Source organism: Salvelinus sp. IW2-2015, linkage group LG8 (assembly GCF_002910315.2).
Source record: "Salvelinus sp. IW2-2015 linkage group LG8, ASM291031v2, whole genome shotgun sequence".
Classification (NCBI taxonomy): domain Eukaryota; kingdom Metazoa; phylum Chordata; class Actinopteri; order Salmoniformes; family Salmonidae; genus Salvelinus; species Salvelinus sp. IW2-2015.
Window position 1 is genome coordinate 45311562 of NC_036848.1, and position 69078 is coordinate 45380639.

The 69078-nt window shown below is 41.3% G+C and overlaps 3 protein-coding genes across 5 annotated transcripts; 1 reads left to right on the plus strand and 2 right to left on the minus strand.

Annotated features, from left to right (window-relative positions):
- The first annotated feature begins 2117 nt into the window (after positions 1 to 2117).
- On the plus strand, positions 2118 to 20494 carry map3k21 (mitogen-activated protein kinase kinase kinase 21). Of its 2 annotated transcripts, XM_023993518.2 has the most exons (11): positions 2118 to 3810; positions 9570 to 9750; positions 10418 to 10566; positions 10974 to 11149; positions 12989 to 13229; positions 13733 to 13849; positions 14051 to 14155; positions 14759 to 14909; positions 15012 to 15109; positions 15220 to 15993; positions 16117 to 20494. In XM_023993518.2, the coding sequence occupies exons 1-11, from the start codon at positions 3036 to 3038 to the stop codon at positions 16509 to 16511; spliced, it is 3162 nt and encodes a 1053-aa protein (XP_023849286.1). In that variant the 5' UTR covers positions 2118 to 3035; the 3' UTR covers positions 16512 to 20494. The 2 variants fall into 2 exon arrangements, with proteins under 2 accessions (XP_023849286.1, XP_023849287.1); XM_023993519.2 differs by lacking the exon at positions 14051 to 14155.
- il22ra2 (interleukin 22 receptor, alpha 2) lies at positions 20476 to 27549 on the minus strand. Its single transcript, XM_023993520.2, has 6 exons — positions 24274 to 27549; positions 24016 to 24148; positions 23383 to 23561; positions 23091 to 23260; positions 22238 to 22412; positions 20476 to 21794 (listed from the first exon to the last, which is right to left on the minus strand). The coding sequence occupies exons 1-5, from the start codon at positions 24335 to 24337 to the stop codon at positions 22251 to 22253; spliced, it is 708 nt and encodes a 235-aa protein (XP_023849288.1). The 5' UTR covers positions 24338 to 27549; the 3' UTR covers positions 20476 to 21794; positions 22238 to 22250.
- Positions 27550 to 34844: 7295 nt separating this feature from the next.
- On the minus strand, positions 34845 to 52080 carry LOC111968021 (interferon gamma receptor 1-like). Of its 2 annotated transcripts, none has more exons than XM_023993521.2 (7): positions 51771 to 52080; positions 40268 to 40388; positions 39819 to 39997; positions 39421 to 39581; positions 37849 to 38017; positions 37197 to 37318; positions 34845 to 35442 (listed from the first exon to the last, which is right to left on the minus strand). In XM_023993521.2, the coding sequence occupies exons 1-7, from the start codon at positions 51835 to 51837 to the stop codon at positions 35056 to 35058; spliced, it is 1206 nt and encodes a 401-aa protein (XP_023849289.1). In that variant the 5' UTR covers positions 51838 to 52080; the 3' UTR covers positions 34845 to 35055. The 2 variants fall into 2 exon arrangements, with proteins under 2 accessions (XP_023849289.1, XP_070301053.1); XM_070444952.1 differs by lacking the exon at positions 51771 to 52080 and adding an exon at positions 49260 to 49290.
- Between the last annotated feature and the right edge of the window lie 16998 nt (positions 52081 to 69078).

A 69078-nucleotide genomic window follows, 5' to 3' on the forward strand; every position in this document is an offset into this window, starting at 1 on the left:
CGGCTTGTCACCAAAAACACTCACAAACTTTTACAGATGCACAACCGAGAGCATCCTGTCGGGCTGTATCACTGCCTGGTACGGCAACTGCTCTGCCCACAACCGTAAGGCTCTCCAGAGCGTAGTGAGGTCTGCACAACACATCACCGGGGGCAAACTACCTGCTCTCCAGGACACCTACACCACCCGATGTCACAGGAAGGCCAAAAAGATCATCAAGGACAACAACCACCCGAGCCACTGCCTGTTCACCCCGCTATCATCCAGAAGGCGAGGTCAGTACAGGTGCATCAAAGCTGGGACCGAGAGACTGAAAAGCAGCTTCTATCTCAAGGCCATCATACTGTTAAACAGCCATCACTAACATTGAGTGGCTGCTGCCAACATACTGACTCAATCTCTAGCCACTTTAATAATTAAAAATTGGATGTAATAAATGTATCACAAGTCACTTTAAACTATGCCACTTTATATAATATTTACATACCCTACACTACTCATCTCATATGTATATACTGTACTCTATACCATCTACTGCATCTTGCCTATGCCGTTCGGCCATCGCTCATCCATATATATTTGTATGTACATATTCTTATTCCTTCCTTTACACTTGTGTGTATAAGGTAGTTGTTGTGAAATTGTTAGATTACTTGTTAGATATTACTGCATGTTCGTAACTAGAAACACAAGCATTTCGCTACACTCGCATTAACATCTGCTAACCACGTGTATGTGACAAATAAAATTGGATTTGATTTCCAACTACGTCTATCAACCGACACAATTCTACCTGACCACTGGTCTATCACTTCCTCACTATACTCAACACATCCTAATACCAACCAAACAATTATAGTCAAATGCTTTAACCACCTTCATTAACCCTCTCATGTGTGGAAACCGATTATATATATTATAACTATAATCTAGTTGTAGGCTATCCAATTCCTAGTTGTAGGCTATCCGATTCCTACTTGCAGGCTATCCTATTACTACTTGCAGGATATCCAATTCCTGCTTGCAGGCAACCCGATTCCTGCTATAAAGTACTTTTCCTAGATGTAGACAAACTGATTCCTACTGGCAGGTGATCCAATTCCTGCATCACGTGATTGAAGGTAAAACAATCCCTACATGTCGGCAAACCGATTCCCACTAGTGGAGACACCAGACAGATTCAGTATTATAAAATTGTTCTGCCAAATTGAACCCCAAAATTTTGTTAATGAAGAGGACAAGATATTTTTCACCATTAAGGTTTGGCTGGAAAACAGACAGTCCCTCACAAAGATTTTTGAATAAGGTCTCTTACCTTTTAAAGTTGTGGCCAGAGGGATGTCTGGGTCCAAGTTGCGCCAAACAGGTCAAAAAGTCAAGTTGCTCTCATCCGGGTCATGGCACCAAATGTTGTGGAAAACTCGATCCAAAGATTAGGTAGAGACAAATTTAAAATGATAATAGTGAATCTTTAATACATATGAGCAGCTGGAAGGTAGAACCCACTCTGATCGCAGTCAGGGAAAGAGCTTGAAGAATAAATGGTTTCATGTCCCTTATATAGTGGGAGGTGATAATACTATCATATTGTTTACACAACAGTCAGTTTATACAAGCAACAGTTCAAGAACACAGTATTATTGTTAGGGTGCAGTGATAACAGAATTCTATGAAATGCATAACATCACAGTCCAACACAAAACAATAAGATAACCCTTGAGAAGTTACAACAGCTCCCCTCAATTCTGCCATTACATCCTGACAGTATTTACAGTTAATTATATGCCTAAATTATAGGCAAAATGGATGTAGGCTAGTTTATGTATAATTAATAAACAGTTATATCTGTTTGGTTGAAGTTGTGATTGTCGTGTTGGTGCTCATGAGATAATGGGTTTACACATGGCAGCAATGTAATTCATTATTACTGCCATCATCAATAATATGGCATAATATGCCATCACCGCGCGCACTTTTCTGCACACGAAGGCTCCTCCCCACTGCTCCTCTTCTTGTTTTCCTGTAGAGACATGCATGTCACGTGAGGGGAAATCCACCAATCTGCGTGTTGAAGAGCTCAGCTCGAGCGAGCGAGCAAACTTCCTAACAGGACCAGCCCGCTGCTCAGGCAGCCCAGTGTATGTAGTAAGAGCGATTTCGGTGGCCGTACAGATTGTTCTGAGGAAAGTTGATGGAACGTTTGGTTATCTTTCGGATCCTAGCGAATCATTAAAACTTCATATTGTTGGCTACACGAGGATTCATACTGACAAGAAATTAGCTGCATTTATATTCAAACTTTTTAAAGTGTCAGTGCAGTCAATGGGCTGACGACCTAAGCTAGCTAGCGTAACGAATGGGCTAGCTAACTAAAGGTTTGGAGAGCGATTAAACTAACGTTAGCTAAACTTGCCAGCTAAAAGTTAGATGAAAACGTAGCTCGGTTACCAACAATGATATAACTACTACTGTTGGCGCATGTTTCTGGTGTTAAACCCAAGTTTATTTCGACAATGTGCAGGTAACGTTACTATTTTGGCACTTAAACTTCATAGCCTGATAGATAATTCAGGAGCTAACGTTAGCACAGCTACTGTAGGTATGAGTTTTTTCTAGCTACTAAGCTAGCTAGCAGTAATTGGGGCTTATTTGTCACTGTCGGTAGTGGGACTGGGTCAACTTCCACGTACACCCTGATAAGTAGTTAGCTACATAAATGTGCTTTGTTCATTCAAACTAGCGTAACTTTATAGGTGACTAGCTAGCTAGTCTTAGCACTCTAACTAGGTAAAGTTACTAGCTAACTTATTGAATAGTTACGTTTCAGAAGTTGATCCACAAATAAACTTGACCAGAGTGGCGACGTGGAAGAAAGTAGCAAACGTGTCTTACCAGGACATTGGAATACCATGTTGGGACCGTCTTGCCCATTTGTGAAATCGTTCTGAACGATTCACGAGCATTCCAATGAGTGTAGAGGTCGTTTGATTTTGCAGCAGCTTTGCACCCTATGGTTCTGCTACAGACACCGAGAAATGGATGTTTCCAAGGCTGGTTTCCCAAACGGTGAGGGGCGACCGAAAGACACTGGAGAGCATGACTGGACAGATTCCCCCACCGCAAGAGCTTGGGCTCATTCTGCTCCTCTTTCCCGGTCGCTGTGGACGGCTGTGTTTGACTATGGAAGTACTGGAGAAGACGAACTTAGTCTGCGGCGGGGGGACGTGGTTGAGGTCCTCTCGAAGGATGCTGCGATCTCGGGAGATGAAGGATGGTGGACGGGTAAAATTAACCACCGAGTTGGGATTTTCCCTGCAAATTATGTTACGTATCAACCTGCAATTTACAGACTTCCCGACGGTAGCACGGTAGGGGTGCGGGAGCGTCCGAGTACTCCCGTGCAAATAGATTTTAGTGAACTGGTTTTAGAGGAAATAATCGGTGTCGGGGGATTCGGTAAAGTTTACCGAGGGGCATGGAAGGACCAAGAGGTCGCTGTAAAGGCAGCCCGACAGGATCCTGACGAAGACATTACTGCAACTTCGGACGGTGTTAAACAAGAGGCCAAGCTCTTCTCCATGCTACAACATCCCAATATAATAAAACTTGAAGGTGTCTGTCTTGAGGAGCCGAACCTGTGCTTGGTGATGGAATATGCTCGCGGAGGGACTCTTAACCGGGCTTTGACAGGTCGGAGGATACCCCCACACATTCTTGTCAACTGGGCTGTTCAAATCGCCAGGGGCATGCACTACTTACACGAGGAGGCTGTTGTGCCCATTATTCACCGTGACCTGAAATCCTGCAACAGTAAGCAACATATCAATATTACCATCTGCTCAAAATAACCATCCATCACTTTTCAGAACAGATTAAAATCTGAACATGGCCACAGGAATGGTCAACAATCTCCTCTACCAACTAAAACATTACCCTAAAGCTCATGAATACACTTTTACTATCACTGTAAAACTGACAAACAATATATCTCCTAGCACCAAGAAATGTTGGGTTTTGCACTTTGTCTGATTAGGAAAGCTGCCTAGAATGCTATTGTAATGTAAGCTCAGCTGCTGTACTTAAACTTCAGGTGACACTGCATGCACGTTGTAGATAGGCCTGCAACTGAGAGTTGAGGGTTGGCATTTGAAGGAATGATTTGTGGAACCCAGAGCAAGGTCTTCTCCGCCATGACTTTCCCTGTTCAAACTATCACACAAACTCTCTGAAACCCTCTTATGCTAATCCCACATTAATGATATGCTAGAACATGATGAGGATGATCATATTAATTCACTAATCAACCAAACACCTGGCCACAGTGGCATGTTGAAAGATAACTACTGTCATACTACTTCCTATATCTATAGACCTAGGTATTGTTGACACAGTGAGCTCCAAAAGTATTAGGACAGTGAAACATGTTTTGCCTCTGTACTCCAGCACTTTAGATTTGAAATCATACAATTACAATTATGTTAAAGTGCAGACAATCAGCTTTAATTTGAGGGTATTTTCATCCATATCGGGTGAACCGTTTATAAATTATAGCACTTTTTGAACATTGGTCCTCCCATTTTAGAGGACGAAAAGTATTGGGTCAAATTTACTTAAGTGTATTAAAGTAGTCAAAAGTTGACTATTTGATACCACATTAATAGCAAGCAATGATTGCATCAAGCTTGTGACTTGACAAACTGTTTGGTTGTTTCAGATTATTTGGTGCCCAATAGAAATGAATGGTAAGTAATGTATTGTCATGTTAGAGTCACTTTTATTGTAAATAAGAAAATAGTATGTTTTTAAACACTACATTAATGTGTATGCGACCATGATTATGGATAGTCCTGAATGAATCGTGAATAATGATGAGCTAGAAAGTTACACGTACAAATATCATACCCCCCCCCAAAATGCTCACCTCCCCTGATATTGTAATGGTGAGACATTAGCATGTTTTGAGGGTATAATATATTATTATTCACGATTGATTCAGGACTATCCGTAATCACGGTAGCATCCATATTAATGTAGAAGTGTTCACCCGATATGGTTGTAAATACCCTAAAATTAAAGCTGACAATCTACACGTTAACCTCCATAGTCATTGTATAATTTCAAATCCAAGTACAGAGTACGGAGCCGAAACAACAAAAAATGTGCGCTCCAAAAGTATTGGTACAGTATCTGTCCCATATTGCGTGACAAGTAATTGAACGGGAACTCTGTGACAATACATTTAAGTTAAAGGTGCAAAATGCAGAAATCGCTCCGCCATTTCCGGGTTGCTAAAATTGTAGTAGTTTGCCTAATTTCAGTTTGTGACAACAAGCAAGTGCAGAGAATCATTGTACCTTCTAAACCGCTGTGCAATATCTTTTCACTAAACAAAACTATTGTATTTTCAGCTGTGAAGCTGGTGTACAAAACCAAAATTAAGACGCAAATACGAAACTGAACGGGAAGCATAGAAATAGTGCACATAGAACAGATTTACCCCTTCTTAGACTTGCTTTCATTGCGAATGACAGACCTATAACACATATCTATGCTAATTTGATCAGGTTGCCCAAAAAGTTACATATTACAGATTTTATTTAAATTGGCCAAAGCAGTAATGTTTTACATTCTGACCCAAATACGTCAGTCTGCCTTTGGGAAGTGCAGAATCATTGCTGCTATGAAATTGCACCATCTCCGCATTCCATTAATTTCCACAGTACACAGGCAACTTTCCCTCTCCCAACTCTGTCCTTTTCGGTCACCCCTATGGACTTCAGAGGCCGGTACAAGCAGCTGAGAGCTCTCCATCTGCTTGTCGTTCTGTTAGGCATGTGGCTGATCCTCAGAAACCCAGATCCTCTTCAGGGCATGTGAGAACCAGGCAGGGCCCTAAAGAAGGATCTTTGTATGCAGGGGGGGGACCCTCAAGAGGATGTGAAGTAAGATCAACCTTTGCTCAGCTGGGGTCCCTAACCCCAACCCCCCAGAAATATTGTCTCAAATTAAGCCCCTGATTTACTAAACACTCAACTTCAAACCATGTCATCAGTGTATGTGCTCCTAAATCACGAGTGCTGTTACAATGTTGGAGCTCACAATTGTAATGATAATATGGTCATTTTCCTAAACTTCTCATATTAGGCTTATATGGCCCATGTGGAAATCAAACCCACAATCCCGGTGTTGCAAGAACCAAACCCAAACTGAGCCACTAGAAAACATGATTCTAGAACTGACCCTTGCTACAGTTAGGTTTTAGGCATGTTTTTCAGTTGGTGAGAATATTTAGACTCAAACCTTGGTGGGGATTTTGAGGCCTCTCAGTCGTCCCTCTAAATAATGCATGAATATTTTTGAGTTGACTGTGGCTATGTACTTCAGAGTGAGACATCACCGCTGTGTTGTGTGAAACATGATTCTGGCACAGTGTCTGTTTTGCGGTATACCGATAGTGGCTCGTCTTATCAGGCTCAGATTTCTCAGAAGGTGAACCTTGTTCATCAATTTTACTGTATTTTTGTTTTCACTGGGGAATCATACACGTGTCTACATAGTACTGTCAGATAGTACATAGTACAAACTTTCACGGTGTGGGCAAACCCAACCTCTTCTATTGAACAGCTATTCGGGTAGCACATGTTAAATGGACAATAGACACTGGCTCACACCCCACCCCCAAGCAGCACTGCACTGCTAACACAAGTTAGTGTGTATCTTTCCACATTATTGTGACAGACAGCACTGGTAGCCTGCTGAATTTAATTGGGGGGAAATGTGTTTGTTTAGGGGGCTCACTGAATTTACCCACTGACCCCCACTGGGAACTATACACTTTCTGTTTAAACCAGTTACTTAGGACACCAGCCACAAATAAGGGAGCCCAGAGGGCAATTCATCTGTGGGATATTGTTGTGAATGTTTGTCTTGAGCATGCATTGTAAGATGAGGCAAAATGCAGTGCACAAACTTTCGCGACCCAACTACCTTCACCTTCAGAACTGATCAACCCACAATTTACTTAGTGTAGTACTAGACACTGATTTGATCAATGATTATTTGAAGGGAATATCAAAAAGTCAGTGAAATTGTGTGTCTTTGTGTGTCTTAATCTTTTAATACCTCGGTCGAAGGAGGAATGCCGCTAATGAGGGGCAAGAGCTTAACATAAGTTTGCACAATGGAGTGGTCAAGCACTAGTTGCTAGGTGACAGCAGCCACAAGAATGCCCAGACTCCTGGGTCTGAAAGGCTTATTTTCATTATATTTAATCTCCACAACAGCTGCAACTTTTAAATTCTTCACATTTTTTTACAAGAGGTTATTCCTTCTTGCTGATTGGAGTTGGAGAGCAGAGAGGTACTGTAGATGGACGAAATGTTCATTGGCAGGCAGTGCAGAGCACACTGAAACTTGGCCTCTTGCCAGCCCTCATAACACTTTAATTTTGTAGTTTCGGGCACAGAGATGCAAAGGTTAAAGAATGTCAAGAATCTCGCTCCAGAATGGAGGTAACAATAGTGCCCTGTTGAAGTGCACACAGTGTTATTTTGTGTATCCAAGTCATGGCTATTGTTGTGTCTAGCGCTCAAGTTTACACCCTAACCTATAAAATTGTTACTGTAAATATAAATGCCCTTACAGAGGAGGGCTTAAGTAAGCTAAGCATTACTATAGATTGCAAGGCAACTTTTTTTAAACTTCCCTGCGGTTAACCACAATGAGTAGTTCGCTTACTGTAGTTTTTTTCTGAAAGGAAAACTGGAAAAGCTTTGAGTAGTTTTTTTATTATTGCCACCAAAGAACTGCCTATTATCCGGCATCTTGAATAGTCCAACAGCTGGAGAAAACCTGACTGACTCAACCCAGTGTTCTGTCTACAAATTATCACCATGAGCTGGTACCTTTTAAGGCTAACTTTTTTGTTTATATAGTGTGGTAGAAACACAAGGGAAATGGTCTGAAAAATAACAGGGGGAAAGACATTTTTCTCAGTGCCACCCAGGCCTACGGCCTAATAGACTAGACCTATAGTTTGTCTATGTTAGAAATACTCAACAAATTGGTTTTTAAAGATAGTCCTTTAGGCTGTGGTTTGCTCCCCTCCCTGCTACTGAATCATGTTAATTACTATGGCAGAGCTCATGTTCCGATATCCACATATGAGGAAACTCCTTTAAAGGCCTGAAATGTGCCATGGGCGTCTCACTGAAATACAGCCTATGTCAACCCGACTTGTATTCAGAGGTTTGGACCAGCATTCAGGGTAAGGTTAGCATTAGTATATCATGTAATCAGGGAGTCTGTTATCAATGAACATACCACTTTTCTGTATCCTGTTCTGGAAAAATATAGAGTTATGTCGGGTAACTAGCCTAATCAGAATTTATAGAATCATGGACAATTAGATGAAACCGCTGTATTTTATAGGCTCTCGTTAAGCCAGAAAAACCTATTTTGAAATGGAATGCCAATTGTCACATTTAGGAATAGGCCTAGTTTCTTCCTATAAGCCTACTTGAATATTGTGCCACTCTAAAGAACATATTTGTTTAAATCTAAATGAAGGTAGATGCTATGTCAGTTACAGTATATTTATCTTCTACAAATAACAGACACAAATAATCTTACACTGCCATAGCTCTCCACAATATTGTTGCTGTCCTTGTCCACTGTGATTTTGTTACATTACCCTCCTCCAGATGTAGCCTATGTTGTGTGCTTTGTCACCCTCTCATTTGGCAAGTCAGTGACTGTGAGCTGGCAGTAGAGTCAAGGTCTCTTCTGGCTGTCCTTATCTACTGTATGCTCTATTCTGGAGTAGATGATTATTAACATTCCGGGCATGGGAAAGTTAAAAATGCTCCCTTGTAAAATTAAATATGTGTTGTAGTTTTTAGATAATGGTGTTTTGTTAGCTTGGCCAAGTTGGATATGGTATTGATATGTAGGAGTCAAGGACAGAATGAGCTGATATCTGACTTTCAGGCAACCACCCCCAGTCTTAGAGACTGTTACACATTCTCTTTAATCAACAGGTGTCCAAACCTGGGGTGAATGCCAATGTTAATAGGTTCTTAATAAGTAGAGGGCGGCACACCTGCCAAAGTAAACAATGGCCTCCTTTCTTTAGCTAGGCCTATAGTTTGGGTACAGTATGTAATATCCATATTGTCTATATGTCCACGAGGAAGAATGTCTTCTAAATTAGAGGAGTAGTAATCGGGTTTCACTGCATATTTATATTGTTTGAATCGCACAAAGTTCTTCATATTCACATCGTCTTTAAATAAAGCAAAAACTGCAGTCCTCTGAGAACACTTCATACTGTTTCTAGCCTATTCATTCAGTTAAAGGGTGGTGTGTTCGGTTTTGCCTTACAGACAGGTTCTGTAAGTATCAGTATAAAGAATGTTTAAGACCTGGGGACAGATTTATTATAATCCTGTCATCTTCCCCGTTGATCATAATGAAAAAGCTGCTTTTTAAAATTTGTTTTTACACCTAGAAGATATCCCATTGTATGTCGCCAAACCAACCCTCTCCTCTGTCCTCTACTTTTTACCTAGTTTTGTTGCTTGAAAAAATAGAGAACGATGACATTGGAAGGAAGACTTTGAAGATCACAGACTTTGGCCTAGCCAGAGAGTGGCACAACACCACCAAGATGAGTGCTGCTGGCACGTACTCATGGATGGCCCCCGAAGTCATCAAGTCCTCCCTCTTCTCCAAAGGCAGCGATGTCTGGAGGTAAAAAAAATAACAGCACGCTCCTTCTCTCTGTTCCAAACACAGTCAGACTGGAATCAATAGGGTTTTTAGGAAATTATGATTTGGAAAGGTGGCACCATGATACTCCTTTAATTTTAAGACATTTAGAAACATTTGTCCTGGCCTATTTCTGATAAGTGCTCTCCCGTGTTTCTACACCTGCATTGCTTGCTGTTTGGGGTTTTAGGCTGGGTTTCTGTACAGCACTTTGAGATATCAGCTGATGTAATGTATATATATAAATTGATTTGATTTGTTATTTTGTTTAAACCAAAACTTTTTTATCAGATAACTTTATGTACATTCTGTACTACTACTATGTGCAGTATAGCCTACAGTAGCCCTGAACACCCTCCACTGGTTAATACAATCTGATGCATCAGGAGCTAACATTAATTTCATGAAAGATGATTACTGTAGGCTTGGTGCTTAATCTCAACAGGATCATTTGTGTTTGCACTGTACAGGTAAACAACATTTTACTGCCATTATTTAGTATTCAACATGTCCATTATTCAAGAACAAGTTCCTCTAAACAGCAGGTCTAAGCACATCAAGAAAGGTTTAGGCAATGTGAATTTGAGTGTTAAAATAGTGTTATAATATTAGGACATTGTACTCACTGTATCTGTGTTTTCTCTACTAGTTATGGGGTCCTGTTATGGGAGTTGCTGACAGGAGAGGTGCCTTACCGTGGGATTGATGGGCTGGCTGTGGCCTATGGTGTGGCTGTCAACAAGTTAACCCTCCCTATTCCATCCACCTGCCCAGAACCCTTCGCCAAGCTCATGGAAGGTGCTCTCACCAAGTCTGACCATCCATCTGCTGTTACCGTTCCTCAACCCATTTTTGAAGAACTCATGTTGCCTGAAGTACATTCATAGGATAATACACTCTCATTCCAGGACATTTGTGTGTGTATTTGGTCGCTGGTTCAAATGCCCAAGCCGACACTGGTGATAAATCTGCAGATGGGCCCTTGAGCAAGGCACTTAACCCTAATTTGCTCCAGGGCGCCGTACTACTATGGCTGACCCTGTAAAACAACCCATTTCACTGCACCTATACGGTTTATGTGACAATAAATCATATATATATATTTTTTTTTAAATAATAATTTGCATCACACAACTAGATATTGGTATTGATTTAGTTCCAGAACATTGATCCCAATCTTGGTTCCACATTGTTGTTTATCTCAGAGTGCTGGGAACAGGACCCCCACATCCGGCCGTCGTTTGCCTCCATCCTGGAGCAGCTGACAGCCATAGAGGAGGCGGTGATGGCCACTATGCCCCAAGACTCCTTCCACTCCATGCAGGAGGACTGGAGGGTGGAGATCCAGGAGATGTTTGACGAGCTCAGGACAAAAGAGAAGGTACAGGTGTAGGAGCTTAATTTGATCACTCTTTTGTTGCTGAGAATTTTCCTTCATCGCAGGAAATGCATAAGAGTTTCATTATTTACATAAATTCACTAAAAACCCACACTAACACACAATTATATTAACAGTATTGTACTTTGCATGTAGCAACATTATGGATTATACGTTCAGATCCTGTGCTACAGGATTATTTTGCTGTGACAATGTCGGTCAAATTAAGACCATACATCTGTAATAATAGCAAGTGTCACATCCCTCCCCGTATGCCTTCGTTCATTTGATCAGTGTAGGGGCATGTATTCTCAAACATAATGCAGTGATGTGAATGGTGAGAGGCATTATGTCAGCACTCAGGAAACAGTGAGAGATGTTGTGCAATGTATTTAGAATTTGACCTGTTTTATAATTTACTCATCCTTTGTTGCTTCATTAAGTAGGTAAGGTGTATAGCTCAAGTATAAACTGAGAAGTATAAGGTTAGAAGCGATTGGAAGGCAGCTGTGCAATAAACCTGTAGTTAAGAAAATGCTTTGATTTGAATGGTTAATTTCTGGGAGCGAGCTAATCGTGTCTAACAAAATAAGGTATTAGTGTTAATGGTTTTAAGTATTTCCCCTTAGTCCCTCCTCTTATATCAAAAGCGCTCTCATGTAAATTCAGCTGAATTGTTAAGCAGCAAACTTGGCAAATTGCGAAATATGTCAAATCTCTCCCAGGGATTGTCTAGCATGTCAATTCTTCATGTTATTTCCCCATACATTTCATTTCATTACCTCTAAAAGGTAACAGAAGCACAGACAGTCATACATTGTTCCTCCAGAGTGTGAGTTTCTACATTCCATTGTTAAAAGTTGCATATGATCTAAAACGCTTATCCATCTATTTCTGAGGGACCATAAGTCTAAACCTACTGTAGGTATAATGAGGTTCAGCTTTCTTCTAAAACTTCAGTGACTTTTTTTGCCGGAAGTATATAGGGCTATTGTTTTTCAGTTATTTTTAACACATATTATATAGTTTTTCAACATCACAAGTTGCAACGTTGTTACACAACATAACTCAAATTTTCACTTCAGTGGGTTTGTAAAGCTGCTTTGCAGAAGTCATTCATTAAGGATTATTCCGTTTTATGAGAGGAACCTAAACAAAATCAAGAACATGAAATCCAAATGCTGCCCTGCAGAGTAGATCAACTGATTTTGTTAACCCTACATTTGCAACCTAGTTGACAATCAAGAGTTGGCAGACTCTTAGCCAGGCAGTCCAAGGCCTCTCTACCACTCTGTAGCTGTGCCTCAGCAACTGAGAGGCCCCCTTTAGCTTGTGGTCTTTGGCTTAGTCATCGCTTCCCCACACACCACAAGGTCTGCATAGCTCCATGAAGCCAGTTAGGATTTACAACCTGTGAGTGCTGGCCAGCCTCTCTTAAAAGAGCTCTCCTTCACTCAGGGCTCTGCTCCAGGGCACTGATCACTGCTCTGCTGGATGGTGTTTGGAGTTATTTGCAAAGGTAAATCTGTAAACAAGGAAGGTATTTGTGAATTATTTTTAGCACAAATGACAGAAGGGATAAGGATATAATGCCCTGTCTAGAACCTGTCGCTGTGGATCATTTTTCCAGTGTTTCCCCTATCATTGTATTGCAGAGGCGGGCACACCTGCCTATCGCTGTCCCTCCCTCCCCCTCCTTGGCTTCGATTGGTCTCAATTTATAATTTTGTTACTTTGGGCAAGTCGTGCACCCCACCGAATGCAAAATGTAGGGGGACAAAATATATTATACAGAGTTGTCTGTCATCTGACCCTCCTACATGTGTTCCTTCCTTCCTGTAGGAGCTGCGTTCGCGTGAGGAGGAGCTGACGCGTGCGGCGCTGCAGCAGAAGTCCCACGAGGAGCTGCTGAAGAGGAGGGAGCAGCAGCTGGCGGAGCGGGAGATCAATGTGCTGGAGAGGGAACTCAACATCCTCATCTTCCAGCTCAACAAGGACAAGCCCAACGTCAAGAAGAGGAAGGGCAAGTTCAAACGTAGCCGCCTCAAACTCAAGGACGGCAACCGCATCAGCCTGCCGTCAGGTGGGTGTTTCTGACTGTCTTTCTGTCTTGTCGAGATAGTCTGTCTTTAAGTCAATGTTATCTTCGAGTTGAGAAAAAAAGTTCAACAAATTTTACACCAATGGTAATCTCGGACACCCAGAACAAAAATGTTGCGTTATTTGGTCAAATGCTCAATTAGGTTCTCTCTTTCTCGTAGATGTATGAGGTAAGATATTAACGAGACTAAAAAAGTCTCCACCCCCCTAAACGGAAACTCTCAGCCAAAAAAACATTCCACTTAAAATCAAAGCTTGAAATCCCGCCCCCACTTTAAGGACCACCTTCACCCAAATAATCTCAAAATAACCAGTGATGGAAAACCAAAGCACCGGAACTACGGTTGCTCGTTAGTCATCGCATCCCAGTCTTTTGACAGACATTACGATACCATTTATGTTGCGTAGTCTGTCCACTAGAGATTACACAAATGGTAAAAGCTAAACAAGTGACCAACCACCCTGGCCTGTGTCTCTGTTTTCTAGATTTCCAGCACAAGATCACGGTGCAGGCGTCACCCTCCATGGACAAGAGGAGGAGTCTGAACAGCTCCAGCCCCCCCAGCAGCCCCACACTCATACCCCGCCTCCGGGCCATCCAGTGTAAGTGCACCTCAGACAATCAATCCACATACTGCATTAACACAGGAACACGACAGACCTGGGTCAAATGCATAACAAAACAATGTAACTATCAAATAAAGTCTTTTTATGTGTGCTTCATTGTGGCATAGCTGTTATGACTGGGTAAGCTTCCCTCTCCAAATGCTGATGTGGTTCTGCGTGAATGTTTTCTCCCTCTAGTGTGTGCCCGCATTGACAGTATCCGAAGGGGCAGTATGTATGTGTATCACCAGGATGTGGATATCACCAGCGAGTGCCAGCCCTCTACTGGGTTTAGGAAGAAAGGCAAGCAACTGTGGCATTGTTGGGATGTGGCCACTGTCTGCTGTTTGTGTGCACTGGCTAACGTGTTTCTCAACTGCTAAGGTTCTAACAACCAACTACCAGCTGCTGCCTGTGTGCTTCTGGCTACTAAGACAACTTGATGGACTATCATCATCGCTGATTTCAGAAAATGAACTTGGGGTTTATCCTCTGAAAAGCCCAGGGTGTTTCAGGGTTTTTACTACTACTGATAATAATATGGGTTTGCTTTGAAATGAAGAACACGTTGGGATGCGTCAGAGGCTTTTTGTAACCTGTAATGTTTATCACAGAAGTTTTTGTTGTTGTTTGCAACCCAACCTGTTCTTGAAATATTGACATCAAATACTGGGTCTTTTTGATTTCCTAACCCGTGTTTAGCTGCAGGGATTATATTTCTTATTGCGGTGAAGGTTGTCTTCTCAAATAATCCAGTCCTCTAATTGCTTAGCTACTCAGGTGTTTGAAGACTAATATATCTGCTGGTGGCCTGGACTCTCACTCTGGTGGCCTGGACAGAGATTTGTCACTGGGGCATTGGAGTACTCTGCCAGTTGTTGACTGATGTTTGCTGCTTCATCACAGTGACTCTGGACGAGAGCAACAGGACATGGGGACGAAGCACCATCTACAAGCCGGAGGAGTTTGATGATGTCAAGAAGGGGATTAAGAAGAAGGGGCGAACGTGGGGACCGAGCTCCGTTCAGACCAAGGAGCGGGGAAACTGTGCTGAAAGGTACAGGACATTAGTGTTTCTTTCCATCTGCATTCAGTATTTCTTCTGTCATCTTCATGGTGTCTGTGTGGGTTGTTTGATGAAATTGACTTGTCCTGGCAGAGTGAGGCCACTGTCTGATGGAAACAACCCCTGGTCCACCAGTCTGGTGAAGTCCCAGAAGTCAGTTCCATTGGCTGCGTTGTTTGCAGAGCAGCAAGGTGAGGAAAATCTGTTTTCTAATATAATCAGATACAACAATACCATTTCTTAGTCCTTGTCAAAAGCTTATCAATGACTATTTGTCTCTGTCCTCGTCCTTCATGTTTAGGGACCAATAAAGATGAGATATGCTCACCAGATAGCTCGGACAACAGCAAACCAAAGCAACTGAAGTTCCCCAATCAGGTGTACATCGATCTACCTCTGTGGAAGGATGAGCAGCAGCAGGGGGGTGAGGGGACGGCAGGAGGCTGCCCTGGGGAAGGCCTGGAGGACCCCAGCACCACCTCAGCCAGCTCCACCAGCACCACCCCCCAGCACACCCCCACCAACAGTCTGAAGAGGGCCTCAGCTCGCCGCCGGACAGATACCGTGCTCTACGTCTGTGCCTCGATGCTGGCCTCGGTGGGGCTGGGCTTCGACCTGCGTGACACGCTCAAGGCCCCACCGGGAGACGACCCTGAGCCCCAGCCCAGCGTGGAGAAGAAGAAGAAAGAGGGTCTGTTCCAGCGCGCCACACGCTTCCGCCGCAGCACCAGCCCCCCTGGTGGACGTTCCTCCCGCAAGGAGGAAGCAGCCTTATCCTTGTCGGCGGGCTCCCAAGGCCCTGTCAACCTCATCTCCATGTCCTCCATCTCAGAGTGCAACTCCACCAAGTGCCTCCTGCAGTCGGACGTGGAGGGGCCTGAGCCCATCCCTGTGAAGGAGGTAGACCCCAGAGCACAGCCCAACAGCGGCTCCCAGCCACAGGGTCCACAGGGACCGGGCAGCAGGACTCAAGCTGAGGTCGAGCCCCTCCCCCAGCCTGCAGCCTCAGAGCAGACTCCGCCTCAGAGCATGGGCTCTAGCCTCCGAAGGAAGAACTCGTCAGTCGTTCAGGACAGTGAGTGAAAGTGACAGTCAGGACTGTATAATGCAGTAGTGTTCTTTAATGCTGTGAGGTGACACCACTGTACAACTGCGCCCTGAACTGTTGCAATGAAACTGACTTAATTTATTTCCACAGCTAATGGTACATCTGGCTGTCACACGACCTCGTCGGGACAGTCTTCCACCACGACCTCTCAGAAGAAGTCTGACAGGGAGGAGACCCCTGAGAAAGCAGCCAGTGGGGAGACTGTTGCTTCTAGACCCCGGCCTCTGTCCCTCCGGGGCAAACCCCACTCCTGGGGTCTCTTGAGGGGCCAAAACAAGAGCTACTCCCTGGGCCACTACTCTGGCGAGAAGAGCGCCAGGAGCCTCAACATCGTCCTCTCTTCCACTGAGGTCAAGATGGACTGCTCTCTGCTGGACATGGACACAGAGGGGCAGAAACGTGACTGCACCGTGCCCCTCTGCCGAATTCAGAGCAGCCCCAGTCGCCCTTCCGTCTTCGAACTAGAGAAAAAGTTCTTGTCATAGCAGAAATAAGCTGCCTTATTACCAGGGTACCAGAGCACAATCTTTAACGTTTGAGTTGGATCAACAACTCTTATTTGACATTCCAGGGCATTCCACTGCCCTCATGTTTTTTTAAACTGAATGTGGGCCACTGCTGCTTGATGATACCTGTGCTTTTTCTTTATTTATATCTGTAATATTTTGCTAGGTAATTTAATATTGGGGGGAAAAACATATTTCAATAGCATCAGGTTGATTGAACAACGAAGGAACACGTTCCATTTTTTGTTCTTGCAAAAATGGCGCCATTTCTGCACACACACTGGTTTGGATCGTGGCATCAAGTTAGAAAATGATGCGTACTTTAAAATGTCAAACAATGTTCATCTGCTTTTGTCTATAAATATATTTTTCTCCAATTTGATTTAATGCTGGTTATTTTTTTTCTATTGATTTTGTTCATCGATTCTATTTTATAGATACCACAGTGTTTATTTTAGGACAAGTTCTGTCCAATGTCAGAGGTAATATTGAATGTCTTAGGCTTATCTTTGACTTCTGCCTGGAAGTCAACATGTGGCTCAACTGACAGATGTAGAGTAACCGTGCAACCAACAACACTGGAGATCCTAGTCTCAACACTGAAACACTAAACAAGGCCTGGTCAGCCACTACCTTACCACTATACGACTAGACAAGCGTTACAAACAACTGAATCAGTACCACTACTGTACAGACTATTCAGCATTATTCGCTGCTATGTTTTTTGTGGAATATGACCATTTGGCTCGAAACCAATTCACATGGGGGCTTAGTCTACCTAGCTTCCTGTGCAAACACTATTTTGAAGATCAAAGAAATGGTGATTGGATGGGGGGAAAGTATGAAGGTGTTTTATTTGGCTTATCATAAATGTATATTTTGTATGAATGGTTATCATTACAGTATTGATTATTTCACACCTTTGTTCATAAAGATAATGCCTAAAGATGGAATGACATTTTGAAAAAACATATTCCAATACTTGTTTGAGTAACAGATGCAGTATTCCTTAGCTTTTTGTTAATATGAAAATGATTGCTGATAGGAACTGCCTTCTTTTTGATGCACCTAGACTATACAAGTTGTTATCGTCTAAATATTCAGTCCCATGCAAGTCATCAGTACCGAGCAACATGTAAAACTGTCCTGTAAATAGCCAATGTACAGTATTTTTGTTCGTCCCGTTATACTGTTTTCAAAGAATACTGAAAGTTAATCTCCTTTTGTAGTACTGTTTTAAATCAACATTCCTAATGGAACATCCCAGTCAGCTGTTGAAGTCAGTAGAACTGGAAGAATACCTTATTTAAAAAACAAAATGTAAACACTGCCTTTGAGATCACATTGTCATAGCTAGAGCATTTATGGGGTCCTTGCTATATCCTGCCATTAATACAACAACTTTGATAAGGCTTTCTTTTTCATACTTTTTATTAGCATGGTGTTTGCTGTGCTTGGGAGAAGAACACTACAAGAGTTTGAGACGACAGACATTTACAGATCTTTAGTTATTTTATTTTTTTGAAACCTGTTTTATCACATTTTGTTCACAGAATCGCAGTGCTGTTTTATCCCCATGTTAACAATCACAGGCTTTAAGTAATACATCAGTTGACCTCAACCTTTTATACTTGAACCACTTCAAGAATGGCTGTTTAGCATGATAGGTCTTTCAACCAGCATGAATCCTCAGAAACCCCCCACGTTCTTTCTGGAAATGTAAATCAATGCAAGACGACCATACTAAACAAATCTGAATGCATACCTTCAGAAAGTATTTACACCCCTTGACTTTTTCAAAATGTTTAGTCAATTTAAAATGGGTTCAATTGAGATTGTGTCACTACACCCAATACCATGTTTTTTTAGAAATGTTTACAAATTTAAAAGGAAATGCTGAAATATCTTGATTCAACCCCTTTTATGGCAAGCCTAAATAAGTTCAGGAGTAAGTTGCATGTGTGCAATAGTATTTAACAAGATTTTTGAATGACTACCTCATCTCTGTACCCCACACATAATTGTAAGGTCCCTCAGTCGAGCAGTGAATTTCAAACACAGATTCAACCACAAAGACCAGGGAGGTTTTCCAATGCCTCGCAAAGAAGGGCACTTATTGGTAGACAGGTTAAAAATATTTTTAAAATACATTAAATATCTGTTTGAGCATGGTGAAGTTATTACACTTTGGATGGTGTATCAAAACACACAATCACTACAAAGATACAGGCATCCTTCCTAACTCAAGTTGCTGGTGAGGAAGGAAACCGCTCAGGGATTTCACCATGATAGGAGAAAACAGGATGGATCAACAACATTGTAGTTACTCCACATTAGTAACCTAAATGACAAAGTGAAAAGAAAGCATGTACAGAAAGAGAGAGAAAAAAATAGAAAACATGCATCCTGTTTGCAATAAGGCACTAAAGTAAAACTGCAAAAAATGTAGCAAAGGAATTAAACTTTGTCCTGAATACAAAGCTTTGTTTTTGGGAAAATCCAACATCGCTGAGTACTACTCTTCATATTTTCAAACGGTGGTGGCTGCATCATGTTATGAATATGCTTGGCAAAACTTGAACATGACTATCAAGCAATGATCAACAATCAACTTGACAAGAGCTTAAATAATTGTTTTAATAATAATGTGCAAATATTGTACAATCCAGGTGTGAAAAGTGCTTAAAGACTTACCCAGGAAGACTCATAGCTGTAATCTCTGCCAAAAGGTGATAAGTCAGGGGTGTGAATACTTATGTAAATCAGATATTTCTGTATAAGGTATTGTGTGTAGATGTGTGACTTATCAAAACGTTACACCAGGGTAAGCCTACACAGCCCTTATTTGAAGTGTTTCTAAAATCCCCTATGGGAAAAATGAATGGTGGAAAAACGATTGAAACCATTTCCCTGTTTAACCGCTAGGTTTTATGGGTATCTATGACTCATACTGTGGTACTCTATAGCAGGGTTTCCCAAACTCGGTCCTGAGGATCAGCTGTGTAGTGCTGGTGGGGGGGGGGGGCGACTTTGGGAAACCCTGAGATAGAGGTGAATGAGCTCTGCTGTTGATCTCCAGACTCTGTGTTGACGAGGGAGAAAACAACCTACCGTCTCCTATGTTCCCAACACTTTCACCAAAGCTCAAAGTCGCACACACTCCATGAGACAGATTTTTGATACTGTATTTTTAAATCAGCCGTTTGGTTTGTGAAATTATGTAAAGTAAAATTGACAAATGTATTTTATTAAAAAAGAAAGTTGATTTGTTATGTAGTATCCATGTACATACTTTTATTTGTGACCTAGTGTATGTATTCTAGTTATTTCCAGAATGAATCATCTGTATTGTGTTTTAAAGAAGTTTATCCCAAGAAATTGAATACATTGTAATAGATTTTTTTCCTTCATAGATAAGGTTAAATCTGTAAAATATGAAAATGTATGATTTGTAAAAACAAAAAATCCTATTATACATGTATTATACACACATTTGATGGTTATATGGTTATCAAAAACCAGTCTGAAAACATATTGCCATTCTGTTACAATTCAAAACAAAGTCAGAGCATAATAGTGAGAGTAATTTTATTCAGGGTTAAAACTGTTGCTGCATGCGTAAGACTGAATAATGAAATGTGAAATATATGATTCTGTCCCATGTCATGCTCCATACAGGTTTGTGGAAACAGAACAAATCTATAGTGATATGATGTTAAAGATACAGTATGAGGTAGGATGCATTCATAAAGAGCGATCAAATGGACTGTCGATCTTACACAAAAGGATTTGTTGTACGATCTGAAATTGCAATTTATGAATTGTAGATTTGAATTGTTGTCTGAGATGACTGTAGTATAAGATAAGCAATTATTGTTCATATTTGTTTTGAATTATTAGTGTCCCTTGTGTAAATCAACCTCAATAAAGATATCCGCAAGGATATGTTTGTCAAAGCAAAATGAGTAGGTTTTATTTGCATTTGAATACAGACAGTGTAATGAGTCATTTAGCAGACACTTATCCAGAGCAACTTACAGTCAGTGCATTCAAGTAAAGTAGGTAAGACAACCAAATATCACAGTCATTGCAAATAAAGCAGCTTTCTGCAAAACCAGTGCTAGTAAAACTGATTCATTATTTGAATTATTGATTCATTTCATTCATTGATTACATGTCAATGTAATCTGGAGACTGTAATTTACTGGGATTCTATGGCTGTTTACAGGCAGCCCAATTCTGATCTTTGTTCCCCATTATTGGTCTTTTGACCAGTCACGTCAGATATTTTTCTGAGCTGATCTGATTGGTCAAAAGACCAATTAGTGAAAAAAATATCAGAATTGGGCTGCCTGTGTAAATGCAGCCTTAGCAATTCTATAGGAGACGGTAGGTTGTTTTGTTCCTCGTCAACACAGACTGCAGAGCAACAGCAGAGCTCCTTCACATCTATCTTACAGTGCAACCCCACCCCAACTACACAAGGATAGGAATGATTGTGCTTTATCAATATCACCCATTAGCATAGTGTGGCGGCAAGTAGCCTAGCGGTTAAGAGCGTTGGGCCAGGTTGCTGATTCAAATTCCAGAGCCAGCAAGGTGGACAAATCTGCCATTCTGCCCTTGAGCAAGGCAGTTAACCCCCAACAACAACTGCTCCCGTGGACATTGATTAAGGCAGCCCCCCGCACCTCTCTGATTCAGTGGGGCTGGGTTAAATGCGTAAGACACATTTTGGCTGAATGCATTCAGTTGTGCAACTGACTAGGTATCCCCTTTCCACTTAATATGCAACAGGCAAGTGGGATATTTTGTCCTCCCAAAGTTTAAAGTTTTTGGTTAAAAAAAATAATACTTTCAAAATCACCAAGAATTCATCTAAAAATGAGTTTGATTTAGGAAATCTAATTTTGGGCTTAGTTGTGGTCAATTTGCAGTGTACAAATTATTATAATTGTGTTCCAACCCCTCCAACCATCCACTCTGACACTCTAGTTACCTACCCCTGCTATATGTGTGGTAATTTAATTATTGATGACATATCACAATGTTTAATTGTTTGGTGTCTACTCATTGTTTTACGTACAACATTTGTCAACAAAGTTATCGATGAAAGAAATGTGAAGGATCCTAAAAGTGCATCCCTGTGCAGTACCTGAGGTAATAGTGGATAAATCAGTGTATACTTCCAGTGAGGTTTGATTGTCACAGTATCATGTTGAGTTTCCGGTTTGGCAGAGAAATCCAGGGCTACATTTTCCCCTGCAGGAGGAAATAAAAAGAGGAGAGAAACTTAAGTGTCTCAAAGCTAAAACCAAAAACAAATCTGAGTGACTTTGCACATGCCAATAATCTAAAAATACAGAACAAGGACGTTTTTTACTCAAAGGGAAGATTTGACAAAGCAAATGTAATCCCAAGGCACAAGTCACTACTCGCCCCATATGAATATCTCTCTAGGGAGAGATTTCTCTCTCCCAGATGACGGTAATACATATCCCCTCATTTTGTCATCTTTTGTCCTGGCCAACAGCCTGTTTTGAACAGCCTTTCTCCCCTGACTCCCTGGGGTCAACACTGAGAGTGTACAACAGGTCTACACTTTAGGCTACCAACAAAGGCCAGACTCGGATGCTAGCCTAAGCTGGCTGTCTCAGGTGTTGCCTGCTCCCAAGGCGCAAAGTGCTGGGTAACGTAAGGCATACCTGGGGGAAGACATTAGATCCTGGCACTCAGTGTGGTGATGCAGGCCCTAGGGCTCCGGGTGCTTCTACGGTCCAGCAGGTGCAAGCGACTCTCGGCCGTCAGGCAGTAGGTGGTCCCGGGGCTTAGATCTGAGATCAGGAGCTGTTTGACACAGCCCTCCATTTCAAATGTTTCCTTCACAAGGATTAGTCAGAGAATAGGCTTAGACAGAAGACTTCTGAATCACTTGGCAGCACTCATCAAGTAAAAAGCTTGAAGGATTCTGTGAACCTCAACTATTTCAGTAGTTTATAACTATTCTGTGACCATTTTGTCTCAAGTCTTAAGCTCCCTTTATACCTGATGTTAACATGCAACCGTTGTCCTGATCATGTCCACATTCTGATCGTGCCCACATTTTTAGACAGGTATAGACGATTAAAAGACATTGTGATCAGATCTTTCTGACCACCTCTGGAGGAAGTTATTTGTATCTGGATATCTTAAGAGTGTAAATAGATCTGGCTGGTCAAACTATTTAAATCATCATTATACCGCCCTGTAAAATAATTGACAGGTGGCACCACTGACTTGTGAATTCATATTACTTTTGGAATAATATCTGTGAAATAATTTGCAGACACAGAGGGACAATGACATCTGGTTACAATGCAGACAGTGGACAGATAAGAGACACCTTTAAATTACCAAGTGTAGACGCAACAAACCTTGATAAGAAAGTGATTGGATCATCTCAATCAGATCCCCAAAAACACGTTAGCGCAAGGTATAAACTGGGCGTTTGAGTTAGTTGGAAAATTCCATTGTTAATTAAGGACAATTTACTAATTATAAATAATATAAGCCAGTTACCTCATCAACATCACTCTGCATGAGGTGTATAGTAAATGACATTCTTTGCAGCCTCCTCACACTGATCCAGCTGCCATTAGGTCTCCTGTGGGGAGAGCGTGGAGGCTTGAGCCGGACCACAATGCCTTTCTCCGTCACATGAAGTTTCATAGTCGGTGGGCTGACAGAGGCTGCAAGATACAGAGGCCAAACCACGCTATCTAGTAACGACAGCTCTGAAATTGTAAATCCTTGTTTGCATAAAACACTTCTGATTACCCATTTACCATTGATAGTAATGAGAAGCACTTACTCTCCCACTTGGGGTTGAATCTGGCGGATAGGACCCATGGTGATTGGGTCCCTGAGTGGGCTGCATGGACCCTGGCGTAGTACCATTCTCTGGGGTCGGATGTCTCCTTGCTCAGGTCACAGAGCAGCCGGCTGATGCCATGGCACTCCTTTGCATTGGTCCACTGCTTCTCCCCATATCTTAGGTGGGGAGAAATTAAAGGAATAATCTGAGCCTGTATTCATAAAGCGTCTCAGAGTAGCAACCCCCCCGGTCCATATAATCTTATTAGTTATGATCCATAAAACAAAACGTATCCTAGATCAGCACCCCTACTCTGACACGCTTTACAAATACAGGCCCAGAAATATAAACAAAGTAGGATAGGTGCATGTCTCTTCTTGATACATGTACATTTTTTCACCTGTGTTTAACTTGTTGTAAAATGTACAGTTTTTATAAGAAAATATACTGAAAAGTATTTCTAATTTGTTTGAACAGAAAATTAAACAACTCCTGAATTGCAATCACCACATGCCTAGCTCATTGTCCTACATGATTTTGAGCTATAGGATGATATAGTAAACATATGTGTTCATATAGTAGCCTGTGTCAGATTCACAAAGCTTTGACTCAAACAGTTTTGATACTCACACTTTCCACTGGACAAAGTATTGTTGGTCGTTGGTGGAGTTGGCATGTTGCTTCCAATGCAAGACATTTCTGTAGTCTAGGGAGTGGAATTTCACCTCCTGTGGGGCGAAGACATCTAGAGGATATTCTTTGCCTGAAATGGAGACCAGTATCATAAAGCAAGACATTTTCTCCTAACTGGAAGAGAGATACACATTGCAGGCATTCGATATTATAACCATGCACATGCATCATGTTGAATATTAAGACGGGACTTACTCTCTGAGCAGCGACTGAGGGAGCTGTAGCACAGCAGTAGAGTGGGGATCAGGAGGGATGCCATGTTAGCTGTAGCGCGGTATTATGACATAGATCTGGTTCAGCTCTGTGCCCTTTTTAACCAACCATAGTTCCCTTTTTTTAACTTGTTTGTGACATTTTCCATGTAATATAGGTGATATGAAGGTATTATGACAGAGATCTGGCTCAACTCAGTGCCATTTTTAACTATACCTCTCATGGAAGTTAAAAGAGGGAACAAAGGTTTGTGACGACACGGCACATATGGTAATATAGATAAACAAGCAGAAAATTGTAAAGGCAACAAACGTACATTTACTTTGTAGATAATATTTTGGTTTAACACTTGTGAAGATGGATAGAGAAAAAAAACTTTGTGCCAATATCAAATGTGCAATATTAACATCTGTACCTGCTACTGGACTATATATACACACACACACACACACACACACACACACACACACAACTGCACTGTCAGATAATAAATTAATTGAATTATGCAAATGGTGGCATAAAGGTATATGTGAAGTTAGTTATGATATTTATTAGGACCAATGTGTTTGGGCAAATCACACCTTTGCACAAAAACAAGATAATATTATGCTGGCATGAATACTAACATGTGCTAGTGTAGAGGTGTAAAGCAGTGTCATGGGTTCAGGTGTGTGGGTGGATGTTGGCTTGAGGTGTGTGTGGGGTATTGTATGAATAGGCATCTGGAACACAGGGTCTGGAACAGATAAAAAGCTGACCTTTACCATACTTCCTCAATTCAAACTTACTTCAACTTTGTAGTAATGGCCATTTATGGCAATTTGTTCATACCTGTGACAAAGCATAAATGAATAAACCCCAATGACCTTAAGAGTCAAATTAGGCTTTGCAGTTGATCAAAACGTACTACCTATTGCATTTAGAAAGTGCATTATCGTAAGCAATACAAATGATCCTACGTAGAATATCGTATGATTCACTTTATGTAAATAAAAGTACAGTATATTCTATGCCATTTTGTTCTATACTAAACAAAAATAAACGCAACATGCAATAATTTCAAAGATTTTACTGAGTTACATGTTCATAGAAGGAAATCCGTCAATTTAAATAAATTCATTAGGCCCTAATCTATGGATTTCACATGACTGGTAATACAGATATGGATCTGTTGGTCACAGATTGCTTAAAAAGAAAGGTAAGGGGGTGGATCAGAAAACCAGTCAGTATCTGGTGTGACCACCATTTGCCTCATGCAGCGCAACACTTTGAGTTGATCAGGCTGTTGATAGTGGCCTGTCGAATGTTGTCCCACTCCTCTTCAATGGCTATACGAAGTTGCTGGATTTTTGCAGGGAACTGGAACACGCTGTCGTACACATCGATCCAGAGCATTCCAAACAGGCTCAATGGGTGACATGTCTGGTGAGTATGCAGGCCATGGAAGAACTAGGACATTTTCAGCTTCCAGGAATTGTATACAGATCCTTGTGACATGGGGCTGTGTATTATCATGTTGAAACATGAGGTGATGGTGGTGGATGAATGGCACGACAACGTGCCTCAGGATCTCATCACGGTATTTCTATGCATTCAAACTGCCATAGATAAAATGCAATTGTGTTTGTTGTCCGTAGCGTATAACTGCCCATACCATAACCCCACCGTCACCATGTTGACATCAGAAAACTGCTCGCCCACACAAAGCCATACATGTTGTCTGCAATCTGCCCGGTACAGTTGAAACCGGGATTCATCCGTGAAGAGTGCACTTCTCCAGAGTGCCTGAGGCCATCGAAGGTGAGCATTTGCCCACTGAAGTCGGTTACGACGCCAAACTGAAGTCAGGTCAAGACCCTGGTGAGGACAACGAGCATGCAGATAAGCTTCCCTGAGACGGTTTCGGACAGTTTGTGTAAAAATTATTTGGTTGTGCAAACCCAGCTTCATCAGCTGTCCGGGAGGTTGGTCTCAGACGATCCCGCAGGTGAAGAAGTCAGATGTGGAGGTCCTTGGCTGGCGTGGTTACACATGGTCTGAGGTTGTCAGGCCGGTTGGACATAGTGCCAAATTCTCTAAAACGACGGCGGCTTATGGTAGAGAAATGGACATTCAATTCTATAGCAAGAGCTTGGTGGACATTCCTGCAGTCAGCATGCCAATTGCATGCCCCCTCAAACTTGAGACAGTGGCATTGTGTTGTGTGACAAAACTACACATTTTAGAGTGACCTTTTATTGTGTCCAGTACAAGGTGCACCTGTGTAATGATCATGCTATTTAATCAGCTTCTTGATAAGCCACACCTGTCAGATGGATGGATTATGTTGGCAAAGGAGAAATGCTCACTAACAGGGATGTAAACACATTTGTGCACAACATATGGAACATTTCTGGGATATTTTATTTTAGCTCAAGAAACCAACACTTTACATATTACGTTTATATTTTTGTTCAGTATATTTTATGAATATCCTTGTGTGAAAACAACAGTAATTTAGAAGTTTTCTCAAGAAGAAGCAAATCATGTGCAGGCATACAAAAGAGTTAAGAAGAGTGTTTTTGTTAAAGTATCCTGACAACCTTTGACGTGGTTGCCTTGGAGCCATTTTGGGGCATCCCCAGCTGTTCTATCCCATCACTGTTTCACGGCGGCCCTCCTTTCTCCTCCTATTGATTTACACCTGCTCCCCGTGAGAGCCAGGCTTTTGTAATGGCCCTGAGGCTCCCACTTCACATACATTCTCAGAGCTAGAACAATGGGAATATCTGATTTACTTTCACTGGTAGTAATTAAAAGCAGAGGAATTGTCTCCTCTTACTGGAAACTAGTCTAGGGGCCTCTTCCTGATGCACAGTCTGCCCATGCCATTTAGAGGAACGAGCGGGTAGTGATTACTTAAAATGTCAACCGAAGGCAAACAGACATCCGGCGTTTCTTCTTTATTTAGTAGTAGTAGTACCTTTGTGAGGTAGCATTTCAATAACAGCAGTTGAGCTCTTTCCTGTTTCCTGCTCCACTATTCATTCAATACTATTTGTTTGGCTTTGCTGAAATATCTACTTCCCTTCCTCTATGGTAGAATTTCATTGACATTAAATAGAATTTCATTGACATGAAAATGTCCTTCAGACATCCCTGCAAGCATAACAATGTTTACTCTTTCAAATCTGTATTTAATATCATAGTAATTACAAGAATCAATTTAAATTTGCTTTTATTATATATACACACACACACACACACACACACACACACACACACACACACACACACACACACACACACACACACACACACACAGTATATACAGTGGGGAGAACAAGTATTTGATTTCGCAGGTTTTCCTACTTACAAAGCATGTAGAGGTCTGTCATTTTTTATCATAGGTACACTTCAACTGTGAGAGAAGGAATCTAAAACAAAAATCCAGAAAATCACATTGTATGATTTTTAAGTAATTAATTTGCATTTTATTGCATGACATAAGTATTTGATCACCTACCAACCAGTAAGAATTCCAGCTCTCACAGACCTGTTAGTTTTTCTTTAAGAAGCCCTCCTGTTCTCCACTCATTACCTGTATTAACTGCACCTGTCCACACACTCAATCAAACAGACTCCAACCTCTCCACAATGGCCAAGACCAGAGAGCTGTGTAAGGACATCAGGGATATAATTGTAGACCTGCACAAGGCTGGGATGGGCTACAGGACAATAGGCAAGCAGCTTGGTGAGAAGGCAACAACTGTTGGCGCAATTATTAGAAAATGGAAGAAGTTCAAGATGACGGTCAATCACCCATGATCTGGGGCTCCATGCAAGATCTCACCTCGTGGGGCATCAATGATCATGAGGAAGGTGAGGGATCAGCCCAGAACTACACGGCAGGACCTGGTCAATGACCTGAAGAGAGCTGGGACTACAGTCTCAAAGAAAACCATTAGTAACACACTACGCCGTCATGGATTAAAATCGCAAGGTCCCCCTGCTCAAGCCAGCGCATGTCCAGGCCTGCCTGAAGTTTGCCAATGACCATCTGGATGATCCAGAGGAGGAATGGGAGAAGGTCATGTGGTCTGATGAGACAAAAATAGAGCTTTTTGGTCTAAACTCCACTCGCCGTGTTTGGAGGAAGAAGAAGGATGAGTACAACCCCAAGAACACCATCCCAACCGTGAAGCATGGAGGTGGAAACATCATTCTTTGGGGATGCTTTTCTGCAAAGGCGACAGAACGACTGCACCGTATTCAGGGGAGGATGGATGGGGCCATGTATCGCGAGATCTTGGCCAACAACCTCCTTCCCTCAGTAAGAGCATTGAAGATGGGTCGTGGCTGGGTCTTCCAGCATGACAACGACCCGAAACACACAGTCAGGGCAACTAAGGAGTGGCTCCGTAAGAAGCATCTCAAGGTCCTAGAGTGGCCTAGCCAGTCTCCAGACCTGAACCCAATAGAAAATCTTTGGAGGGAGCTGAAAGTCCGTATTGCCCAGCGACAGCCCCGAAACCTGAAGGATCTGGAGAAGGTCTGTATGGAGGAGTGGGCCAAAATCCCTGCTGCAGTGTGTGCAAACCTGGTCAAGAACTACAGGAAACGTATGATCTCTGTAATTGCAAACAAAGGTTTCTGTACCAAATATTAAGTTCTGCTTTTCTGATGTATCAAATACTTATGTCATGCAATAAAATGCAATTTAATTACTTAATCATACACTACAGTTGAAGTGTACCTATGATAAAAATGACAGACCTCTACATGCTTTGTAAGTAGGAAAACCTGCGAAATCGGCAATGTATCAAATACTTGTTCTCCCCACTGTATATACTATACAGTGCATTCAGAAACTATTCAGACCCCTTCAATTTTCTCCACATTTTGTTACGGTACAGCCTTTTTCTAAAATGGATTCAATTATTTTTCCCCCTCATCAATCTACACACAATACCCTATAATGATTGTGTTGAGGCACAGATCTGGGGAAGGGTACAAAAAAAATTCTGTAGCATTGAAGATCCCCAAGAACACAATGGCCTCCATCATTCTTAAATGGAAGAAGTTTGGAACAACCAAGACTCTTCCTAGAGCTGGCCGCCCGGCCAAACTGAGTAATTGGGGAAGAAGGGCCTTGGTCAGGGAGGTGACCAAGAACCCGATGGTCACTCTGACAGAGCTTCAGAGTTCCTCTGTGGAGACAGGAGAACCTTCCAAAAGGACAACCATCTCTGCAGCACTCCCCCAATCAGGCCTTTATGGTAGAGTGGCCAGACGGAAGCCTCTCCTCAGTAAAAGGCACATGACAGCCCGCTTGGAGTTTGCCAAAAGGCACCTAAAGTACTATCAGGCCATGAGAAACAAGACTCTCTGGTCTGATGAAACCAAGATTGAACCCTTTGGCCTGAATGCCAAGCGTCACGTCTGGAGGAAACCTGGCACCATCCCTACGGTGAAGCATGGTGGTGGCAGCATCATGCTGTGGGGATGTTTTTCAGCGGCAGGGACTGGGACACTAGTCAGGATCGAAGGAAAGATGAAGGGAGCAAAGTACAGAGAGATCCTTGATGAAAACCTGCTCCAGAGCACTCAGGACCTCAGACTAATGACCCTAAGCACACAGCCAAGACAACGCAGGAATGGATTAGGGACAAGTCTTTGAATGCCAGAGCCCAAACTTGAACCCTATCGAACATCTCTGTTGAGACCTGAAAATAGCTGTGCAGCGATGCTCCCCATCCAACCTGACAGAGCTTTGGAGGATCTGCAGAGAAGGGAGAAACTCCCCAAATACAGGTGTTCCAAGCTTGTAGCGTCATACCCAAGAAGTCTCGAGGCTTAATCGCTGCAAAAGGTGCTTCAACAAAGAACTGAGTACTTATGCAAATGTATTACTTCATTTATTTATTTTTTGATCAAATTGCAAAAATGTCTAAAATCTTGTTTTTCCTTTGTCATTATGGGGTATTGTGTGTAGATTGATGGGGGGAACTATTTAATTTTAGAGAAACGCTGTAATGTAACAAAATGTGTGAAAAATCAAGGGGTCTGAATACTTTCCGAATGCACTTGTAACAGTATAACTTTATGGCGTCCCCTCGCCCCGACCTCGGGCGCAAACCAGGGACCCTCTGCACACATCAACAACAGTCACCCACGAAGCATCGTTACCCATCGCTCCACAAAAGCCGCGGCCCTTGCAGAGCAAGGGGAACCACTACTTCAAGTCTCAGAGCAAGCGACGTCACCGACTGAAACGCTGCTAGCGCGCACCACCGCTACCTAGCTAGCCATTTCACATCGGTTACACACTGTATATTTATTATTGTTAACTCAGCAAAAAAAGAAACATCCTCTCACTGTCAACTGCATTTATTTTCAGCAAATATGCGTAAATATTTGTATGAACATAAGAGTCAACAACTGAGACATAAACTGAACAAGTTCCACAGACATGTGACTAACAGAAATTGAATAAATGTGTCCCTGAACAAAGGGGGGAGGTCAAAATCAAAGTAACAGTCAGTATCTGGTGTGGCCACCAGATGCATTAAGTATTACACCAGATTTGCCAGTTCCAGCTATGAGATGTTACCTCACTCTTCCACCAAGGCACCTGGACATTTCTGGGGGGGGGGATGGCCCTAGCCCTCACCCTCCGATCCAACAGGTCCCAGACGTGCTCAATGGGATTGAGATCCAGGCTCTTCGCTGGCCATGGCAGAACACTGACATTCCTGTCTTCCGGGAAATCACGCATAGAACGAGCAGTATGGCTGGTGGCATTGTCATGCTGGAGGGTCATGTCAGGATGAGCCTGCAGGAAGGGTACCACATGAGGGAGGAGGATGCCTTCCATGTAACGCACAGCGTTGAGATTGCCTGCAATGACAACAAGCTCAGTCCGATGATGCTGTGACACACCGCCCCAGACCATGACGGACCCTCCACCTCCAAATCGATCCCGATCCAGAGTACAGGCCTCGGTGTAACGCTCATTCCTTCAACGATAAATGCGAATCCGACCATCATCCCTGGTGAGACATAACCGCAGCTCGTCAGTGAAGAGCACTTTTTGCCAGTCCTGTCTGGTCCAGCGACGGTAGGTTTGTGCCCATAGGCGACGTTGTTGCCGGTGATGTCTGGTGAGTACCTGCCTTACAACAGGCCTACAACAAGCCCTCAGTCCAGCCTCGCTCAGCCTATTGCGGACAGTCTGAGCACTGATGGAGGCATTGTGCGTTCCTGGTGTAGCTCGGGCAGTTGTTGCCATCCTGTACCTGTCCCGCTGGTGTGATGTTCAGATGTACCGATCCTGTGCAGGTGTTGTTACACGCGGTCTGCCATGTCGAGGACGATCAGCTGTCCATCCTGTCTCACTTTAGCGCCGTCTTAGGCGTGTCACAGTACGAACTAGAGGTCGACCGATTACGATTTTTCAACGGCAATACCGATTATTGGAGGACCAAAAAAGCAGATACAGATTAATCGGCCGATTATTTTTTACATTTATTTATTTGTAATAATGACAATTACAACAATACTGAATGAACACTTATTTTAAGTTAAATATAATACATCAATAAAATCAATTTAGCCTCAAATAAATAATGAAACCTGTTCAATTTGGTTTAAATAATGCAAAAACAAAGTGTTGGAGAAGAAAGTAAAAGTGCAATATGTGCCATGTAAAAAAGATTGCTCAGAACATGAGAACATATGAAAGCTGGTGGTTCCTTTTAACACGAGTCTTCAATATTCCCAGGTAAGAAGTTTTAGGTTGTAGTTATTATAGGACTATTTCTCTCTATACCATTTGTATTTCATATACCTTTGACTATTGGATGTTCTTATAGGCACTATAGTATTGCCAGTGTAACAGTATAGCTTCAGTCCCTCTCCTCGCCCCTACCTGGGCTCGAACCAGGGACACGTCGACAACACCCACCCTCGAAGCATCGTTACCTATTGCTCCACAAAAGTCGTGGCCCTTGCAGAGCAAGGGGAACAACTACTTCAAGGTCTCAGAGCGAGTGACGTCATCGATTGAAACGCTATTAGCGCGCACCCCGCTAACTAGCTAGCCTTTTCACATCGGTTACACCAGCCTAATCTCGGGAGTTGATAGGCTTGAAGTCATAAACAGCTCAATGCTTGAAGCACAGCGAAGAGCTGCTGGCAAATGCACAAAAGTGATGTTTGAATGAATGCTTACGAGCTTTCTGCTGCCTACCAAAAATCATCACCCGTTTGGCGAAGTAGGCTGTGATCCAATGATAAATTAACAGGCACCGCATCGATTATATGCAACGCAGGACAAGCTAGATAAACTAGTAATATCATCAACCATGTGTAGTTAACTAGTGATTACGTTAAGATTGATTGTTTTTTATAAGATAAGTTTAATGCTAGCTAGCAACTTACCTTGGCTTCTTGCTGCACTCGCGTAACAGGTAGTCAGCCTGCCATGCAGTCTCCTCGTGGAGTGCAATGTAATCGGCCACAATCGGTGTCCAAAAATGCCGATTACCGATTGTTATGAAAACTTGAAATCGCCCCTAATTAAAATCGGCCATTCCGATTAAATCGGTCGACCTCTAGTATGGACATTGCAATTTAATGCCCTGGCCACATCTGCAGTCCTCATGCCTCCTTGCAGCATTCCTAAGGCACGTTCACGCAAATGAGCAGGGACCCTGGGCATCTTTCTTTTGGTGTTTTTCAGAGTCAGTAGAAAGGCTACTTTAGTGTCCTAAGTTTTCATAACTGTGACCTTAATTGCCTACAGTCTGTAGTCTAAGTTGTTAGTGTCTTAACGACCGTTCCACAGGTGCATGTTCATGAATTGTTTATGGTTCATTGAACAAGCATGGGAAACAGTGTTTAAACCCTTTACAATGAAGATCTGTGAAGTTATTTGGATTTTTACGAATTATCTTTGAAAGACAGGGTCCTGAAAAAGGGACGTTTCTTTTTTTGTTGAGTTTATTTATTGTATATTGGGAAATGATAAGGGAAAAGAAAAGTATATTTTAAATACAATAGAATGAGTTTACAAAATAGAAACAGCCTTATCATTCATAAAAAAAGATAATTGCAGCTATATGAAAAATACAATATACAGATGTGCACAATAAAAACCAAAATTATTAGGTATGAGGTAACCTAAAGGCCGCAGATGGCAATATTGAGTTAATCTTACCGTCCAAACGCAGCTGGCAATATACTTGTATACGCTGTGGACAGGTTCGTACCTAAAACATTCTCCATTCAGGCTGCAAAGGCTTCGATTTCCTCCTTAAATTTACTGGCGAGAAGGCGGATAAAAACAGGCAAACTATGCATTCTTTCCTCATGAAACACAAATTTTCACCACCATGATAGTGGCTAAATGTTAGTCCCGGATGTTGCGTATCACGTTCAGCCAATCAGGTTGCAGCAGTCTGTTGTTTACCCCAGGCTGAACGCGGGGTGCAACATCAGGAAGTAGCATTCCTAGGCATTTGCCACTCGAGCATGGAGGTGGAAAATGGTGTTTCATGAAGAAAGTATGCATATTGTCCACGTTTTCTTCCGCCTTCTCGCCGTTAAATGGGATACAACTGTAGAGGGAAAGGGAGATATCTAGTCAAATTGTACAACTGAATGCATTCATCTGAAATGTGTCTTCAGCATTTAACCCAAACCCTCTGAATCAGAGAGGTGCAGGGGACTGCCATAATCGACATTCACGTCTTCGGCGCCCGGGGAAAGGTGGGTTAACTGCCTTACTCAGGGGCAGAACGACAGGTTTTTACCTTGTCAGCTCGGAGATTCGATCCAGCAACATTTACATTACATTTAAGTCATTTAGCAGACGCTCTTATCCAGAGCAACCTTTCGATTACCAGCCCAACGCTCTAACCATGGCTGCATACAATGCATTTGGATAGTAAGATGAATTCAATATCGTCATCTGCCATCCTTTGGGCACCAGAAATTACAGCAACAGAAAATCATCACCATAGCAATCCCCTTGCATTGGTATAACGTGTTCATCTGAATATAATAGGACATGTTCCTAATAATATTTTTGAACATTGTACATGCATGAGAGCCATGTAAAAAGTGCAAATAGATCAGATATACACAGCACAAGACAAAAGACAATGAATATATTCATTCTGCACTCCCAACCCTTATTTCCTTGCTACCTTAGAAAACATTAATGTCACTCAAGAAGGCACAGTAAAATAATATCTGGATAAGAGGAACTTGCTTTTTTTGTACAAAGATGCTATAGGAAATGTCTTAATTTGGCCTAATGAAATTCAACATTACAATGGGGCATGCAGGTCAGGAATGAGGACATTTCTTTTCGACTAGTTCCTAGCATGCAATACCACTGTGTACCACTTGGGTTTCACATTGTCTATCCCTGGTTCCCCTGATTAGGCAACAGTCCCAAGTGATGAATTGTAAAAACCATAATGAAGGCTATCCCTTTGATTATCCTCTTTATCTCCACCAGACTACCCAAATATTGAGAGGAACAGGGAAATGACTGGTATCTGAGCATGTGCAAAGACAAATGTGTTTGTTTTTCATGATTGTGTTTTGTAAGTTACTTTTCTTAAAATTGCTTGTAAATAAGTGTTTTTATAGCGTAGGAATTGTACATTTGTATGATTGCGTGGAGGGCGCCCTTGTAAATGGCACAATGGTCCCAATGGGATTTCCCTGTTTAAATACATGTATAAAATATTATCATCCTTTCTCTTGAGAAACTCAGATTTTGTATCCTGTAACAGTGTCCCCAGGACTCATCTCCTCTATCACAGGAATAATCACAGGTCTATGGGGGCAGTCATAGTCCGACAGCTCAGAGAAGTCACTCTTCACCTCCAGTCCCAACTCTCTCGTTACCTGCAGTGAAGAGCCTGACCCCTCGTTAGGCAACATGACCTCCCCACCGCTCCACTCCTGGTCCTTCAGTCCAATGGGGAGACGGAGGACCTCTTCCTGGGGGGTATTGATGACTGTGAGGGTCTCATCTGGCAAAGATTCCATGGGGGTCTGCAGCAGGGGGGAGCCACCTGTTTGTACCTCACTCAGGATGGCTCTCTCGGGGAGCATAAGTGACCTAACTGAACCCATATGTGACAGTATGGAAGCCTACCAGAGGAGAATAGACAGTCAAACATTCTGTGGGTGAAATATGTTTTTCATGTGCTATTGTTTTGACAGTGTTTACAGGAAGTAGCATATCAATAGTTTGATAACTCCAACAGGAACATGACACCGTTTCAGGATGTATGTTGGTACATTGTAGAAATTCTCTGTATTACTATAATCTAGTCTACAGTCGTGGCCAAAAGTTTTGAGAATGACACAAATATTAATACATTTTCACAGTCTGCTGCCTCAGTTTGTATGATGGCAATTTGCATATACTCCAGAATTTTATGAAGAGTGATCAGATGAATTGCAAAGTCCCTCTTTGCCATGCAAATGAACTGAATCCACAAAACTTTTCCACTGCATTTCAGCCCTGCCACAAAAGGACCGGCTGACATGTGAGTGATTCTCTCGTTAACACAGGTGTGAGTGTTGACGAGGACAAGGCTGGAGATCACTCTGTCATGCTGATTGAGTTCGAATAACAGACTGGAAGCTTCAAAAGGAGGGTGGTGCTCGAAATTATTGTTCATAGTCTGTCAAACATGGTTACCTGCAAGGAAACACGTGCCGTCATCATTGCTTTGCACAAAAAGTGCTTCACTGGCAAGGATATTGCTGCCAGTAGCATTGCACCTAAATCAACAATTTATTGGATCATCAACAACTTCAAGGAGAGCGGTTAAATTGTTGTGAAGAAGGCTTCAGGACGCCCAAGAAAGTCCAGCAAGCGCCATGACCGTCTCCCAAATTTGATTCAGCTGTGGGATCGGGGCACCACCAGTACAGAGCTTGCTCAGGAATGGCAGCAGGCAGGTGTGAGTGCATCTGCACGTACAGTGAGGCGAAGACTTTTGGAGGATGGCCTGGTGTCAAGAAGGGCAGCAAAGAAGCCCCTTCTCTCCAAGAAAAACATCAGGGACAGACTGATATTCTGCAAAAGGTACAGGGATTGGACTGCTGAGGACTGGGGTAAAGTCATTTTCTCTGATGAATCCCCTTTCCGATTGTTTGGGGCATCTGGAAAAAAAGCTTGTTCGAAGAAGACAAGGTGAGCGCTGCCATCAGTCCTGTGTCATGCCAACAGTAAAGCATCCTGAGACCATTCATGTGTGGGGTTGCTTCTCAGCCAAGGGAGTGGGCTCACCCACAATTTTCCCCAAGAACACAGCCATGAATAAAGAATGGTACCAACACATCCTCTGAGAGCAACTTCTCCCAACCATCCAGGAACAGTTTGGTGACGAAGTGGCTCGGGGAACAAAACATCGATATTTTGGGTCCATGGCCAGGACACTCCCCAGACCTTAATCCCATTGAGAACTTGTGGTCAATCCTCAAGAGGCGGGTGGACAAACAAAAACCCACAAATTCTGACAAACTCCAAGCATTGATTATGCAAGAATGGGCTGCCATCAGTCAGGATGTGGCCCAGAAGTTAATTGACAGCATGCCAGGGCGGATTGCAGAGGTCTTGAAAAAGAAGGGTCAACACTGCAAATATTGACTCTTTGCAACAACTTCATGTAATTGTCAATAAAAGCCTTTGACACTTATGAAATGCTTGTAATTATACTTCAGTATTCCATAGTAACATCAGACAAAAAATATCTAAAGATACTGAAGCAGCAAACTTTGTGGAAATTAATATTTGTGTCATTCTCAAAACGTTTGGCCAGGACTGTATATGTAGTAGCTTTATGACTAAATCCACTGCAGTGCAGGCTAAATAGTTGAAAGGCTGAACACACCAAAATCTTTGGTTGAGGGAATGAGCCACTTCTCAGTTTACTGTATATAAGCCACACGATGAACGCAATCACCACCATGGCAACGATAGGGATCACAATGTAGATGGCAGTGTAGTTAGGACCTACAGGGGACAAGTCCAGCAGTTAGACTGACAGTCAAACTGATTTCACATTCAAAACTGTACAGCGTCCTAATTGAGCATTTGCTGATCAAATCTGCCATAATATGACAATACAGACACATATAACTTTCAAAGCACGTATCAGATATTAGCAGATGTGGTTTATCTACCATTCCAGTGTTTTACTTGCTATATTGTATTTACTTCATCACCATGGCCTTTTTTTTGCCTTGACCTCCCTTATCTCACCTCATTTGCTCACTTTGTATATAGACTTATTTTTCTACTGTATTATTGACTGTATGTTTGTTTATTCCATGTGTAACTCTGTTGTTGTATGTGTCGAACTGCTTTGCTTTATCTTGGCCAGGTCGCAATTGTAAATGAGAACTTGTTCTCAACTTGCCTACCTGGTTAAATAAAGGTGAAATAAATAAAAAGATTACAGACAATGTATACTAAACGATAACAGACGTACTGAGAGCTAATATGACTTTGACGTATCAATCATGTGAGAAATTAAGTCTTACCAGAATCCCCATGCTTCCTCTCAATGCATATGTTCTGGTGAGCTGAGACATGAACATTGTTCATTTTTCCTTTGATCTTGATGCAGTGCCTATCCAMCTCTCCATCGACTAGTATTTCAGCCTCACACACATGGTGTTGCTTGTAGGAGCAGCCAAAGCTGTGTTGTTTCTGGGGAAATAAAAAAATGAATATATTTAGGCTATATAACAACAATGTTCATAAAAAATAAATATGCAAACGTTTATATTTGAAGGTTATAAATGTGTTTCCTTTTGAAAAACTTGCTTTGCTTGCAAGTGAAAACAATTCACAGCAGGTAGATACAGTTGAAGTTGGAAGTTTACATACACCTTAACCAAATACATTTAAATACAGTTTTTCACAATTCCTGACATTTAATCCTAGTAAAAATTCGCTGTCTAAGGTCAGTTAGGATCACCACCTATTTTAAGAATGTGAAATGTCAGAATAATAGCAGAGAGAATGATTTCTTTCAGGTTTTATTTCTTTCATCACATTCCCAGTGGGTCAGAAGTTTACGTAGTCAATTAGTATTTGGTAGCATTGCCTTTAAATTGTTTAACTTGGGTCAAATGTTTTGGGTAGCCTTCCACAGCCTTCCCACAATAAGTTAGGAGGAATGGGCCAAAATTCACCTGACAGAGCTGGTGTAACTGAGTCAGGTTTGTAGGCCTCCTTGCTCGCACACGCTTTTTCAGTTCTGCCCACAAATGTTCTATAGGATTGAGGTCAGGGCTTTGTGATGGCCACTCCAATACCTTGACTTTGTTGTCCTTAAGCCATTTTTTTCCACAATTTTGGAAGTATGCTTGGGATCATTGTCCATTTGCGACCAAGCTTTAACTTCCTGACTGATGTCTTGAGCTGTTGCTTCAATATATCCACATAATTTTCCTACCTCATGATGCCATCTATTTTGTGAAGTGCACCAGTCCCTCCTGCAGCAAAGCACCCCCACAACATTATGCTTCCACCCCCGTGCTTCACGGTTGGGATGTTGTTCTTCGGCTTGCAAGCATCCCCCTTTTTCCTCCAAACATAATGATGGCCAAACAGTTCTATTTTTGTTTCATCATTTCTCCAAAAAGTACAATCTTTGTCCCCATGTGCAGTTGAAAACCGTAGTCTGGCTTTTATATGTCGGTTTTGGAGCAGTGGCTTCTTCCTTGCTGAGCGGCCTTTCAGGTTATGTCGATATAGGACTCGTTTTACTGTGGATATAGATACTTTTGTACCTGTTTCCTCCTGCATCTTCACAAGGTCCTTTACTGTTGTTCTGGGATTGATTTGCACTTTTCGCACCAAAGTATGTTAATCTCTAGGAGACAGAACGTGTCTCCTTCCTGAGTGGTATGACGGCTGCGTGGTCCCATGGTGTTGCCAAAACTATAGTTTGTTAACAAGAAATTTGTGGAGTGGTTGAAAAACAAATTTTATGACTCCAACCTAAATGTATGTAAACTTCGACTTCAACTGTACATGTAAAAAATCTCAGCTTCTACAAGTGTTCCCCAGTCATTTTGAAGTCATCATTTTCTGTCAGTTCTTACCAAGTGATATTCTGTGATAACCATGTAATCAAATTCCTTATGATCCGGTCTTTCATCTTTGATGATGGCATGTTTGTAGATGTGAAACGGGTGAATGAATTGAACTTTGATCTTTTGATCGGATACAGCAGAGATGTTGACAGGTGGGAAATCCAATGAGCCTAAAAAACACAAAACACTTTGTGAAAAAATCTGAGGTCAGTAAATATGTTCAAAATCTCCCGCCTCTGAACATTGTGTGGTCAGATCAACAAAGAAATGCTACATGTGCTGCAGTGCATACAGTGTACTTACAAACCCTTTCAAGATACTACCTCAATTCTAGTTGTCAATCACTACATACTGTATAACATTGTTCCCATAATTTGCCTATTGGTTAGCTCAGTGTGAGAACTTACACTGTKCATCCAACAGGTCTGGATCCACTGTATCATCGTAGGTGAATGAAATTTCGGAGGAATTGGTATTCTGTCCAACAACAGCAGTCAATATGAAACGGTAGCCCTCTAGTATTACTTTGGTAAATGAGGAGACATCGCAGTGGTAGAGGGAAGTGTTTGAACAAACCAAGGCAGCACTGAAAGATAGAGGAAAACAATTGTTGTGGGTTAATGGCAACCTCTGATTTGGACTGAAATGTTAGTTCACAATTACAATGGAGAAGCTGACAAAGAACTGTTGACAGGACTTTACATTTGTATGGGTCTGACAGTGCATGTCAATTTTCCAATTTCTACTTGAAATTGTGGCAAGAAAGACTTAATATTCACTAGCTATATAACCTACATTGGATAACATAGGCCCTATTTGGTGAGAGATTAAGCAACCAATATGCTGCAGCACCTACCCAGAATATTTTCTTGTCATTTCCACATTGAACTGTGGCTGCAGAGATGGTTCACTGTAGTTCCAATAGATCACATTGTGAAAATTGTGGCAGATGAGGCTCACGTTGACGGGAGGAGGAACTGTAGGACAAAATAATAGAAAGTCAGTCCGAATCAACAAGCTCAGTCCAGGCAGAGATTTATACTTACCATATAATGACTACGTTTCTAAAACTGTGCTATATCTATAACAGCATAACATACTAGCAATTAAATCTATCCAAGTGATGTTGCAACGACCTGTATAGAAGCGGTTCCCAATTAGTCAGCTGTGGGCCAATGTTTTCTTGAGCGGATGTTAAGGGGACCAAAACATAGTTATAAATAATTTGTGCACTTCAAAATTACCGCAAGAATCCAAAAAAAACAGAACCATGATTCAAACCTGGATTACATTGGGATACAATCATATATGCCTCTCTATTTATGTGTGGGAATACCTGGGAACAGATTTCCTAAATTGGAGATTTTACAGTCTTGTCCAACAACAAAACATTATTAATTATTATTTTTGTATTATTATACATTATTTTAGCTCAGAAAACTTGGGGTGCGGGGCAAATAACATTTTGTTGAAATATAATTTGATCTCTGAGAAATTAAGCTTATTGATTGCACCCAAATTGGCCATTTTAATTTATAGGATTCATATAACTCTTCAATAAATGTAGTACCTAACATCCGATTTGGACCATACATTATACCAACAATCCAATACACTGATCAAAAGCCACCCACGTACCCTCCACACCCCACCCAAACAGCCAGTATACAGTATCGGTTTTCTATGTTTGACAAGTAGTATGGAGCTGCTGCTTGGAGTATTGCTTCTTCATCTGGTGATGTTTTTTCCCCCCCTGTTCAGAGAAATTAGCCATTGAAGTCACTCATATTATTTACTATAAATTAGTGTGAAAGTACCAAGTTTTGCCCACTAGATGCTGCTGTTCTTGCTACTACATTTCTTCATGTGGCTGGTCTCTTGTGTTTATTAAATTAAATCACAACCTTTTCTTTGCAAATTTGGGTAGAAAACCAATAGTTTTTGCTCATGATGGAAATAGATTGTATGGTCCTCCTCAAAATTGAAGCCAGTCCTCCATGAAAACAATTTAGTTTGTCATTTTGTTAGGCTTTTTTTGTGTCCAGGACACAGCCTTTTGTGTGTGCTTTAAATCTCTCCTAAAAGGTATGGATTAGTTAGACCATTTCTGGTGAACAAGCAAACCATTTGGCTACAGCAGATCTAATGGTTCAATTTTATGGTCACTAATGTTCTTCAATGGTAAAAGTCCCAAACACACACTGTATAGTGTTTTGCAATGGTAATAATGGTATTGGGTTGGGTTTTATGGTAAATGTCACTAATCACATATAAATACATTTTCTAATAATTGTATTGAAAAACATATGACTGTCATGCAATGGTTTACAATTGTATTATTTTATTAGGGTTTTCACAACATTTTAGTCACTAGTCCATTTCTCCATCATAGTTTTGGGCAAAATCTTCATATGAGAATTGCACCACACAGCCCTCAGAGAGCTGCCATTTGTTGGACTATTCAAAGTCAGTTGGGTTGAAGCATTAGGTCGCGAAGAACAGGACAAACTGAATTGCTTTCATGGAGGACTGGCATGAACACACAATTCATTTTCATCATGAGCAAAAGCTATTGGTTTTCTACCCAGTTGCAAAGAAAATGTTGTGATACATTTAATAAACCAGCTGAATGGATAAAAGCATGTGGTGGCAGAACCAGGAACAGAAACATCTAGTGGGCAAAACCTGGTACTTTCACACTAATTTAATTCCGAAGTACTTAGATGGCTAATTTCTCTAAAACAGGTGGGGAGGGGACATCAGATTCACAGGGAATACATTACAAATGGTGAAGAAGCAATACTCCAAGCTGCAGCACCATACTACTTGTCAAACATAGAGAACTGATACTGTATACTGGTTGTTGGGTTGGGATTGGAGTGAGGTGTGGAGGGTCCGTGAATGGGTTTTGACAATTTTGTTTGATTCCTTGTGTCTCACTCAATTGCAGGAATAAGTTTGGTCCAAATCGGATGTTGGGTACTATAATTTGATGAATATTATGTGAATCCTATCATTTAAAGTTGACAATTTGCGTGCAATCAATTAGCTTAATTTCTCAGAGACCAAATTAAATTGCAACAAAATAATGTTTCTGGGATGCTAATCTTATTGGTTTCTAATAGCAGAAACAATTTCAGAACAATTTGAGATGGTGAGTGTCATAGCTTGCTGAAATGACATGGAATGACCCAGATGCCATGTTTTCTGGTGTTTTCCTGATTGTTTTGTCCCGAAGCAATGTATTTTGAGAGTTTGGCCCATAGAATTAGGCATTAAAATACTAGAATGGATATGAACCTTCTTATGATGGGATAAAGGTCAGCCATTTTGGTCAGGGAGTTGGTCAAACATGGTTTGCCAGTGCTGTGATAAATGATTCAAATTCCTTAGTGTAAAATATCTTATCTGCACTTTATGCAGTTTATAATTGGCTCATTCATCCCCCTCCTCTCACCTGTAACTATTCCCCAGGTCGTTGCTGCAAATGAGAACGTGTTCTCAGTCAACTTACCTGGTAAAATAACGGTAAAATAAAATAAAAATGCTTGTTTGCTAATTAGCCAGCCAGTTTTAGTTTTATTCCATTAATAATTTAGATGAACTGACAATTTGCCAACATTCCATTCAAACAATGTAATCAATCCACAGCCATACACTGGCTGAAATCAGTTGACGATTAGACAAATTGTAAATGCAACAAGTACTGATACTGTATCATATAATAGCACACATCTTTCCAAGGAAACAAAAACTACATTTATGGTCTGTTTACATAGCCTCTAAAATATATTTATACAGAAAATGTGTATAAAACATGTATAAACTGTATTTATAATAATGACAACATTTGATATATCATACCATCATTTTATTTTCCTGCATAAGTAAAATTAGGATTAAGCCTCTACTGCCAGTCATTCCAATTTACCAAGCCTCACCCCAGAATATTGGGCAACCAATCGCAGTACTCCGTTGCTTAGCAACCATCTTTAACCAAGCTCGTGTCTGATGTCTTTGGACAAGATCTCGTTTCAAAAGCATGGAAGCCAATGAGGGCTATGGCAAAAACTGAGTTCTTAAAAATAAAATGAATATACTGTATATTATAAACATAGCTTTAATAGCCGTGTTTATGTGCATTTGCAACCTTTTGTAGCCTCATGCTACCGTGTACTGTAGTGAAGGGAGGGTGGGGAATCAATACAGTTACATATTGGGATATTATGTTTGATAATATATCGTATTGACGACATCATTTTTGTGCTAGTTGGCTGTACCTGCACCAAAACGCCAGTATTTTTCCTTTAAAAGGTTGTTCTCCATCTTTTTAAAAATGGGGAGCCAATTTGTTTTCAGAACTTAATTTCCATGACTAATAAAAACTTGTTATCAAATGGCTCTCTCTTGTCCCTCTGCAGCAGACAAATTGTGTTGCACCCCACCTTTTGTCTTCAGAACAGCCTTATTTCATCAGGGCATGGACTCTACAAGGTTCCTCGGGGATGCAAGCCCATGTTGACTCCAATGCTTCACAGTTGAGACAAGTTGGCTGGATGTCCTTTGGGTGGTGGACCATTCTTGATACACACAGGAAACTTGAGAGTAAAAACTCAGCAGCGTTGCAGTTCTTGACACAAACCGGTGAACCTGGTTTGTGTCAATACGCCATTCAAAGGCACTTAAATATTTTGTCTTGCCCATTCACCCTCTGAATGGCACAATTGTTTCAAGGCTTAAAAATCCTTCTTTAACCTGTCTCCTACCCTTCATCTACACTGACTGAAGTGGATTTAGCAATTGACATCAATAAGGGATCATAGCTTTCATCTGGATTCACCTGGTCAGTCTGTCTGTTTTGTATATTTAGTTTATACCTCCACAGTTTACTGGGCCTGTATATTGTATGTAAACCTATAATGATGGTTATTCCTTTCTATTCTTTTCCATAGAACCACTTATACACTCTCACTTTTACTGTGAGCCATCAATACAGAGGAGCGTGGTGTAGCGAACCATTATCTGAATAAACCTTGTCTGAAGATATCTTGGACTTCTTGCCGGACAGACCTGTGGTGGCTGAACGTTATCTATTGGCACCTAATATAACTGTAATAGTGCCCGTTCTAAATTGTCCTCTCGGTTCAGCCTTTACTATTTTTCAGACCAACTGCAGATACAGATTGATGATCGGTCTACCTTCTTATTTATTTGTAAAAGATTTTGCTAAACTCAATCCACAGGTAAAGCATGCTCGTCTCTATCAATTAAAAGAAAAAAGATAACTGATTCAGATCAAAATTGTAACAGGGAGATCCACAAAACAATGTTTTTTACTTCCCCGAACGACTCTGGGGATCATTATGTCTGATGTTGAACACTATGTCTGAAAAGTTTAAACAGAACAAAGCAGCACTTCACAAGAGCAGGTACTGTCTTTTAAGTCCCACAACTCCATTTAAAAAATTTATACAAATATACTGCATGCACAGTATGTCGACTTTTCTATGCAGGTATACTATAGAATATATTTTAAAAAATGTCAATCAAAAAAATTCCCATGCCAATAAATTATGGTTTATGATAGCTGGTTGCTAAAATTCTAAAAGTTTGTCTTATTTCAGTTTGTGACAAAACAAGCAATGCATAGTGTAGAGAATCATTGCACCATCTAAACCACTGTGAAATACACTGCTCAAAAAAATAAAGGGAACACTTAAACAACACAATGTAACTCCAAGTCAATCACACTTCTGTGAAATGAAACTGTCCACTTAGGAAGCAACACTGATTGACAATAAATTTCACATGCTGTTGTGCAAATGGAATAGACAACAGGTGGAAATTATAGGCAATTAGCAAGACACCCCCAATAAAGGAGTGGTTCTGCAGGGGTGGGTGAGCCACAGACCAATTCTCAGTTTCCTATGCTTCCTGGCTGATGTGTTTGGTCACTTTTGAATGCTGGCGGTGCTTTCACTCTAGTGGTAGCATGAGACGGAGTCTACAACCCACACAAGTGGCTCAGGTAGTGCATCTCATCCAGGATGGCACATCAATGCGAGCTGTGGCAAGAAGGTTTGCTGTGTCTGTCAGCGTAGTGTTCAGAGCATGGAGGCGCTACCAGGAGACAGGCCAGTACATCAGGAGATGTGGAGGAGGCCGTAGGAGGGCAACAACCCAGCAGCAGGACCGCTACCTCCGCCTTTGTGCAAGGAGGAGCACTGCCAGAAGCCCTGCAAAATGACCTCCAGCAGGCCACAAATGTGCATGTGTCTGCTCAAACAGTCCAGAAACAGACCCCATGAGGGTGGTATGAGGGCCCGACGTCCACAGGTGGGGGTTGTGCTTACAGCCCAACACCGTGCAGGACGTTTGGAATTTGCCAGAGAACACCAAGATTGGCAAAATCGCCACTGGCGCCCTGTGCTCTTCACAGATGAAAGCAGGTTCACACGCACATGTGACAGACGTGACAGAGTCTGGAGACGCCGTGGAGAACGTTCTGCTGCCTGCAACATCCTCCAGCATGACCGGTTTGGCAGTGGGTCAGTCATGGTGTGGGGTGGCATTTCTTTGGGGGGGCCGCACAGCCCTCCATGTGCTGGCCAGAGGTAGCCTGACTGCCATTAGGTACCGAGATGAGATCCTCAGACCCCTTGTGAGACCATATTGCTGGTGCGGTTGGCCCTGGGTTCCTCCTAATGCAAGACAATGCTAGACCTCATGTGGCTGGAGTGTGTCAGCAGTTCCTGCAAGAGGAAGGCATTGATGCTATGGACTGGCCCGCCCGTTCCGCAGACCTGAATCCAATTGAGCACATCTGGGACATCATGTCTCACTCCATCCACCAGTCTGTGTTGCACCACAGACTGTCCAGGAGTTGGCGGATGCTTTAGTCCAGGTCTGGGAGGATATCCCTCAGGAGACCATCTGCCACCTCATCAGGAGCATGCCCAGGCGTTGTAGGGAATCATACAGGCACGTAGAGGCCATACACACTACTGAGCCTCATTTTGACTTGTTTTAAGGACATTACATCAAAGTTGGATCAGCCTGTAGTGTGGTTTTCCACTTTAATTTTGAGTGTAACTCCAAATCCAGACCTCCATGGGTTGATAAATTTGATTTCCATTGATAATTTTTGTGTGATTTTGTTGTCAGCACATTCAACTATGTAAAGAAAAAAGTATTTAATAAGAATATTTAATTCATTCAGATCTAGGATGTGTTATTTTAGTGTTCCCTTTATTTTTTTGAGCAGTGTATATTTTCAACAACCCAAAATATTGTATTTTCAGCTGTTTGAAGCTAGTGTACAAAACCGAAAGTAAAAGACGCAAAAAGGAAACTTAACTGGAAGCATAGAAATAGAGCACATAGAACAGACACCACTTCTTAGATATGTTTTCAATGAGAATGACCAATCTATAACTCACATTTCTATGCGAATTTGGTACATATTGCAACTTTAAGTTTGCTGGGAAATATTCAAGATATGGGCTGCATTGTGTGCAAGTTAAATAAACCTATAAATCTTCCAGCACAACATAAGACGTTATTGTAAGTGATTGCAGGGAAGCTAAAATGTTGGGGCAGCAGGTAGCCTAGTGGTTAGAGCGTTGGGCCAGTAAACAAAAGTTTGCAAGATCAAATCCCTGAGCTGACAATGTAAATATCTGTAATTCTGCCCCTGAACAAAGCAGTTAACCCACTGTTCCTAGGCCATCATTGTAAATAAGTTGTTCTTAACTGACTTGCCTAGTTAAATAAAGGTTCAATTAAATTTAAATAAAAACATCTCACTTGCAGTAGAAGCCTGGCACTATTAGCTAAAGAAGGGGAAAATATCAGCCTGAAGTCAGAAAGGAAATTACCTTACTGTCAAGGGAAATAATTGGAATTGGACATAAAAGCCTGGATTTAAAAAATTATAATTACAGAATAATTACTCATGTTCCAGTGGGCCATTGTGTATGGTATGTAGTGGACATACAGAGGTGGTACTACAAACAATTGGACATTTCCAGTGGTGGAAAAAGTACCCAATGGTCATACTGGAGTACAAGTGAAGATACCTTAAAACCTCTCTGGTGGGACATTAGCGTCCCACCTGGCCAAAATCCAGTGAAAATGCAGAGCGCCAAATTCAAATATATTACTATAAAAATACAATTTTCATGAAATCACACATGCAATACACCAAATTAAAGCTACACTTGTTATGAATCCAGCCAACGTGTCAGATTTCAAAAAGGCTTTACGGCGAAAGCAAACAATGCTATTATCTGAGGGTAGCACCCCAGCAAACAAACACAGACAATCATATTTCAACCCTCCAGGCGCGACACAAAACGCAGAAATAAAGATATAATTCATGCCTTACCTTTGACGAGCTTCTTCTGTTGGCACTCCAATATGTCCCATAAACATCACAAATGGTCCTTTTGTTCGATTAATTCCGTCAATATATATCCTCCATGTCCATTGATCGAGAAAAACACCAGTCCCAACTCGCGCAACATGACTACAAAATATCTCATAAGTTACCTGTAAGCTTTGTCCAAACATTTCAAAATACTTTCCTAATACAACTTTAGGTATTTTTTAAAGTAAATAATCGATCAAATTTAAGACGGGATATACTGTGTTCAATACCGGAGGAAAACAAAGTGTAGCATGCTTTTCAGGTCACGCGCCTCTATCAAAGAGTACACTTCCCTCTACCCTCGTTCTGAACAGTGCTACTTCTTCATTTCTCAAAGGAAAAACCTCAACCAATTGCTAAAGACTTGACATCCAGTGGAAGCGATAGGAACTGCAAGAAGGTCCCTTAGAAATCTGGATTCCCAATGAAAACCCATTGAAAAGAGAGTAACCTCCCCAAAAAAAATCTGAATGGTTTGTCCTCGGGGTTTCGCCTGCCAAATAAGTTCTGATATACTCACAGACATGATTCAAACAGTTTTAGAAACTTCAGAGTGTTTTCTATGCAAATCTACTAATGATATGCATATCTTAGCTTCTGGGCCTGAGTAGCAGGCAGTTTACTTTGGACACCCTTTTCATCCGGACGTGAAAATACTGCCCCCTATCCCAAATAAGTTTTAATAGGAAATGACTCAAGTAAAAGTGAAAGTCACCCAGTAAAACACTACTTCAGTAAAAGTATTTGGTTTTAAATATACTAAAGTATTAAAAGTAAATGTACTTCCAAAAATGTACTTAACTTCTCTGGGATAGGTGGGACGGTAGCGTCCCACTTGGCCAAAATCCAGAAAAAAATGTAGCGTACCAAATTCAAATATATTACTATAAAAATCAATCTTTCATGAAATCACACATGAAAGACACCAAATTAAAGCTACACGTGTTGTGAATCCAGCCAACATGTCTGATTTAAAAAAGGATTTACGGGGAAAGCACACCAAACAATTATGTTAGCTCAGTACATAGCCACAGAAAAACACAGCCATTTTCCTAGCAAAAGATAGTAGTCACAAAAAGCAGAAATAGAGATAAAATGAATCACTAACCTTTGATGATCTTCATCAGATGATACTCATAGGACATCATGTTACACAATACATTTATGTTTTGTTCGATAATGTGCATATTTATATCCACAAATCTTGGTTTACATTGGCGCCATGTTCAGAAATGCCTCTAAAATATCCGGAGTAATTGCAGAGAGCCACGTCAAATAACAGAAATACTCATCATAAACTTTGATGAAAGATACATGTTTTACACAGAATTAAAGATACACTTGTTCTTAATGCTGTTAAATCTGAGCGCTATGTTGGAGTCAACAGAAATACGAAATTACATCATAAATATTCCCTTACCTTTGATTATGTTCATCAGAATGCACTGCCAGGAATCCTAGTTCCACAATAAATCGTTGTTTTGTTCGATAATGTCCATTACTTTTGTCCAATTAGCTACTTTTGCTAGCATGTGTAGTACACGTAAACTTAGTAGAGAATCAATCTTCAGGATGTTGTTATCATATATATCCAATAACGTTCCAACCGGAGCATTTCTTCGTGTCTGTATAAATAATGGAACGCAAGGCGATATCATGAGGAAAGCGCGTGAGCAAGAACTGGCAAACTGCCAGACCAGTGACTGAAACACCTCCCATCCGTCCCCACATCACACTAGAGGCTTCATTCAGCATTCTACAGACTGTTGACATCTAGTGGAAGGCGTAGGAAGTGCAAACAGATCCATATATTACAGGGAATTGAATAGGCGATGACTTTAACATCGACCCTTCTCAGAATTCTCACTTCCTGTTTGGATTTTTTCTCAGGTTTTTGCCTGCCATATGAGTTCTGTTATACTCACAGACATCATTCAAACAGTTTTAGAAACTTCAGAGTGTTTTCTATCCAATAGTAATAATAATATGCATATATTAGCATCTGGGACAGAGTAAGAGGCAGTTCACTATGGGCACGCAATTCATCCAAAAGTGAAAATGCTGCCCCCTATATCAAAGAAGTTAAGTATCAAAAGTAAATAATATTATTTTAAGCTAACCAGATGGTACAATTGTTCATATTTTTTAAATCTACGGATAGCCAGGGACACACTCCAACACTTAGAAACAAAGCATTTGTGTTTAGTGAGTCCGCCAAATCAGAGGCAGTAGAGATGACAGGGATGTGCATGAATTGTACCATTTCTGTCCTGCTAAGTATTCAAAGTACTTTTGGGTGTCAGGGAAAATGTATGGAGTAAAAAGTACATAATTTTCTTTAGTAACGTAGTAAAGTAAAAGTTGTCAATAATAGAAATAGTAAAATACTTTAAAGAATTTTGACTTAAGTACTTTACACCACTAAACATTTCATCACACATCACTGTGCTGTTTTGGGGAAATATACTTCCGGATTTAGTTCCACAACATTAATGTTACTTTAGAGTGGGGGAAAGGCAATGTACTGTAAGTCCTCCGTTCTGTGAAGCACAACACACTAGAATAGAGGTCGACCGATTAATTTGCATGGCCGATTAATTAGGGCCGATTTCAAGTTTAAGTTTTTGACCGCTTCTATATTGCAAAAACTGAAGAAATTGTTTTACGCCAGGATCTCTGAACAAATAGGTTCGGGAAAGAAAACATTACAAAACTGAGAGGTTCCGGTGTTGTGCCCAAAATCTCCCCCCTGCCAGAATTCTCCCCAATTCGTGTTCTTCATTGCTACGACTTGCTTGCTAGTTTTTGATTTCAGATCAAGCTAGACACCCCATTCCACCTCTCACTGCCTATTGACATCTAGTGGAAGGCGTATGAAGTGCATGTATATCCATAGATTTCAAGCAAATGAATAGGAAAGCCCTGGAACAGAGCCTCGATTTCAGATTTTTCACTTCCTGACAGGAAGTTTGCTGCAAAATTAGTTCTGTTTTACTCATAGATATAATTCAAACGGTTTTAGAAACGTGAGTGTTTTCTATCCAATAGTAATAATAATATGCATATTGTACGATCTAGAATAGAGTACGAGGCCGTTTAAATTGGGCACGATTTTTTCCCAAAGTGAAAACAGCGCCCCCTATCCCAAAATATAACACACATACATTCATTTTTAATTTCGGTTGCCTATCCTGACGTGAAGTTTGTTCTATAGAAAGTATTTGACTCTGATGTGTGCCACAGAAAGTATTTCGCTCCAGCCACAAAATTAAGGAAATTAGAAGGGGGGATTCTGGCGGGGGGAGGGGGGATTTTCGACACACCTGTTTTTGTTAGGCAAGCAAGTCAGTTAAGAACAAATTCATATTTACAATGACAGCCTTTCAGAAGGCAAAATGCCTCCTGCGGGTACGGGGGCTAGGATTAAAAAATAAATAATAAAATAAAAATATAGGACAAAACACACATCACGACAAGACCGACACAACAACATAAAGAGAGACCTAAAGACAACAACATATGGCAGTGACACATGAAATCACAGCATGGTAGCAACACAACATGACAACATTATGACAGCAGCACAACATGGTAACGTTAGCAGCTCAAAACATGGTAACGTTACAAACATTATTGGGCACAGACAACAGCACAAAGGGCAAGAAGGTAGAGATAACAATACATCACGCGAAGCAGCCACAACTGTGTTTGGCCAAGAGATCCTACAATATATTTATATATGAGTATACTTTTGGAATATCTATATCATTTCCAAGAACATTAGCATATTGTACGGTGGCCTTCAGCCTGCATTATGTTGTTGAAAGAATTAAGCAGGAATACTGTACTAAATACTTACAGTAACATCAGCTCCAATTGATTAATCAAAGCGTCATTTAAAACAAACTATTTTAGGGCAAAAATGACTTACCGTAAGAGACGACCTGTTGGCTTAAAACCAAGATCAGGGAAATGCGGAATATCCTTACCCCGGGCATTTTAACATTTTGTCGAGTCTATGTAAAACTATATGAAATGTATCTGAATGTCCATATGAATAGGCTATACCTATTTGAGAGCCTTTTGTCTGTCTAACTAAAAATACAGACAAAATGCATTTCCAGCGCAGCCAACCCCCAGGATATTGCTCAAACCGGCAGGCTACACAGTTAACAAATTCCAATGAAATGTTCCAGTCGCAAATACCAGACCCGCATACTACACATTTTTACAGGAATAGGAAAAGTCACGTGCGGCGATATGCTGCTGCAGTGCGTCGTGATTAAGTTTCAGATAGCTACGCATCGAAGATCAAACGTGAAAATGTCGATCTTCGTGGTCAATCTTTGTGTAAATACTTACACATTTCGAATACAATCTTGGTACCAATAATTACTTATATTACACCAGATGTATGTCTCTGAACCGATTATTTTAAAATTGCACACAGTCAGGGATGGCCTGAGCCTTTTGGGGACCCTAATAACATTTTAAAAAGCACGTTTTCTACAATTCTACACATTTTGCCATGGGGAAGAGAAAACATTTTGCCATTTGACAGCACATTTTCTGCAATTCCACCCATTTTGCCATGGGGTGGAAAGAAAATGTTTGCAGTTTTGAAACAAATTTCCTGCAATTGTTAGCTGGCATGGCTAATTGAGTGACTATCAGTGACTGAAATAACAGGAGGAAAACTGCTTATGCACAACCAAATTTCGAAATGGAACTTTGTGTATTCTACTATTCTAACAGTTGAAACCCCTACTGAGTCTGAGTCGTTGTTCCCCCCCCCATAAAAAAAAGTGAGTTTTTGTCACTTATGCCCAGGGCCGGTCCTGGAAGGATAATTTTGAAGCTAATGACAGCCTGCAGCATCTTGCTCGGTCTTCAACTTGAGATGTTTAATAGAGGGGGCAGCACTTAGCTAACCTGCATAGTCCATTTCCTGGAGTAGCTCAAATTGTGCATTTATGTCACATAAATCTCACCGAGGGACTTTTGTTCTCAGCAGTACCTTGAAGGCAGCTAATTGTGGCACACCCTCTTCTGCTCTGAGCCAATTGTGAACGCTGTGCAGATTTCACCCCAATCAACCCATTGAACGAGGCACATTTTCACATATTTTTGGGCTTCATTTGACTGGCAGATTTTCAATAGTATAACTGTTTTTTGTATTTATAGCTAGCATCTTAATTAAGGTAACTTTATACTGGTATAACACTGATATTATATCAGACTGATTTGTTGTAGATTAGCAATATTTTTGTGTTTGTTAGAAAGCTTGCTAGTCGGGCTAGCAAGTTAACTTGGCTATCTAGTCTTGTGAGCTAGTTAACTAGGTAGCCCTTGATTATGACTATTACTACCGTTAATTTACACGTAAGAGTCATTGGACGAAGGCGTCTTCTGTGGGGGGGATGTTTTATTAAGAGTTGCAACACTCCATCTGAACATTAACATGCATCGCTTGTGGTGTGGTTTTTGGAGTATAAGGACCTTATCTTTCATATCGGCGAGAATTTCTTATATAAAAACTAAAGGTTAAATTGATACACACCTTTCTAGGGTTAGGGATCACACAACCAGATTTCCACGTTACAGCGCTTGTTATGGAAGACAGTGGACTACCTGTGCTAATTAGTTATCTGCGTCTTCTAAGACCTGTATGTAAATGTAACATGTTGTCACTGAAAAATACTGTTGGCTACAACTGTTACAACCGGTTAAAATAGTGTACAATAAGTATATATTTGTGAAATTATTTTGACGTGAGGGATTTATGTTTCCTGAACCGAACTGCAATTGAGAATCAATATACGTTTAGATGGAGTATTTGTCTTCTGTGTTGACTTCGAGAGGCAACTTGCCCTTTAAACAGAAAATATAAGGTCATTGGACTAAGGAGTAACATTATGCTCCTTTAGTCCAGTATTGGGCTAGTTAGTGTTCTTAACGAGCTAGGTATCTATGCTGGTTGTTAGCTTTTGTGGACTATACATTTACAGTCAGTGAGATTAATTTCTGACAGAATTATCAAATTCGCTTTAAGCCTCACAGCTTGATCAGATTCAATAGCAGCCTCAGAGGCTGCCATGTAAATGGTTTTTTTTGGGGGGGCAAGTCAGTTAAGAACAAATTCTTATTTTCAATGACAGCCTAGGAACAGTGGGTTAACTGCCTTGTTCAGGGGCAGAACAACTTATTTTTACCTTGTCAGCTCGGGGATTTGATCTTGTAACCTTTTGGTTACTAGTCCAACGCTCTAACCACTAGGCTACCTGCCACCCCATGCTAATTAGGCGTGCCTTATAGGCTGATGCATAATATATTAAGTAATTATTTTTTCTTTCTTTTTTACAATATTGATAGATATATGAATATTGATATTACATTTTGATGAATGGATATAATATTTATAAAAAGGTATGCTATCAAAATGACTGATGCTGAATCTCTTCTCATCTTTTCAAGTTAACATGGAGGATTTTGGGGAAAATGCTGTGAAGGACAACCTACAGAAAGAAAATTAGTGTCGAAGTGTCGAAGTGAAGCTAGGGTGTCTAACTGTTTCAGCGTTTAATAATACCACTTAACTACTTAATATTCTCCAGCTTTCTTTCATTCTCCTGTACTTAAACTGTAAACAAGTTATTTGATATATGGAAAACAATGAATTTGTACTTTGTAAGTATTTTTGTACTTGTTTTGATGAACCATACCATCAGATAGTAAATCAGTCTTACACACAAGATTGACCTAAAGAGACCCTCATCTCATTCATGATTATCATGCACTAAATATCTGCTTGGAGCACATGGAATATACCAGCCCTTTTAAATAAAACTCACCATTGTCTTTGGGACCAGATTCGGACAATTGTCATTAATAAAAACATGGCGACGTCCTGCGCATGTGCTACACAAAAACAAACATAGTTTTCTGTTAATGGACACCCCTCCCTAGCACCATTCACTTCCCATTATTTTCCAAACTTTGTTCTTTTAATCTTGTACAGTTCATTGTGCTAGATTAGAGCAACTGAGAACAGGAGCTGGATAGTGGTTTCAGATAACAGGAGAGTCAATTTGTCATGTTCTTGGGCAGTCCAACTGATTCTTTGCCCAATTATTGGCAGAAGATCTGATTTGATTGGTCAAAAGACTAATAATCATGACGTGTTTGCTGTGGTGAGTGATCTGAATGTTCAGTCTGTAGCTGTACATCTATGAAGTCACCATTGAGTGGCATAATGTACAACATCGCTAACTATAACGGGTAAGACTCAATTGTGTAAAGGACAAGACAGACCAACACAAATGTCAGTCATGCGCAGTAGATCACCTGCTGGGTGTCGACGAACAGTGGCCATTTAACATGTATAGTCATTGGGAAATGATCAGAAAATTACTGCTAATATTCTGTGGTCTGAGGCTGCGCAACCGCTGTGCAAGGCCGACGTTAATGTTGGTCTGTCGGGTCCTTAACAGGAAACAAAGTAAGACGAGACAAGCCATCATCTTCAACAGTGCATTTATTGTCACAGGTCTAATTGAACATTGACTCCACAGTGCTTCTATCAGAACACAAGCTGGGAGGATTAATACCACCAAAATGTACACAAGAACCAATGTGTTGGAATATAATAGCAAAAAAACAAAACAGTGCTTAAATAATGAATTAAATAATAGTTACAGTGCAAACGATTTCACCAGGAGGCAAATGTAAACCCAAGGGGGAAACCTTGTTGGTATCCTTGTTGCAGTCTCGGTAAGAGTACTCATGCATATGTCCCCACAGGTAAGGCAGGGAAGTCCTCAGGGTGGTCTGAGTTTGGGGCTAGGACACAAGCCTGGAGAGAAGCACAACAGGACATACAGTTGAAGTCGGAAGTTTGCATACACCTTAGCCAAATACATTTAAACTCAGTTTTTCACCATTCCTGACATTAATCCTAGTAAAAATTCCCTCTTAGGTCAGTTAGGATCACCACTTTATTTTAAGAATGTGAAATGTCAGAATAATAGTAGAGAGAATTATTTATTTCAGCTTTTATTTATTTTATCACATTCCCAGTGGGTCAGAAGTTTACATACACTCAATTAGTATTTGGTAGCATTGCCTTTAAATTGTTTAACTTCGGTCAAACATTTTGGGTAGCCTTCTACAAGCTTCCCACAATAAGTTGAGTGAATTTTTGCCAATTCCTCCTGACAGAGCTGGTGTAACTGAGTCAGGTTTGTAGGCCTCCTTGCTCGCACACGCTTTTTCAGTTCTGCCCACAAATTTTCTATAGGATTGAGGTCAGGGCTTTGTGATGTCCACTCCAATACCTCCAATACCACTCCAATACCTACTTTGTTGTCCTTAAGCCATTTTGCCACAATTTTGGAAGCATGCTTGGGGTCATTGTCCATTTGGAAGCCCCATTTGCGACCAAGCTTTAACTTCCGGACTGATGTCTTGAGATGTTGCTTCAATATATCCACAAAATTTTCCTTCCTCATAATGCCATCTATTTTGTGAAGTACACCAGTCCCTCCTGCAGCAAAGCACACTAACAACATGATGCTGCCACCCCTGTGCTTCACGGTTGGGATGGTGTTTTTCGGCTTGCAAGCATCCCCCTTTATCCTCCAAATATAATGATGGTCATTATGGCCAAACAGTTCTATTTTTGTTTCATCAGACTAGAGGACATCTCTCCAAAAAGTACAATCCTTGTCCCCATGTGGAGCAGTGGCTTCTTCCTTGCTGAGCGGCCTTTCAGGTTATGTCGATATAGGACTCGTTTTACTGTGGATATAGATACTTTTGTACCTGTTTCCTCCAGCATCTTCACAAGGACCTTTACTGTTGTTCTGGGATTGATTTGCACTTTTCGCACCAAAGTACGTTCATCTCTAGGAGACAGAAGGCGTCTCCTTCTTGAGTGGTATGACAGCTGCATGGTCCCATGGTGTTTATACTTTCATACTATTGTTTGTACAGATGAACATGGTACCTTCAGGCATTTGGAAATTGCTTCCAAGGATGAACCAGACTTGTGGAGGTCTACAATAATTTTTCTCAGGTTTTGGCTGATTTCTTTTGATTTCCTCATGATGTCAAGCAAAGAGGCACTGCGTTTGAAGGTAAGCCTTGAAATACATCCACAGGTACACCTCCAATTGACTCAAATGATGTCAATTAGCCTATCAGAAGCTTCTAAAGACATGACATAATTTTCTGGAATTGTCCAAGCTGTTTAAAGGCAAAGTCAACTTAGTGTATGTAAACTTCTGTGATACAGTGAATTATAAGTGAAATAATCTGTCTGTAAACAATTGTTGGAAAAATGACTTGTGTCGTGCACAAAGTAGATGTCCTAACCGACTTGCCAAAACTATAGTTGGTTAACAATACATTTGTGGAGTCGTTGAAAAACGAGTTTTAATGACTTCAACTGTATGTACATAAGTGGTGTTAGAGGATAGGATAGGATTCTAATACATATTTATTTCATGCTTCTAGAAAGAGAGGTTTCTTCACCTCACTAAATTGTACATTTATCGTTGTCTTGTAATTGTTGTTATTGTCTTGTCTGTATTTCGTTCAATAACACTTTTTTTGTTTTTTTTTGTTTTTTACCATTGCCAGCCATGTTCACTTAAAAATAAAACTGCTCTGCTCTGCGATGAATGGGAGGGATATATGATATACAAAATTACCATCACTAAAATTTGAATTATACACCTGTTGCACTGTGCATCTTCCCAGTATCAATCAATGTTATTACCCCCAAAAGTTGTTCAGTTGTGGTGTGTGCTGTACTCACTGGTTCCCCCACATATATTTCCTGTGTGTGTGTGTGTGTGACTCACTGATTCTCCACCTCCATCTCCACAGGCTGTTGGGCGCCCTTAGGTGGGATGCCTACTGCATCAGGCATCACGCCCATCCCTACATCACTACCGAGGGGACAGCAACCATGCTAAACCATTTATCACAGCACTAGCATTTATAATGAAAAATCATGAAACTGTTATGTTTACTTTCGTAACTTATCTCCATATGGTGCTAACCTCACCCCATGTCCATAGGGTCTTAAACAGAGCTAAAGCTTGAGGGCCCATGGCCTCCTCTCTTCTCCTCAGGGGAGATGCCTCTGAAAGACAGGAAAACAACTTTACATTTACCATGTGGTAAACAATGATGACACATGATCTCATTTGCTAGATTAATAAGCAATCACATTCCACTGTGGCGTTAGTATTCTCTCTTCCCCCTCAGGTTGAAGCTACCGGTAGTATCCATGTTTCTGTGTCCTCCTCTTCTCCCTCTGCCCTGTCGGACCTGGTCGTCAGTCTGCGTAATAGGCTGGCATGGTGGCCTCCCGGGTGGCGCAGTGGTCTAAGGCACTGCATCGCAGTGCTAGCTGTGCCACCAGATATTCTGGGTTCGAGCCCAGGCTCTATCGAGCCCAGGTCCATGGGGTGATGCACAGTTGTCCGGGTTAGGGAGGGTTTGGCTGGCAGGGATATCCTTGTCTCATCACGCACTAGCGACTCCTGTGGCGGGCCGGGCGCAGTGCACGCTGACCAGGTCGCCAGGTGTACGGTGTTTCCTCCGACACATTGGTGCGGCTGGCTTCCGGGTTGGATGTGCGTTGTGTCAAGAAGCAGTGCGACTAGTTTGGGTTGTGTTACGGAGGACGCATGGCTCTCAACCTTTGCCTCTCCCGAGTCCGTACGGGAGTTGCAGCGATGAGACAAGACTGTAACTACTACCAATTGGATAGGCCGGCCTGGGGAGAACATCAGTGAGAGAGTACAGTTAATCAATTTTAATCAATAGAGTTAATAAAACATTTTCACTAAGCAATACACAATAAAACATTTGGTACGTACATACCACAACCAGAAGCCATGGATTACAGGCAACATTCGCACTGTGCTAAAGGGTAGAGCTGCCGCTTTCAAGGAGCGGGACTCTAACCCGGATGCTTATAAGAAATCCCGCTATGCCCTCTGATGAACCATCAAACAGGCAAAGCGTAAATACAGGACTAAGATCGAATCATACTACACCGGCTCCGACGCTCGTCAGATGTGGCAGGGCTTGCAAACTATTATAGACTACAAAGGGAAGCATAGTCGAGAGCTGCCGAGTGACACGAGCCTACCAGACGAGCTAAATAACTTACATGCTCGCTTCGAGGCAAGTAACACTGAAATATGCATGAGAGCATCAGGACGTGTATTCCAAGCACGCGCTGACCAACTGGCAAGTATCTTCACTGACATTTTCAACCTCTCCCTGTCTGAGTCTGTAATACCAACATGTTTCAAGCAGACCACCATAGTCCCTGTGCCCAAGAACACTAAAATAACCTGCCTAAATGACTACCGACCCGTAGCATTTACATTTTACATTTAAGTCATTTAGCAGATGCTCTTATCCAGAGCGACTTACAAATTGGTGCATTCACCTTATGATATCCAGTGGAACAACCACTTTACAATAGTGCATCTAACTCTTTTAAGGGGGGGGGGTAGAAGGATTACTTTATCCTATCCTAGGTATTCCTTAAAGAGGGGGGTTTCAGGTGTCTCCGGAAGTGGTGATTGACTCCGCTGACCTGGCGTCGTGAGGAGTTTGTTCCACCATTGGGTGCCAGAGCAGCGAACAGTTTTGACTGGGCTGAGCGGGAACTGTACTTCCTCAGAGGTAGGGAGGCGAGCAGGCCAGAGTGATGAACGCAGTGCCCTTGTTTGGTGTAGGCCTGATCAAGCCTGAAGGTACGGAGTTCCGTTCCCCTCACAGCTCCGTAGCAAGCACCATGGTCTTGTAGCGGATGCGAGCTTCAACTGAAGCCAGTGGAGAGAGCGGAGGAGCGGGGTACGTGAGAGAACTTGGGAAGGTTGAACACCAGACGGGCTGCGGCGTTCTGGATGAGTTGTAGGGGTTAATGGCACAGGCAGGGAGCCCAGCCAACAGCGAGTTGCAGTAATCCAGACGGGAGATGACAAGTGCCTGGATTAGGACCTGCGCCGCTTCCTGTGTGAAGCAGGTCGTACCTGCGAATGTTGTAGAGCATGAACCTACAGGAACGGGTCACCGCCTTGATGCTAGTTGAGAACGACAGGGTGTTGTCCAGGATCACGCCAAGGTTCTTAGCACTCTGGGAGAGGACACAATGGATTGTCAACCGTGATGCGAGATCATGGAACGGCAGTCCTTCCCCGGAGGAAGAGCAGCTCCGTCTTGCCGATGTCAGCTTGAGTGGTGATCCGTCATCCACACTGATAGTCTGCCAGACATGCAGAGATGCGATTCGCCACCTGGTTATCAAAGCACTCGCATCTGTAGCCATGAAATGCTTTGAAAGCTGGTTCATGGCTCACATCAACACCATTATCCCAGAAACCCTAGACCCACTCCAATTTGCATACCGCACCAACAGATCCACAGATGATGCAATCTCTATTGCACTCCACACTGCCCTTTCCCACCTGGACAAAAGGATCACCTATGTGAGAATGCTATTCATTGACTACAGCTCAGCGTTCAACACCATAGTCCCTCCAAAGCTGATCACAAAGCTAAGGATCCTGCGACTAAACACCTCCCTCTGCAACTGGATCCTGGACTTCCTGACGGGCCGCCCCAGGTGTAAGGGCAGGTAACAACACATCCCCCACGCTGATCCTCACACGGTGGCCCCTCAGGGGGTCGTGCTCAGCCCCCTCCTGTTCTCCCTGTTCACTCATGACTGCACGGCCAGGCACGACTCCAACACCATCATTAATTTGCTGATGACACAACAGTGGTAGGCCTGATCACCGACAACGATGAGACAGCCTATAGGAGGAGGTCAGAGACCTGACCGTGTGGTGCAAGGACAACAACCTCTCCCTCAATGTGATCAAGACAAAGGAGATGATTGTGGACTACAGGAAAAGGAGGACCAAGCACGCCCATTCTCATCGACGGCTGTAGTGGAGCAAGTTGAAGCTTCAAGTTCCTTGGCGTCCACATCACCAATAAACTAACATGTCCAAGCACACCAAGACAGTCGTGAAGAGGGCACGGCAAAACCTATTCCCCCTCAGGAGACTAAAAGATTTGGAATTGGTCCTCAGATCCTCAAAAGATTTTACATTGCACCATCGAAAGCATCCTGACGGGTTGTATCACTCCTGGTAAGGCAACTGCTCGGCCTCCGACCGCAAAGCTCTATAGAGGGTAGTGCGTACAGTCCAGTACATCACTGGGCCAAGCTTCCTGCCATCCAGGACCTCTATACCAGCGGTGTGAGGGAAGGCCCTAAAAATGTCAAAGACTCCAGCCACCCTAGTCATAGACTGTCTCTCTGCTGCCGCACTGCAAGCAGTACCCGAGCGCCAATATAGTCCAAAGAGGCTCCTAAATAGCTTCTACCCCAAGCCGTAAGAATCATGAACAGCTAAAACCCCCCCCCCCCCCCCCCACCCTCTGGAACGCTGCTACTACTCTCTGTTATTTTCTAAGCATAGTCACTTTAATAACTCTACCTACATGTACATATTACCTTAATTACCTTGACACCGGTGCCCCCGCACATTGACTCTGTACCGGTACCCACTGTATATAGCCCCGCTATTGTTATTTACTGGTGCTCTCTTATTTGTTATTCTGGTCGCTTACTGTTTTTTTGTTGGTATTTTCTTAAAACTGCATTGTTGGTTCAGGGGTTGAAAGTAAGCATTTCACTGTAAGGTCTACCTACACCTGTTGTATTTGGCGCATGTGACAAATAACATTTTATTTGATTTTAAGTAAACTTGGAATCATGCAATGAGATGTTGTGTGGTCCTCCTGCAATGACTCGTTGGGAAAGCATTACATTTTTTAGGCTACAGATTACCCTAACCCTAACTTCACAGGGTGGTGAAAGTGCAAGGTGATGAGCTTGCTGCTCCTTTCCAATAAATATTGAGGGTCCTATTCTGGTGACATGACGATCGATGCTTGGCTGCCATTTGACAAATAAGAATAATCTCGTTCTTTTGTTCCTTTCCAATAAATATCGAGGGTCCTATTCTCGTGACATGATCATCGATGCTTGGCTGCTATTTTACAAATAAGAATAATCTTATTCTTTTGTCCATAATAATCTCATCATGTAGGCTATACCTGCACTGTATCTGCGAGCTGTTGGCTAGAGCGCATGTACCAGAGTGGGCACACTCGCTATACACTGAGCGTGTGTACGTAAATCCGAGAAACTCCATTTAGTATTATATGTTAAGTTTCATATGGTTACATGAGACAGATGGTTTCTTAACTTCTCTGCGCTACGGATCCCTTTAGCGGGATCATTTTCCTAAACAACCGCTGAATTGCAGGGCGCAAAATATTACTAACAATATTTATAATCATGCAATCACAAGTGAAATATACCAAAACACAGCTTAGCTTGTTGTTAATCCACCTATCATGGCAGATTTTGAAAATATGCTTTGCAGCGAAAGCCATCCAAGCTTTTGTGAGTGTATCAATCAATGCTACAACAGCTAGCCCCAAATTAGCATGGTCACGAAAGTCAGAAGAGCAATAAAATTAATCGCTTACCTTTGATAATCTTCGGATGTTTGCACTCACGAAACTCCCAGTTACACAATAAATGTTATTTTTGTTCGATAAATATTACTTTTATAACAAAAAAACGCCATTTGGGTTGCGCGTTATGTTCAGAAAACTACAGCCTTGTTCCGGTCCTGAAAGGCAGAAGAAAATTCCCAAACGTATCAGATTCAAAAATATTACAAAAAATATTTATAATCATGCAATCACAAGTGAAATATACCAAAACACAACTTAGCTTGTTGTTAATCCACCTATCGTGTCAGATTTTGAAAATATGCTTTGCAGCGAAAGCAATCCAAGCTTTTGTGAGTGTATCAATCAATGCTACAACAGCTAAACCCAAATTAGCATGGTCACGAAAGTCAGAAAAGCTATAAAAATTAATCGCTTACCTTTGATAATCTTCAGATGTTTGTGTAACAGTATAACTTTATGGTGTCCCCTCGCCCCGATTCGGGCGCGAACCAGGGACCCTCTGCACACATCAACAACAGTCACCCACGAAGCATCGTTACCCATCGCTCCACAAAGGCCACGGCCCTTGCAGAGCAAGGGGAACCACTACTTCAAGGTCTCAAAGCGAGTGACGTAACCGATTGAAATGCTATTAGCGCGGACCACCGCTAACTAGCTAGCCATTTCACATCCGTTACACTCACCCCACTTTCGACCTCCTCCTTTTCCGCAGCAACCAGTGATCCGGGTCAACAGCATCAATGTAACAGTATAATTTATGGCGTCCCCTCGCCCCGGGCGAACCAGGGACCCTCTGCACACATCAACCAACAGTCCCACGAAGCATCGTTACCCATCGCTCCACAAAAGCCACGGCCCTTGCAGAGCAAGGGGAACCACTACTTCAAGGTCTCAAAGCGAGTGACGTACCCGATTGAAACGCTATTAGCGCGGACCACCGCTAACTAGCTAGCCATTTCACATCCGTTACATTTGCACTCACGAGACTCCCAGTTACACAACAAATGTTATTTTTGTTCGATAAATATTACTTTTATAACAAAAAAACGCCATTTGGGTTGCGCGTTATGTTCAAAAAACCAAAGCCTCGTTCCGTTCGACAAAAATTCCAAAAAGTATCCGTAATGTTCGTAGAAACATGTCAAATGTTTTTTATAATCAATCCTCAGGTTGTTTTTAACAAACATAATCGATAATATTTCAACCGGACCGTAAGCTATTCAATAAAAGAGAGAAAGAAAATGGAGAGCTACCCCTCTCGCGCACAGGAACAAATCAGAGGACACCTGATTAGTTTTGAAAAATCTCGCTCATTTTTCAAAATAAAAGCCTGAAACTATGTCTAAAGCCTGGTCACAGCCCGAGGAAGCCATTGGGAAATGAATCTGGTTGATACCCCTTTAAATGGAAGAAAGACGGGCCAGGAAACACAGATTTTAAATTTAAAAAATCACTTCCGGGTTAGATTTCCTCAGGTTTTCGCCTGCAGAATCAGTTTTGTTATACTCACAGACAATATTTTGACAGTTTTGGAAACTTTGGAGTGTTTTCTATCCTAATCTGTAAATGATATGCATATTCTACGATCTGGACCTGAGAAATAGTCCGTTTACCTTGGGAACGTTATAAAAATAAAAATAATAATCTGACCCTAGCGTCAAGAGGTTATTAAGGCAAAAATGAAAGGAGGGTGATTGGTCTGGGTTGATGGGTGCGCGTATGATGTGCTTGTCTAGCAACCCAAAGGTTGGGAGTTCGCGTCATGGAAAACCTTAGCATTTTAGCTGATTAGCAAATCTTCAATTAATTACTACTTTTTAGCTATTTTGCAACTACTTAGCATGTTAGCTAACCCTAACTCTTGTAGCTAACCCTTCCCCTAACCTTAACCCTTTAACCTAACTCCTAAACTTAACCATAACCCCTAACCCCTAGTCTAGCTAACGTTAGCAAGATAGCTAACGTTAGCCACCTAGCTAGAATTTGTAACATATCATACGAAATGGGTGATGGACATCCACAAATTAATACATACCATACGAAAGGTAACATATAATAAATGGAGCGTCTCGGATTTAAGTACAAAATAATATGAAATGCTGTGAGACCAGGTTGCACAATCACATCTGTATCTATTTCCTCAACTAAGTATCAAACACACACAAACGTCTCCATGACAGATAAATATTTTATGGCTTCAAAATCCCAATGGGTTGTCACTGATGGCCATCCTATGCCGTTTAGACCTAGCTTCATAATTCCATCTTAAAATCTCATGAGCTTCAACTGTTCTGATCAGTTTGAAACTGCGAGTGAAACAGAGTGGAAGCTTGCGAGTTCAGGATGGTCATGCGGGGCTACTATGACTATGAATTTGAGAGAGGAGTATCTCCTCCCAACAGCAGTATCTCCTCCCCACCAGATGTTCATGACCACAGAAGTGAACTTAAATGACCTGACGGATCTGGCCACTGTTTCAACCTTCATTGGGGATCCAGATTGCCCTATTGGAAATGACCCCGATCCCTATGAAGCTCCCTTTTTCCCAGATTATTCTTACAAAGTTACCTTTCAGGAGTTCCATTCAGAAAATTTCCCAAAAACCAGAAGGTTTTCAGTTCTGTCTGACAACAGCTCAGATATATCATGTATGGTGATGTTTATGGTTTCCATAGCATCAAAGGTTGTGGCAGAACTGAGGTGAGCTGTTGTAACTTCTCAAGCGTTATGTCATTGTTCTGTGTTGGACTGTGACATACATTTCATAGAATCCTGTTATCACTACACCTTAACACAAGGCCATTATGTTTTGTAACTGTTGCTTGTATAAAAGGACTGTTGTGTAAACAATATTATTGTATTATCAATCATTATTAATACTTATTATTAATAGTTATAATAATATTTGCAATAAAATGCAAATTAATTACTTAAAAATCATACAGTGTGATTTTCTGGATTTTTGTTGAGGTGTACCTATGATAAAAATGACAGACCTCTACATGCTTTGTAAGTAGGACAACCTGCAAAATCGGCAGTGTATCAAATACTTGTTCTCCCCACTGTACCTGGACTTGAACACAGTCATTCATACATACAAATGGATTCAAAATGGCATAGGCTACATAAAAGTATATCTTGTAGGAGGCATATCTCATGGGATTTTATTATTTTACTTTATATATATATATAAGTACACAAAACATTAGGAACTCCTGCTCATTCCATGACATAGATTGACCAGGTTTCCAGGTGAAACCTATGACCCCTTATTGTTGTCACTTGTTAAATCCACTTCAATCAGTGTAGATGAAGGGGAGGAGAAAGGTTAAAGGAGGATTTTTAAGCCTTGAGACAATTGAGACATGGATTGTGTATGTGTGCCATTTCGAGGGTGAATGGGTAAGACACAATATTTAAGTGCCTTTAAACAGGGTATGGTAGTAGGTGCCAGGTGCGCCAGTTTGAGTGTGTAAAGAACTGCAATGCTACTGGGTTTTCCACACTCAACAGTTTCCTGTGTGTATCAAGAATGGTCCACCACCCAAAGGACATCCAGCCAACTTGACACAATTGTAGGAAGCAATGGAGTCAACATGGGCCAGCATCAGTGGTGGAAAAAGTACCCAATTGTCATACTTGAGTAAAAGTAAAGATACCTTAATAGAAAATGTACTCAAGTAAAGGTTAAAGTCACCCAGTAAAATACTAATTGAGTAAGTCTAAAAGTATTTGGTTTTGAATATACTTAAGTATAAAAAATAACAGTACAAATCGTTTCAAATTCCTTAAATTAAGCAAACCAAATGGCACCATTTTCTTTTCTTTTCTTTTTTTACAGAGAGCTAGAGGCACACTCCAGCATGCAGACATAATTTACAAAACTAAGCATGTGTGTTTAGTGAGTCCACCAGATCATCAGTAGGGATGACCAGGGATGTTCTCTTGATAAGTGTGTGAATTGGACCATTTATTTTAAAATACTTCTTAAAAAACAGTTACTATTTACTATCAGTAACGTAACTTTTGTATTACCCAAACTCAGTAATGTAATCTGATTACATTCAGTTACTTTCCGATTACTTTCCCCTTAAGAGGCATTAGAAGAAGATAAAATGTATGGTACCAATTGAACCACATCTATTGCAGGATAAATCAATGTTAAAGTTTACATAGCTGGCCATATATGGATGTTAAATTTTACTTTATTGGTTGGTTATGTAGGCTTCTTCTAAACCATCGCTTTCAACTACATATAATAATATGATTAAATGATACCTTTACATAAAAAACCAAAGTCTATCAGAATTCCAGTCATTCCAATAAATGTTATACCCCTTGATCTTCAAGAATAGGACTTGGAAATATGGAAGTATAGATTAGCCAAATTGTTTTACCTGGGCATAACCCCAAAACTAAGGACTTATTAGCCAGCCCTACTCTATTGTTTATGATTTTGTTGTCATGGAGGACTGATTGGGCTCATTGATTCGAGTTGAAAAATAAATGCTGCGCTCATGAAATGGCATGCTTTGAGAACTACTGAAAAGTGCTATTTACATGTGAAAAATGTATGCCATATACTGCATTTGCTATAGGCCTATTAATAAACTTTTTGTTGGTGACACTTTGGTATCTTGATAATCCACAGATGAAATTGAGGGATGGGCCTGGAGAAATGTAACCACTCTCAGATTAATAGAAAGAGCCTGACCATCACTGATATCAACATTTTTGTTTTAACCATGTTATGAGCCTATACAGTGTTTATTTACATTTACAATGTTACGAACATTGGAGAAAAACAAGCTTATATTTTGGGTTCTCATGGAGTGTGACAGTTGAACCAAACTCCTGAGGCATTTATAAGTTATATTCTTCAAAAATCAATGGATATATATATACTTTATATGTCCAAAAATGGATGTAGCAACTACAGATTGCCCCTTTAAGTTTATCAAAAGTGTACGAGTTTGAACATTTGTCCATTAGGCCTATGGATTAAATATTTTTATCAGCATGCAATAGTTGAGCAATAAAAGCCCCACTTTTATTCCATAGGCTGGGATTCTGTAGCTGTTGCAAGAGCACATTTTTCACTGGCTTTCCACTGGTTTCAAAAACAATGTTTGATAGGCAGTTTAAACTTTTTGAATTCTATCATTATTGGGTGCATGGGCATCTCGACCCTCACAGTTAACATCCATTTGAAGAGCATAACCTGAGGTCTTTTTGAGTCGTTAAATCCGAGTTTCCTCTTTTTTGAATCCAAGATGGCGTAGCAGTCGGACGTGTGTTTGTCTTGTCTTGTCCCGTGTAAATAGTCCTCGTATTTTTCGTATACATTTCGTATATATTTTAATTTCACTTTCCATCTAGGAACTGAATATACATTCCTACATTCCGCKTCACCCAATGTGGTACGGACCTGCTATTTTTTATACTTTAGAACCGTAACCCCAATCAGAAGCTAGCCAGATAACTAGCTACTAGCTAGTAGTCAGTTAGCCACTGCTGCGGTCTTCACCCTTAACTCGGYCACAGCCAGCTTCAGCTCGGGCCAATACCTGCCAGTCTGCAAGCGCGATATCAACCCAGAGCATATAGGACTGCTTTTTCTCTACCACATCACCGGATTCCTGACACAAGCTCTGGACAATTACACGAGAGAGATTAAGAATCTAGTGATTTTCTCTCTGTGGCAGTGCTAATTCTGTTACACTCATTTCCTGAGTATTGAAGACTTGATGGCCTGTTTTCATTTGCCCTCATTGCTTTTGCTAAAAATCCAAATTCTCTGTTTGCAGCTTTGACCAGCCCATACTTTCTCAGGATGTTGCCTCTGAGCATTTTTGAAGCCACTTGTTGTTTGTCCTTGGCACTGCACATTTTTTATACTTTTGTTTAACTCTGCAATGATGGCATTTGATACAATAAAATCCTTCTCAAATTCTTCGGAGTTCCGTTCATTTTCTGTTTTGGTCTTTGGGCAATCTTGTCTCTTCATTTTGTTCATCAGTCGATCATACCTTTTTTGTATTTTCTCAGCTTTCCGTAAAGCAATCAAGTTTGACATTTGTCATACTAAGATCTCTGTATGCTTTTGAGCGACCTCTTCCACCACCTTTTTCCTTCAGCAATATTCGACTTCTCATTCATGTTGCAGACGATGAAGGAGGGTATCAGGGTGTGCATCAGGGACAGGTATGTTGCCTCATGTTCTGGCTGCAAGTCATCTGGTGACTGAGGTGATGTTGGCCTGAATAGGTAGGTCTCCATTGCAACTGTTCTCTTAAAGTCTGTCTTCTATTCCGTTGGTTACATTTCCATTGCCATCTCTTGTACTTTGTTCTCGCTTTGTAAGCTCAGAGATAGATTTCAATTCTCCCTTCCCTTTTTTCTTCCAGTCATATCTCCCTGTCTTTTTGCAAATGTTCCTGGTATCGTATAGGATCATTTTTTATTTGTTTCTATATGTCTGTGACCTCTGTGCTGTTTTATGTGGAATCTTCTAAAAATAAAGACAAAACTACTTTGTTTTCAACTTGTGCACACCGTGGAGCATTTTCTAGATTCAATGAATTTAAACCATGATTAAATAGGCTTAAATTTTTTTTAAAGTAGCAGTAAAAACTAATAAGGTAATGGATTGG

Excerpts from the sequence above, each read along its gene's own strand:
- map3k21 (XM_023993518.2), top strand. The coding sequence starts at position 3,036 with ATGGATGTTTCCAAGGCTGGTTTCCCAAACGGTGAGGGGCGACCGAAA. Across the intron at positions 14,156-14,758 it reads TACTGGGTTTAGGAAGAAAG|TGACTCTGGACGAGAGCAAC; the intron begins GCAAGCAACTGT and ends GCTTCATCACAG. Across the intron at positions 14,910-15,011 it reads CGGGGAAACTGTGCTGAAAG|AGTGAGGCCACTGTCTGATG; the intron begins GTACAGGACATT and ends TTGTCCTGGCAG.
- il22ra2 (XM_023993520.2), bottom strand. The coding sequence starts at position 24,337 with ATGGCATCCCTCCTGATCCCCACTCTACTGCTGTGCTACAGCTCCCTC. Across the intron at positions 24,149-24,273 it reads CCTCAGTCGCTGCTCAGAGA|GCAAAGAATATCCTCTAGAT; the intron begins GTAAGTCCCGTC and ends TCTCCATTTCAG. Across the intron at positions 23,261-23,382 it reads ATTCAACCCCAAGTGGGAGA|CCTCTGTCAGCCCACCGACT; the intron begins GTAAGTGCTTCT and ends TGTATCTTGCAG.